The following is a 72,089-nucleotide window of genomic DNA, read 5'->3' as shown; positions in this document are numbered from 1 at the left end:
GAGGCCAGATTTGAACTCAGGTCCTCTTGACTCCAAGGCTGGAACTCTATCCACTGCACCACCTAGCTGCCCCTAATAAGGATCTTATATTCTTTTTTTTTCTTTTGGCTAGGCAATGGGGTTAAGTGACTTGCTCAGGGTCACAGAGCTAGTAAGTGTTATGTGTCTGAGGTCAGATTTGAACTCAGGTCCTGCTGACTCCAGGGCCAGTGCTCTATCCATTACACCACTTAGCTGCCCCCAGGTGAAAGGTTTTTTAAGAATGAGAGAGTCAAATATGGAAATTTTTCACATGATTGTGCTTGTATAACCTATATCAGATTGCTTGCTGTCTTGGGGATGGGAGAGGGGAGGAAGGGAGAATTTGAAACTAAAAACTTTTTAAAAAAATAACAATGAATGCTAAAAATTGTTTTTAATTGTAATTAGGGAAAAGTAAAATATTATTTTAAAATTTTCAAAAATTTTAAAAAAGAATGAGAGAGTCATGAGCACATTTGTAGGCTTCAGGGAAGGAGTCAATAAATAGGGAAAGATTAAAGATTAGAGAGACAATAGCAATGATAGAGGAGGCAATCTCCTGGAGAAGACAGGATGGGATAGGATGGGTTTGCCTGGGTGAAGAGAAGAGATAACTTTTCATGAGAGTTCAGAGGTTAAAGAGATAATGGGGGAAGATGCCTGAGAGATGGGAGATGAGGAGGAGAGAAGAAGAGAGTTCTAGTTGAATGTCCTTGATTTTTTTTTTAGTAAAGTATGAAGTGAGGTCCTCAGGTGAGAGGGTAGGGGAAAATGGGTGCCTGAAAAGTTTGCTGAGGGATGGGAAAGGTCTGGAATAGCCAATCTGATGAATGGGAGAGCAAACCAATAAGGAAGAGGTAAAAGGATTTCCTTGTTGCAAGAGAGTCTAGTTGAGATTCTGCACAATAAATGTGTAGTGGATCCAATCAGCACAGTTTATGACTTTCTTCAACTCTGTTCAGCAGCACCTGAGTAGAAGAAAAGACTTATGGGAGTCATGGGTTTTGACAAGTTATGACTGGTAATAGGATAAGGGGCAAGGGATTTGAGTATAACTGTTGTTGTAGAGTTGACCTGACTCACCAAGGTATTGAGACAAAGAAAGGAGAGTCCAGACAATGCAAGGTTGGCAGCTTAGGGGAAAAAAAAACAGAGGGGTAGAAGGACTGGAGGTCACAGTGAGGATGAGGAACAAGGTTAAGAAATGAAAAGCAGAAGGAAAAATGAGGGGGCAGGCAGGCAGTACAGTGTACAGAGCACTGGCCCTGGAGCCAGGAGGACTTGGGTTCAAATCTGACCTCAGACACTTACTAGCTAGCTGTGTGACCCTGGGCAAGTCACTTAACCCTGATTGCCTCTGGAAAAAAAAGGAGGAAAAATGAAATGATGAAAGGTTAGGAACAGATAAAAGAATTTCAAGTCAATGAACCATGGAAATAGAATACTTGTAGGTGATGAGAAGAAGGACATGACCATATTTGCGTGAAGCTGAGATAGAGTGAAGGAGCAGTTCCTAGTAATTGAATGGATTGAGGAACTGAGAAGTTAAGGTATTTGATATATAATTATAAAGATCATTATATATATATATATTGAAATCTAATGAGGAACGAAGAAGAATGTTCTAGGAGTCATTAGATAACAGCCAACAATTTGCTTAATGTCTCTGGACCTCAATTTCTTCATCTGCAAAATGGAAACAAGATGACCTCTAAGGGTCTTTCCAATTCTAAAAATATATGATTCTATGATTCCATTAAATTGAGTAGAACTGGCTTTCAGATGCCACTAGATGGCAGCAACCATGTGTGTGTAGGGCTAAGTATTCAACCATCTGGCAGGTGGGGGCAAGAGAGAAGGATTGCGCCACGTACTAGGGTAGGGTGTGGTGTGGAAAGACCAATGATTGCATCACTTCTTTCTTAGAGCTTTGTTCGAAGCCAGAAAACTCATGTATTATTCTTAACACCTCTGTTCCCCACCTGAGTAAGGCCCACGTACTACTGCCTGCCCAAGTAAGGGTCTTCTTGTCCAGTTAAATAACCATTCTTATCTCCACCCAGAGCAAGAAGCCAAGCATCTAGTGAGCAGCAAAGAATGCCAATGAAACTGATCGTCAGCTTCGTGGGATGAAAAGTGCAGGCTGATTTATTTTTCTGTTTAAGTGGTTTTTAATATCTCTAAAAAGTTTTTCTAATCTCTCTATAAAAGGGCATTGCAGTTTTACAATTGACAACAGATTTTTTTATTTGTTGATATTGAAACTCTAAAACACACTATGTAACTATTACACAATAGAAAATGCCTTTTTAAATTAAAAAAAAGATAGTACTCAATAGGGAAAATTTCCAACAGAAGGTCTTCTTTTCAAGATAATTGCATATCTATACCCAATAGCTACATTAAAATGCTAATTTCTAAATAGGCTCAGACTTTAAAAATCATGATGAAAGTTAGCCAGGTTTTATCTGGAAATGTATATTTCACGATACGTTTCAGAGAAGATATTTTTCACAGAAGATAGTAAGTCAACATGCCTTTCTTTAGCACCTACTATATGCCAGGCACCATGTTAAGTGCTGAAAAGCCATGTCAGTGTCCTCCAACTAGCTATGCTTACCCAGAAGAATCCAGTGACCTGTTCTATTTTACACAAGAACACACCCACTATCACCACTGATTGTTTTTGTCATTAATGACTAACAAAGGAGTGACACTGATGTCATTAACATGCAAAGCCAAGCAAGAAGCTTTCCACAAACCCATTGGGTACCACTATGTTCTGTTTGGTCAATTCTTTTGACTCTTCAAATTGTATTTTTAAAATCTGTCTTTTTGCTTTATTTACATCTTTTTCAGCTCTCTTCCAGTCAGCTTGTCTGTGACCACTGTGACTGAAGTCTGACAGAGAATAAGATCACAGACTGCTATAGATGCTACAAATTTCCAACTTTCTGGAATAGTGTTGATAGCTGGATATAATGGACGGATGTCATCCATTACAGGTTGAGTATCTACACTATATTTTTTTATAATAGGTCCAGAGCTGTGGACAAACATACAGTTCCAAGTACATACTCTGTTAAATTCAACACTTTGTAAGTATTATAATTTCCATCACCGGGACAGCTAGGTGGCGCAGTGGATAGAGCTCTGGCCTTGTAGTCAGGAGGACCTGAGTTCAAATCCAGTCTCAGACACATAACACTTACTAGCTGTGTGACCCTGGGCAGGTCACTTAACCCCAATTGCCTCGCCAAAAAGAAAAAAATAAAGAGTCTTTATCACTGTCACATGCTATAGGATAGGACCTCCTGTTGCCATGATCATGCTGTGGTCTATTCTCAAAAAAAAAAAAGGCAAGCAGGTTGATTTTTTTTTTAATTACAGTTGACTTGATCCAATTTAATTCAGTTAAACAAACAATAAATCTCTGTATGTGCTTACTACACCCTGATTATGTGGTTAAAAGTCAGAATCCCAATCCCTCATCCTGGTGTAGAGGCAAAGGTTGCCCCATACAGAGCTGGAAGTGCTGGAAGGTTCTACAAGGCAGGTATGGCTCTGAGTACAATCCAGGCAATAACTTTCATTTGTTTCCCAAGGGCCAGCCCGGCTGACTACGGAGAGGCTCATCGCCAGTAGGCCTACCACTGCCCATCATGAGACCAAGAAAAATACAAAATGGCCCTCCGTGTTCTACATCCCCCTTCTGCTTCTGAAGTGACAGAGCAGAGGCTGCTTAGGGTTACACAATTTTGGGACTATTCACATTAACTTAACTGTTGATACTCAGAAATGTGAGATTCTTGTCCAGTGCTGAATAAGTGGGCACGCAACTGGAGGAACTGAATCCCATCAATCTTGACATAGTTGTCATAAAGGAAACCAGAAGACAAAAGGAAGTTACATTCAGGTGAAAAGATAGCTCACACTCTCCCTTCTGCAGAAGCAAATAAATGAGTTGGCAGAATTTGGTTTATTCTGAGTCCAAAAGCCACAAGAAACACCATTTCATGGGACCCTTGGTCATTTCAAGTTAAAATGTTCATGGTGATTATAGGATCTTTAGGACCCAATCCAACCCTGTGATTTTATAGATGAAGAAATCTAGACATAGGGAAGTTACATGATTTGTCTATGGTTGGTTACCCAGCTAGTGAGTGGCTGAGGGAGAATTTCCATTCAAGGCTCTCTGACTCCAAATCTGGGGATTCCAATGATCTGCACCAGGATTCAACTGTCCACCGCACCAGGTTATCTCAAATATTTACAAAAAAGACCAGCAGGGAGATAATTCCAGCTCATGTGCCAACTGTTACAGAGGATAAAGAGGTAGAAAATTGGTATATGGAACCTAATAGGACCCTCTCAATTCAATTAACATATACTTCAGTTTTCCATGATTTCAGTGCAAAGGAGGGCATGGATGAAGATGGTGAAAACTATGCAGGAGTAAGAAGAGAGAGAGAGGCTGAAAGCTTGAAGATAGTACAAAAGCCTCATGCCTACAGGTCATGGACACTTTGTTCAAAAAGAGTAGGGAGGTGCTAGATACCTTAAAGGACAGCTTAGTGAATAAAGATTCCTGAGTTCCAATCCAGCTTCAGACACTTACTCACTGTGTGACCCTGGGCAACTCATTTAACCCTCTTTGCCTAATTTCCTCATATGTAAAATGAATAGGAGGAGGAAATGGCAAATCATTCCAGTATCTTTCCCAAGAAAACCTCAAATGGGGTCATGAAGAGTTGAATATAGTTGAGCAACAGACAAGTTGAATTTAGAAAAACTCACAGACTTTAACATTGAAAAAAGTGATCAACAAAATAATAATCATTAATCTACTACCTCCATCTCCAATGTTTATGCAAATAATCTTCACATGTATCCAGGACATCCCTGACTAAGTTATAAAAAGAGAAGAGGCAGGTTCTCATAAAAACAAGCAAAGGGGCACATTAGATCACTGGACCTAAAATCAGGAAAGAGGAATTTCCTAAAGATTCCAAGGTCCTCTGAATGCTTCTGTTTACAAATGGCATTGTTCTGACTGCATCAAGCCCCAGAACTTTGCAGAACCTCAGAAATGAGATGCATAATCATTCAAGAGTTATACTAACTACTGACAGAGGAAAAACCAAGTACATCTGGAATCACAGAATCACAGATCAGAGGACTGGGACAGGAAGGCTGTTATCCAAACTATGCTAGTCTGCATGGACAGCCCATATAGCTGGTCTCGGTGTGTGTGTGTGTGCATGTATATGTGTATACGCATGCACATATATGTATGTATATAGTCAATTGTGTGTGTATGTACGTATATAGATATATATGAATAACCCCATAGAGCTAGTCCCTCAGTATATGTGAATATGTATGTATTTATTCATTTATACACATGCTGAGGGATCAACTGTGTATATGTGTATATGTATATAGATGAACAACCTATAAAGCTAGTCCCTCAGTGTGTATATATATGTACATGCACATACATATATACATGTGTGTATACATGTGTATATATGTACATGTATGTATACATACAAGATATATAGATTTATTTATTCATTTACACATACTAAGGGATCAACTCTGTGTGTGTGTGTGTGTGTGTGTGTGTTTATGCCTTGGATAGGCATTGCCAATAAACAGGGCTCAGAACTGATCAGGAGGAGAGGGAGCTAGATTGCCTTTGGAAAATTACAGTGTTTTGAATGATACCAATATTCTCCCTGAGAGGAAAAAAACCCACATCTGTTTAATAGCACAGGATCATAGATGATTAGAGGCCATTTAGAGATAAAGTAGCTAAGGCCCAGACAGGTTAAGTCACTTGTCCAGGGTCACACAGCAAGTGTCAGGTCTTTTTGACTCCCCATCCATGCCCTATCCACTTATACCACATGCCAATATCCTTCCTGTGATGCTGTAGAGCTGTGAGTCATGGAATACCAGTCTCTGAAGACTGACAGTTGAGGATAATCCAACTGATGATATAGAGGTGCACGGTGGGTGTAAGTGGGTTGTAAGAATTTTATTGGAGAAGTGTCATCAAGGAGGTCATATGAGTGACATATGACTAGAAAAGGAGGTGGGCCAGGCTATGTAGTATGAAAGAGAAAGTGATCATTGATGGACACACCATACCTTCCAGTCATAACCATACAGTGTTGAGTGATCTAGAATAAGCCTCCAAATACATTGAGTGGACTCTCTGTGGTGGCTTTATAGAAAAACTAGGAGTGTCATGGGATGAGATGGCATGAAGGAGATGCAATTAGATTTAACTCAACATTTATTAAATGCAAGCCACTGGGAAGACAGAGATAGACACGAAAAAAATAGTCCCTTCCCTCAAGGAACTTATATTTTATGGAGGAATACAAATAAGTATACAGACATGTACAAAATAATTTGAGGAGGTGACAACTAGGAAGATGTATGTGTGTGTTCAGTGATTTCACAATCTTTGTGACCCCACGTGGGGTTTTCTTGGCAAAGATACTGGAGTGGTTTGCCATTTCCTTCTCCAGTTCATTTTTACAGATGAGGAAACTGAGGCAAACAGGGTTAAATGATTTGCCCAGGGTCACATAGCTAATAAGTGTCTGAGGCTGGATTTGAACACAGGAATATGAGTCTTCTGACTCCAGGTCCAACAGTCTACCCACGGCAATGCCACCTAACTGTCCCTCCGCTAAAGTTACAAAGACGTTTAAAAGGACAAAGTTTCCTGCCCTTGGGGAACTAATTGGAACTGAAAGGAATTCTACTAGAGGAGAAACAATAGGAGCATAGGTAGATAAGATATAAGGTAAGGAGGGATGGAAGCAAAGGAGAAATCAAAGTACTTTTAGAAAAATGTGAAGGCTAAAGTGCATTAAGCTGGGTGGTTAGGGAAAGACTTCACATATGGGAGGTGCCTGGGCTAAGCCCTAAAGAAAGAGAAGGATTTTGAAGGGAAATGAAGGAGAGTCTTACAGGGGACAGCCTATGGAAATGAATAGAGGCAGAAGAGGATAAATTATTTAGGTTTATAGCCAAATCTGATTTATCTGCGAGTGAATGACTTAATGTGTGGATCTGATGTTTCCAAACCCCTGAAACCCAAATATGGCTCTATTTGTCAACAATTAGATTTCACTAGGAGATGATCAAAGCCAGGGACAGTAGACATGAGTATCTGTGTGTCATTAGACTACATCCTAGAACTGAACAAGTAATTTGTGTCTTGTTTGCTAGTTTAGGTTATGAGCACCTCTATCCCATCCCAAAGGTGACAAGCAACTTTCAAAGTCTAGTCTTGAAGGACGACCCCTTTTGAATCCATTTGTATACTATAGTGATGTGCCCTGAAGTGTTTGCAGGAAAAAGAATGAAACAAGGAGAAAGGAAGGCTCTCCCAGAAACAAGGAGCAGGTGAAATTAGCAGGAAAATGGTTTGGAAAATGCCCCAAAATGAGCAGCAAATACTCCGGCGGGGGAGGGGTGGGAAGGAGGAGGTGGGGACACCAAGCGTCAGTGAGCAGAGTCATGGGACAAAATCGTGGGACTAAGGAGCTGGAAGGGACTTTAAAAGTCATTGAGGCAGGGCAGAGCAAAGATGGCAGAGAAAAGGCAGGGACTCACCTGAAGTGTCCCCAGAACTCCTCTAAAAAACTTTAAATAATGCTTCAAAATAAATTCTGAAGTGGCAGAACCCACAAAAGGGCAGGGTGAGACAATTTTCCAGCCCGAGACAACTTAGAAGATTGATAGGAAAGGTCTGTTACACCAGGGTGAAAGTGGAGCTCAATCTAACACAGGCCTTGTCAGTATAAACTGTGCCCCTGCAAACCAGGAGCAGGCCTAGAGATGACTGAATCAGCAGCAGCAGTAGCAGCAGCTGCTTCTAAAGCTCTTAGCCCACAGACAGGAAGAGGGTTGAACAACTGGTCAGAAGGAGATTGCAGGGGTATCTTTGCTGGCACTGGGGACAAGACTCTGTTGCTTTGCCCATCCTCAGATCTGAGTAGCAGTTCTGGGTGGCAGACCCAGGGCAAGGAGGAGTGCTAGGACACCTGAGCTTGTAGCCACAGTGGAGCAGGGACTTTTGTCACAGTTCCAGGACAGAAAGTGATTTGGTTGCTCACAGACCAGAGCACAGGCCAAGAGAGCAGTAAACACACCTTTCCTTAGATCATACCACCATGAAAGAACTGAAAACTTACAGGTCCCTAGAAGTATCTCTGAAAATAACTACACAAAAACACTGAAGGTTGACACAGTACACCCTCCACCCTAAAAGAAGAGCCTCACTTTAGCAAATAGTTAAAAATCAAAAAAATAGGTTGGAAAAATGAGCAAACAACAGAAAAAATTTCTGACTATAGAAAGTTACTATGGTGACAAGGAAGAGCAAAACACACTCAGAGGAAGACAACAACATCAAAACTCCTACATCCAAAGCCTCAAAGAAAAATATGAATTGGTCTCAGGCCATAGAAGAGCTCAAAAAGGATTTCTAAAATCAAGTAAGAGAGATAGAGCGAAAATTAGGAAGAGAAATGAGAGTGATGCAAGAAAATCATGAAAAAAGTTAATGGCTTGGTAAAGAAGACACACACAAAAAAAAATACTGAAGAAAATAACAGCTTAAAAAACAGAACAGGCCAAACAGTAAAAGAGGTACAAAAATTCATTGAAGAAAAAATTCCCTAAAAAGTAGGATTGGCCAAATGGAAAAAGTGGTACAAAAGCTCACTGAAGAAAATAATTCCTTAAAAATTAGAACTGGGCAAGTGGAAGCTAATGACTTTATGAGACACCAAAAAACAATAAAACAAAATCAGAAGAATGAAAAAATTAGAAGACAATGTGAAATATCTCATTGGAAAAACAACTGACCTGGAAAATAGATCCAGGAGTAATAATTTAAGAATTATTGGAATACCTGAAAGCCATGATCAAAAAAAAAAATCCTAGACATCATCTTTCAAGAAATTATCAAGGAAAATTGCCTTGATATTATAAAACCAGAGGGTAAAATAGAAATTGAAAGAATCCATGACTTACCTCCTGAAAGAGATCCTCAAATAAAAACTCCCAGGAATATTGTAGTCAAATTTCAGAGCTCCCAGGCCAAGGAGAAGAAAATATCACAAGCAGCCAAAAAGAAACAATTCAAGTGTTGTGGAGCCACAGTCAGGATAACACAAGAATTAGCCGCTTAGGAGGTATATCCATTAAAGGATTGGAGGGCTCAGAATACGATATTCCAGAGGGCAAAGGAACTAGGATTACAACCAAGAACCACCTACCCAGCAAAACTGAATATAACCCTAGGGGAGATGGGGGGAGGGGAAGTGAGGGAATTGATATTCAATGAAATAGATGACTTTCAAACTATCTTGATGAAAACACCAGAGCTGAATAGAAGATTTAACTTTCAAATACAAGACTCAAAAGAAGCCTAAAAAGGTAAACAGGAAAGAGAAATCATAGGGGATTCAATAAGGTTAAACTGTTTATATTCCTACATGGGAAGGTGATACTTGTAACTCATAAGAACTTTCTCATCACTACGGCAGTAAAAAGGAGTATATATAGACAGAGGGCACAGGTGTGAGTTGAATATGTTGGGATGACATCTAAAAAAAATTAAAGGGTAAGAAAGAGGAATGCACTGGGATAAAGGGAAAGTGAAAGGGAGAATGGGGAAATTATCTCATAAAAGAGGTGAGAAAGCTTTTACAATGGAAGGGAAGATGGCTGGAGGTGGTGGGGAACACTTAAACCTTACTGTCATCAGAATTGACTCAAAGAGGGAATAATATACACACTCAGTTGAGTATAGAAATTTATATTGCCCTATAGGAAAATAGGAGGGGAATGGGGATAAAAGAAGGAAGGTGGGGATAATGGAAAGGAGGGCAGATTGGGGGAGGTGGTAGTCAAAAGCAAACCATTTTTGAAGAGAGACAGGGTGAAAGGAGAAAGAGAATGGAATAAGCTGGGGGAAATACAGTGCAAAATCATAACTGTGAAAAAAATTTTGAAGCAAATTTCTCTAATAGAGGCCTCATTTCTCAAATACATAAAGAACTGAGTCAAATTTATAAAAATAAGAACCATTCCCCAATTGAAAAATGATTAAAAGATATGAACAGTTTTCAGATAAAGTAACCAAAGCTACCTATAGCCATATGAAAAAATGCTCTAAATTACTAGTGATTGGAGAAATGCAAATTAAAACAGTTCTGAGGTACTACCTTGCACCTATCAGGTTGGCTAACAGGACAGAAAACAAAAATGATAAATGTTGGAGGGGATGTGGGAAAATCGAGACACTAATGTACTGTTGGTAGAGTGTAAACTAAGCCAGCCATTCAGGAGAGTAATTTGGAACTATGGCCAAAGGGCTATAAAACCATGCATACTCTTTGACCCAACAATAACACCACCAGGCCTGTATCCCAAAAGAAATAAAAAACAAAAAGGAAAAGGACCCATATGTACAAAAATATTCACAACAGTTCTTTTCTGATGGCGAAGAAGTGAAAATTGAGGGGATGCCCATCAATTGGGGAATGGCTGAACAAGTTGTGGTATATGACTGCGATGGAATACTGTTGTGCAGTAAGAAATGATGAGCAGAATGTTCTCAGAAAAACCTTGAAAGACTTCCATGAACTGACGCAAAGTGAAATGAGTAGAATCAGGAGAACACTGTACACAGTAACAGCAATATTGTAAGATGATCAACTGTGAATGATTTAGCTGTTCTTAGTGATACAAGGATCCAAGACAACTCTGAAGGACTTATGATGAAAAATGCTATCCAGTCCCAGAGAAAACTGATAGAGTCTGAATACAGATCAAAGCATACTCTTTTTACTTTCTTTATTTTTCTTGGGGCTTTTTTTTTTGGTCTATGTTTTCTTTTACAACATGACTAATATGGAAATAAGTTTTGTATGACTACACATGACATAGACATATATATGACTACTATAACCTATATTAAATTGCTTGCCTTCTTAATGAGGGGACAGGGAGGGAGGGAGAGAATTTGGAACCCAAAATTTTAAAAATGAATGTTAAAAATTATTTTTACATGTAATTGGCGGGAAATAAAATACTAAATAAATAATTTTTAAATGGGAAAAAAAGTCATTGAGCCTGAACCTCTCCCCCTTGGTGGATCAACCTCACCGGGCAAAACTGTTTTACAGATAAGGAAACTGAGGCACAGAGTGGTTAAGTGACTTCCCTGGAGTCACACAGTAATAGGGTTTGAACCCAGGTCTTCCTGACTCAAAGTCCAGTGTCCTGTGTTCTATGCCAGGGCTTCTTTAACTTATTTCGTTTTTGACCCCTTTTCGTGTTTTGGCAACCTTTGTTGGCATTGCATGGCCTGAGGGTGTGAGCACTTGGGTCGTGCCCCACAATTTAAGAAGTCTATGCCATGCTGGACTTTCGGCCTGCAAGGAAATACAGAAACAACCTCTGCCTCACTGTGAAGTAGGTCAATCTGAGGCCACACTGACCCAAACAGGTAAAATAGACTTATTTTGGGTACACAAAGGTAATTTCTGTGATACTCTCCATGTTTGGGAAAGGAGTAGAAGAGAAGGCAGGACAGACTAAGGAGATTCTTTTGCCTAATTTTGTTTAATCAAAATTCTCTCCATGGCAGCTGGGTGGCCCAGCGATAGAGTTCTAGACTTGCAATCAGGAAGACCTGAATTCAAATCTGAACTCAGACACTTATTAGCTGTGTGATCCTGGGCAAGTCATTCAAACTGTATATGCCTCAGTTTCCTCAATTGATTTCACAAAATGAGGATAATAATAGCACCTGCCTGCCAGAATTGTCTGAGGACCAAACAAGATAATATGCGTAAAGCATTTAGCACAGTGCCTGACATATAGTTGGTGCTTAATAAATGCTTGTTTCTACCTTCCTTCCCTGTATTCACTCCAACAATTGGTGGGAAAACAATAGCAAATTTGTAATAGAATGCCTTCTATGTTGTGGGGGCATGGTTCAGCGGAAAAAGCCCTAGATTTGAAGGGAGAGTACCTGGATTTCAAATCCCAACTCTGCCATCTGTATGACTTTGGATAAGTCACTTGACCTGTCTGGGCCAGAGTTTCCTAATCCCCTAATGAGAGCGGGGAGGAGTGGATCATGAGACCTCTAAAGTCTCTCCCAATTCTAAATCTCTGCTGCTATGATTCTCAAGAATTAAACATGGCCCCTGCCCTCCAAGAACTTGCGATGGCCTTGGAGAGATAGAGAGGGCACACACACACCTTCTCTCTCGCTCTCTCTCTCTTTCTCTGTCTCTCTCTCATGCAGACACACATGCACGCACACTATGATAACAAGGCAAGGCAGTGTCTGACAAGAACAGTGAGCAGTACCACCAACAAGCACTTATTAGAGTCTAGAGGAGAAACAGAAGGATCATTGTGGTCTGGGTTAATCGTCGGATTTGAGCTGGGCCTTAGAAAGCTGGCTAAGAAGAAGCTAAGCAGAGACAGGAGGGTTTCCCTAACAGGCAGGGTCTCTGTGCCCTTTGTGAATGGCCAGATAAACATGTCTCTGGCCCAGCTGAAGGTCCCCTCCTTCCATTTCCAAGCCTGAAATGCACAGAGCTTCTCAGAAGATACCAGAGACACTGGTTCTTGTTCCTTTGCATCTGGTCCTTGATTCTCCAGAGAGTGGAAGTCAATGTACCAAGCCTCTTGAAGTTCATCAAGGGGGGCTCAGATTTCTCTGAACACACATAGACACACACACACACACACACACACACACACACACAACCTCATCTTCCTGAGCTTCAGCAGAACCCAAAATAATGCGGTAAATGAGAGAGATTTCCCGACAGTGATGCCCACAAGGTTCCGGCAGGTTCCTGGACTTACCAGGCAGAGGTTCTACCTCAGGGTCAAAGGTGACCAAGTACTGATATTTAAATCTACTGAGAAGAATTCATGTTTTGTTTTACATGTCCATTTTATAAAATACCAAAATGCACCAAAATGACCTTCAACACTACTTGGCTCAAACCCATTATTTTTGGGGTTTTTGGTTTTTTTGTTTTGTTTTGGTTTTTTTCCTAGGCAAGGGGGTTAAGTGACTTTCCCAGGGTCACACAGCTAGTAAGTATTATGTGTCTGATGCCAGATTTGAACTCAGGTCCTCCTGAGTTCAGGGCCAGTGCTGTATCCACTGTGCCATCTAGCTGCCCCCAAAACCCGTTATTTTCAATCTGTGTAGGGAGCTCCTAGTATGAAAATTCCTCCACTGAGGCTTATCTATAACTTCCAATAGTAGAGACTTGCCTGAGGCACTGAATGGTTAAATGACTTGCCCACAGTTCCATAGCTAATATTTGTCAGAGTTGGGCAATCAATCAACTGGCATTGATTAAGTACCTATTATGTGCCAGGCACTGTGCTAAGGGATAGAACCACAATCAGGACTTGAACCCAGGTCTATCCTGACTTCAAAGCTAGCCCTTTCTTCACTGTACCATGCTGCTTCTCTCATTCCTATTTAATTTCCATTCATGGACCCAGGTTCTGAGAGAGGCAAAGTGGGTTGACCCAACCAGACAAAACTGTTGATCAGTCTTTGCCTCCAAATGTCCCACACCTGGGCAAAGTGAAAAAACAGCAGTCAGCAAAAACTGGTTCAGAGAGTAGGAGGTTAAGATGCTGAGTGGGAGAAAGTGTGAAAGTCACACCAGGCTTCTTGCAGGGGCAACAGGCCTATGACCAGGGAAAACCTACCTTGTTGGCTTTTTCTCAGGAAAGAAAACAGAATGAAGAGATGGAGAATGATTGAGTCTGTGGGCACCTAAGCCCTTAGCACTGGGTGTGTGCCTAGCTGGTTCTAGGGAGGGCCTTCATGCAAGGGGAAAAAAACCTGAGTGTTGCGGCTTCTATTAAAACTTATGGCTGCTGAGAGCCATGAAAACTGGGGGAGACTGGCAAAGCCTGGAATCCAACTGCAGGACTGAGTTAAAACCCATGAAACAGAGAAGCTGGAGAGAAATTAGGGGGACTTGTGACCACTGGGCATTTGGAGAAGGCACACAAGGTTGCCTTCCCTAATTTGGCTTCCTCGGGGCCAAAAGTTATTTGATTCTTGGCCCAAAGTTCAACATTTTTATATTTTATCTAGTATATTACCTAATACATTAGGATAGAGGGGGGAAAGCATTTATTAAGTTCCTACCATGTGCCAGGCTTTGAAAATATTATCTTATTTGTTGCTCAACACAACACGAGAAGGTAGGTGCTATTATTATCCCCATTTTACAGTTAAGGGAACTGAGGCAGACAGAGGTTAAGTAACATGCCCAGTGTCAAAACTAGTGTCTGAGGCAAGATTTGAATTCAGTTCTAGCACTCCATCCATTGTACCTCAAGCACATAGGTGCTTACTAATTGATTGGTTGACTAGTCTAGAAAATTTTTTTTCTTTGGAAGCTCCTCGGGAGTAGGGAAAGTTTCATTCTTTGTATTTGTTTTTCCAACACTTGGCACAGTGCCTGGCACATAGTAGGTCCCTAATAAATGTTGATTGACTGACTGATAACCATAGTTCAATATAATTGGTTTCCTTAGTAATCCTACATATTTTATCTTATTCATTTAAAAATATTATTCTGAGAAGGCACCCATAGGCTTTCCCAGATTGTCCAAAAGGGTCCATGGCACAAGCCCCTAATCTGGAAGATTTATTCCTTTGGCCCCAGTGGCCGCTTGTCATCCCAGTCATTCACTCCTCCTTAAAATTGCTTCATATTATTACATTGTCTTTGGGCAGCTGGGCGGTGCAGTGGATAGAATGCTGGGCCTGGAACCAGGAAGATCTGAGTTCCAATCAGGCCTCAAACAATTACTAGCTGTGTGACTCTGGGCAAGTCAATTAACTCTGTCTGCCTCAATTTCCTAATCTGTCAAGTGGGCTGGAGAGGGAAATGGTAAATCACTCTACTATCTTTGCCAAGAAAACCCTAAATGGGGTCACGAAGAGTCAGACATGACTGAAAAACAAACCACCATGTGCTGGATATCGTGCTAATTACTAGAGATTTATTATTTTTCAGTCACGTCTAACTCTTCATGACCCCTTTCGGGGGTTTCTTGGCAAAGACACTGGAGTGGTTTACCATTTCCTCTCCAGCTCATTTTATAGATGAGGAAACTGAGGCAAACACGATTAAGTGACTTGCCAAGGGTCACACAGCTGGTAAGTGTCTGAAGCCAGATTTGAAATTAGGAAGATGAATCTGGCTTTCTATCCACTGTGCTACCCAGCTGTCCCCAAATACCAGGGATATAAAGACAAAAGGGAACAGTCCCTGTCTTCAAGGGGTTTACATTGTAACAAGGAAAAGAAATAGGCATTTTATATAATTTAATAATATTACATAATATGTATATATAAATATTATATAGTTATACTTGATGTAATATATGTTGTATTATTAAATCCTATATATGTATGTTGTATATAGCATGCCTATATTATATCACATATAATATGTGTTGTATATATTAAATCATGTATATATGTGTGTTGTATATGATTACATTATGTCTATATTATATCACATATAATATATGTGTTGTATATATTATATCATGTATAATTATATACAAAATAAATCCAGGGTAGTTTTGGGAAGGAGAAAGAAAGGAAGAAGTCATTAACAGACAAGGAGAGGTAAGATGAGGAAAAGCTTCATGTAGAAAGTGGTACTTGAACCAAGCCTCGAAGGAAACTCTGGCCTGCTCAGATTACATCCAGAGTATTTGTGTTCAGTTCTGTGTTCACGGTTTAGGAAAAGTATTTATAAACTAGAGGCTATCCAGAGGAGAAAACCAGGGTGATGAAGGGCCTCGAATCCATGTGAAGACTGATTTGAAGAACTAGGAATGTTCAGCCTGGAGAAGAGAACACTTGGGGGTGACATGACAACTACCATTGAGTACTTGGAGGGTTTTCATATGGAAGAGGAATTGGACTTGTTCATTTTCCCTCAAACAGCAAAACTAGGAGCCACGAGGGAAAGTTACAAAGAGGCAAATTTAGGCATCACCGTCAGGAAAACCTTCCCAATCATCACAGTCGTCCATAAGGGGAATGGGCCACTTTGGGAGGCAGCACGTTTGCCTTTCCCAGAGGTCCTCAAGCAGAGGCTAGATTTCCACTTGTCCATTAGAGTGTCCCAGGGATCCTTTTCGGTATATGGGCTAGACTAGATGACAGCTAAGGAACACTTCCAAATGAAAATGTCCAAGAATCACAGAATCTTGCAAGCTCCTTAAAAGCAGGAATTTGTTTTTGTTATTGTATCTCCAGTGCCTGGCACGTTGTAGACCGCAATGAATGTGTTTATGTTCAGTTGAATTGAATTGAGTTGCTCCCCTTTCTTCATAACCCAGATGTTGTAGCCTAGAGGAGCGAAAAGAAATTAGTCAGCCCAGTCTCTGGTATGGATGTCCAGAGAAGGCTCAACCTGGTATACGTCTCAAGTAGAAGGCTGATGTGGCATCGAATTGGATTTGGGGATTTAGGAAGTCTGCCTCTCAAACTGCTCCCTGCTTTGGGGTCTCAGCGTGAGACCCCCTTGGTGGGGAGCTGTCCAGCTGAGGATGGCACATGAAGTCCCCATGGAGATACCTATGGATATTTTGCTGGATTGCACACTATATATGAGTGAGTAGCGTGGTACGACAGCCAAAAAAGCCGCGTAGACAATATAGATTCGGAGAAGTAGAACTCAAAGGGACCTCAGAAGCTATCTAGTTCCACCCCCTTCATTTTTCAGATGAAGAAACTAAGGCACAGTGAGATTCATTGACTTTCCCAAAATTACACAGATAAAGAATACCAAGCCAACCACTGCTCCAACTTTGCCTCCCCTCCAAACCAGGAGCAACACGCCCTGGGACAGCCCCAGCATCTTCATTTGTCAAGCCAAGCAATTCTCAGAACTCAGTTGAGGTTTGTGGGCCTCCTTGGCCCCAGTTCCCAGCCCTTTTCAGAACCCCTCGGGGGACAGGCCCATTCAGAAGACTGAGACAATTTGCTCCTTTTGCTAGTTGTTTTTGCTCTCAGATCAGGGTTTTGCTTTTTCAGAGTGTATCTCTCTCTCTCTTTCTTTCTCAAGACCTGGTCGCATCTGCTTTTGTGACTTGTTCTGGCGTGTTTTTGAAGTGGCTTTTTGTTATTTTGTCACAGCTCAACCCCCTTGTCAGGGGCCGGGAAAACACTCTGCCTGTGCTCCTCTCCTGACTGTTCATAGAAATGAAGCTTTGGGTTCCATGTCAACACCCTCTCTTGAGGCTCTACCTCATACTTTTTTTCCATTCTAGGGGCTAGGCTGGGCAGGAAGACCCTGCTGACATGGTGACAACAGGGTAAATATTCTCTGGCACTCAAAACAAAACAAAAAAGATGTGTCCTGCAGAGAGCCTCATTCATTGTACTCAAGAAATCCAAGGGAGCTGAGAAAGCAGAAGAAACTTTCTAGGCACACAGTATTTGTGATACAGTCAGACCAGCTGTGCAGCCCATATACAGCAAGCCCCCTCCCCCAGTTCATGGGCCCCACGATAAATCCACTCAGCTGCCAAGATGATCTTGCTAACAGGACTCTGGAAGAGAGAGTGAGACTGAAGACTTTGTGCAACTCTGCCTCACTTAAATCCAATTCACATACAAGTCAAGATAGACCCCCACGATGTCATTGGTCCTCTTTGAAAATGAAGGATGAACAAAAATCCATACAAGCTAAAATATAAGTCTGACCAAGTCACATTCCACCCCCTATTCCTCTTACACTCAATAAACTCCAGTGGCTCCCTATTACCACCAGGATCAAATTTAAAATCTTCTTTTTTGATATTCAAAATCCTTCACAACCTGGCTCCCTTCTACATTTCAAGTCTGTCTCCATTGCTTCCATATACTCTAAAAATCCAGTGATACCAGCCTTCTTGCTGGTCTTCACACACAACACACCATCTCCTGACTGCATTTTCAGTGGCTGTCCCTCATGCTTGGAATTCTCTCCCTCCCTGTCTCAGTCTCCTGCTTTTCTGGCTTCCATCAGGTCTCAGCTCAAATTCCACCTTCTATAAGAAGTCTTTCCTGATCATTCTCCTCCACCCTCACCTTCTGAGATTGTTTCAAATTTATTGTGTATATATCTTGTTTATACATAGTTGATTGCATGTGGTATCCCCCATTAGAACGTGAGCTCCTTGATGGCAGGAAATGTGTTTTCACCTTTCTTGGTATCGTCAGAGCTTCACATAAGTGCTTGGCACACACTGTAGGCACTTTATAAATATTTGTATTGTTGGTTGTGATGATGATGATGATGATGATGATGATGATGATGATGATGATGATGATGCAAGGCAAAAGTCATTTGCATCTTATTGAGAAATTAACTAACAAGTGCATTTGGTCTCCACGGATCTTCCAATTGGAAAAGAGTGGAGGGAATGGATTAAGCATACTAGCGTACAATTGTAGGCAGAGTCATAACTACGGTGAGGTAACAAGAGCTTTTCCCAGGTACCCATATGAAAGAGGTGCTACTTCCCCTCAGTGGCCTTCTGGTCCACCACCTCTATGTCTTACAGAAGTCAATTTCACAAGGTACAACCACTTCCATCCTTTGCTCTATCTCAGGTCACCACCCCCAGCATCCTGGCACTATGGCTCCCCACTCCTAATGCTTGCCTTTCCCCATCATTGTCGTGCTTCCTCTATACCCTCATGCCCTCTTCCCCACATCTCTTCCCAGATGTGGGGTGAGTAAAGGAGCACAAACCAGACTCAGGAGTGGGGAACCTGTGGACTCAGTGCCACACAGTCAGCCTTTTGACTGAGTCCAAGTTTTACAGAACAAATCTTATTATTATTAAGGTAATTTGTTATGTGAAGTTTGTATTCAGTCAAAGGGCCACACTTGAGGACTTGAGGCCAAAGTTTCCCCACCCCAGGTCACTAGACTCTCTGGGAAATAGATCAACCTTTTCTAAGTATAACTGCATCTAGCTAGGACATACTGTGTTCTCTTCCCAAACCATCCATCCACACCTTCCCAATACTGCTACATCCGTCCCCTCCCCTGCCCCTCCCCTTCCCTCTTCCCCACTTCCCACCCTCCCCTGCCCACCCCCACCCCCCAGCAATACACATACAACTGAACTTGCCCAGGGCGTAAGAACTCCGTGTTATTGCTCTGCTTGTGAGAGTAGGCAGTATAAGATCATAGATACAGAGATGGAAGAAGACTCTGAGGCCATCTAGTCTACTGCTCTGATTTTACAAATGGAGGTGGGGAGGGAGTGGGGAAAGGAAAGGAATAAGCTATTTGCCAGGCACTTTGCCAAGCACTTTTGACAAATACTATTTTATTTGATCCTCACAAGTATGTGCTGTTATTATCTCCATTTTACAGTTCAGGAAACTGAGCTAAATAGAGGTTAAGTGACTTGCCTAGTATAAGCTAGCTAGTAAGGGTCTGAGGCTGGATTTGAATTCATCTTCCTGACCCCAGAGCTCTAGCTATCTATAACCACCAGTGGTTGATCTGGGGAAGTTGGAATACTCTGCTCTCCCACTGCTGCTTCCAGTCTCTCCTTTTACCTATATTATACAGAAACTTCTCCTCTTTATGGGTTCATTCAATCCACACTTATCACCCATTCAGGATTTTTGTGGCTGCTATCTAATGACCCCCAGGACACTCTTCTTCCTTCCTCAACAAGTTTAGTATCTGGTTCAGTGTCTTTTTTTCTCCTCTCTAACTCCTTCCTCCTTGCTGTTCCTCTCACGAGCCATGCTATCTCCCAGTCCTGTGCATTTCCAGTGGCTATGCCCCATTCCTGGAATGTTCCCCCTCCTCAACTCCCCCTCCTGGCTTCCATGGCTTCCTTCAAGTTTCAGCTAAAATCTCATCTTCTGCAAGGAGCCTTTCCCAACTCCCCTTAAGGTGCCTTCCTTGCATTGGTTAGCTCCAACTTACCTTGTTTTTATCTTGTCAGTACATAGTTCTTTGCATGTTGTCTCCCCTTTTAGACTGTAAACTCCTTGAGGGAAGGACTGTGGCCTTGCCTTTCTTTGTATCCCAGAGCTTAGCACAGTTCCCAGTACATAGTAAACCCATAGTAAATACAGGGTGGTTGATTGATTGCTTATTACCCTTACTATCAGGAAGACTTCTTTAGGTCTATCCTCAGCCCTTCCAATTGAAGCTTACTTCCATCTTCTGTAGTTCAGTCCTAAGTAAAGATAAAGAGTCAATTACTATGCTCCAGAAAGCAGCCCTCACCAAATCTAATCCCCTGTTAAATCACTTATCTGAGAGACCAGGCTTGATCTCCTTGTTTCTGCCCTTTTCTTTGTAACTGAGCTCACCTTTTTGTGTGACAGCAAGATCTGCATTTCTCACTGAATTTAGTATCCCATCAGTGCCCAGCTGAGAAAGCCAGAATAATCGAGTTCGTATTGGCAAAGCTCCTCCCACTTCCAAACTGACCAGCAAACTCATTCCCTCCTCAGACTCATGAAATCATCAGATCTCAGGGCAGGAAGGGACCTCAGAAGTCATCTCGTCCTACTTGTACTACACTGGAATCCCTTCTATAAAGCCCCACAAAAGAGTTCATCCAGCATTCCCACCCCCACCCCCACCCCACCCAGACCTCAATGAAGGGGAACTCACTACCTTCCAAGACAATTTAGTCTCATCTCCAGTCGTCCTGATCTACATCTTGCTATTGGGCCCAGATGACTCCAGAGGAGTCTGGAGGAGTGAGGTTGGTGACTTTGCACAGCCCTCCCTCACTTAAATCCAATTCACTTACAAGTCATGGCATCACCACCCTGATGTCATGGTCCTCTTTGAAAGACAAACATTCCACCTTGAGACAGCTCCAGTTGTTGTGAATATTTTCCTTGCATGTAGTCAAAAGTTGCTTCTGTCTTATTTCTACTCATTTCTCCTAGTTTTGCCCCGGGGAATGAGCACAATAAATCTGACCCCTTCTTCCACATGACAGTCACTCAAACAGTTAAAACAACAGATATCAAGTCCCCCACCTCCCAAGGCTTCTCTTCTGATTGCCTGGATTACTAGAACAGCCCCTTAATTGTTTTTCTTTCCCCCAGTCTCTTGCTTCTCCAAACCATCCTATTAATCTTCCTTAACAGTGTTTTTATTGGCTCAAGAATCTCTAATGACTTCCCATTGCCTATCAGATTAAATTCAACCTCCTCAATCCAGTATCCAGGGCCTGCATTGGGTAGCCTCACCCTACCTATTGAGGATGCTTCCATTATTCCCAAACATACAATAATATCTTTTCAGACCTTGTTGTTCAGTCATTTTTCAACAGTGATATTCATTCATTAACTCATTTGAGCCTCGTGGCAACCCTGTGAGACAGGCACTATGAGAGCTATACCACTACCCTCATTATGTTCAGTTATTTCAGTCATGTATGACTCTTCCTGACCCCATTTGGGGTTTTCTTGGCAAAGATACTGGAGTGGTTTGCCATTTCCTTCTCCAGCTCATTTTACAGATGACGAAGTGAGGCAAACAGGGTTAAGTGACTTGGCCAGGGTCACACAGCTACTAAGTGTCTGAGGCCAAATTTGAACTCAGGAAAATGAGTCTTCCTGACTCCAGGCCTGGCACTCTAGCCACTGTGTAACTTAGCTCCCCAATTCAGACCTTAAAAAATACCAAGTCTAATCCCTTCCCCTCCATTTCAGAGATGAGGAAATAGAAGTCCGAAGAGGTAAAGTGACCCTATCGAGGCCACACAGTGTGTTCTCAAACCTTTGTTTGCCTTGACACAGATAAAGAATGCATTGCTGGAGATCTTCAGGGGAGCTGATAAGTTACAGATGTTTTGGAAAGAGTCAAAAGACCCTTTTTTACTGGGAGTCAAAAGACCTGAGTTCTAATGCTAGGGACATACATTTAGCCCACAACATCAGAGTAGCTCCCTCTACCTCTCCGGCAAAGGGGAAAAAGGAGAGACTAAATTGATAGCTAAATTGCCAACCTCTTAGTTTCTCTTTTTCTGAGCCCAAATGATTCTCCACCTTCATCAAACAAATAATGGGGAACAGAACAATACCTAGGAAAAACCGTGCCTGGGGCAAAGTCAGTGGGAAAAGGGGTGGTGGTAGACGAGTCTGCTGGTAGGAAAAGTTGCAACTGGGCAGAGAAAGGGAATAAGCATTTATTAAGCACCAGCCACCCTGTTAAGTGCTTTGCATATATTATTTCCTCTGATCTTCACAACAACCTTGCCAGGTGAGTACTATTGTTATCCCCATTTGACAGTTGAGGAAACTGAGGAAAACATGTTAAGTGATCATCAGCCCGGGGTCATAAAGCTAGTTAAGTCACATTTGAACTCAGGTTTGACTCTAGGGCCAGCGCTCTATCCATTGTACCACCTAGCCACCTCTATCTAGGGGCTAGCCTATCCTCAAGAGAGTCCGTATAAGCCTCTGTGGGAATCAGAAGATAGATAAGGCAATTCCAGGAAAAGGACATCACAGTAAATGGACCTTGGGGCTCATAGTTTGGGTCTTGTCCCAGGGTGGCCAATGGAGGTGAGACCTGGATTGGTGCTCCCCTCCCCACCCAGGAGAAAGACCCCCACCACCACCACCGTAGGAGGAAACCCCACCATGTCAGTACTCTGGGGCAAAGTTCAAGCTGACTCACACTAGTTTCTCTGGTCAGACCTCTCTGCCCAGGTCTGGTTGGGCTGGCATTTTAGGCAAGTCCCAAGACTTTATAAAATTCCCCTACCTTGTGCTTGTTTAAGGATGAGGTTCAGGTAGGGGGAGGGGAAAGGGTTAAAACGAGAAGATATATGGCCCTCGATCAAAAACCTAGCTTCCCATCCAAAGATGAATTCAGTTGACCACCACATCATGAGCTAAGGAGACGTGACCACCATCCGACCCAAAGTTCTGACCTTTTCTTTGGTGGCCTCCCCTCCCAAGTGGCATCCCTCACAAGGTCGTGCAGCACAAGGCGGGCACACACCCCTCCCCCTTTCCTCCCGAGGGGATTGACAATGGCCGGAGAGTCCCTAGAGAGATGTCTTAGAACAAAAACAACAACAGCCAAGAAAATACCAAACCTTCCCCCTGCTACCACCCCCACCCCCTCGGTTACGTATTCCCACCACAGCTGGAGGTTCTCTCAAGGGCTAGGAATGAATTGTACTCTTTTCACTTCTGCTATTTAGACTCAGTGTGCCCGGGGAAGCCGGTTCGCCTTCAACAGCCAAATCCCCAAACACGTAGGCTGAGACTTCTTGGGTCTGGATTTTTAGCCTTCTAAACCAGTCTCTCTTTGTTAATATAGGCTCAGGTTAAAAAGAACAACCGCTCGATAATTAACATAGTTACTGATAGAATGCTCGTCGACCCGACCATGCCCTCCTACCTCTGTGTTCCTACCCTCCTCTCCAACCTTTTATGGGGGAAAAGTCTAGAGAAATGTTTTCCCGACATAATCCCACATGTCCTCTGAAATCTTCCCCTCCCCCATCTCTTCTCTTTTTCTCTGAAAAAAAAAAGTAGCACAATGCCTGACACGTTATTTATTATATATTATATAATGTCATATATTATGTGTCATATACTATATTGTCATATATGTCTTGCATTATATGTGTCATCTATTACATGTGTCGTATGCATCATGTATTACATGTGTGTCATATACTATAGGTCTTATTATATATTATACATTATATATTTAAGTACTAAATAAGAAAGAGTTCACCTTCATATAGCCTTTACAGCCTTCTTGCCTCATAACAACCATGTAATAATGTAGGGAACTCGAGTACAATAAGGGAAATGACTTACTGAGTGTTACACAGCTAACAAGCTGACTTGAACTCAGGTCTTCTGACTCCAGACCCAGTGATCTTCCAACAGGAGCCATGGTTGACCATGTTCCTGTGTGGATTCCTGTGTGGTTACCAGTGGAACTTGCTTCATGCCTGCCAAGGCAAGTAGAGGTTCCATTTTGGTGCGTGCCTACTTATCTTTCCAGATTTATTTCACATTGCTCGCCTTCGTCCGCTCTACATTCCAACCAAACTAGGCTACTTTCTCTCCCCCATAAAGCATATTCCATCAACAGCCTCTCTGCCTTTGCAAAGACTTTCTACCATGCTTCAACACTCTGCCCTCACCTCTCCCACTTAGAATCCCTATCTCCTATTCAAGCCCCAGCATAAATGCCACCTGCTGCATGAAACCTTTTTTCGTTCCACTCCCCAGCCTTTAGTGTTTCCCCCTCAATATCTCCAATTACTATGGATTTACACTGAAAATATTTTGCATTTTTTATCTACATCCCTACTGTTTCCTCCCATAGAATGTAAGTAAGCACTTTGAAGGCAGATGCTGTTTTTGTTTTCAGTCTTGGAATCAAGAGCACTTAGAAAAGGGTTGGGTACATAGTAGGTGCTTAGTAAATGTGGAATTGAATTTAACTAAATTGCTTGACACTGGACAGAGATTTTCCTTTCCACCCCCATCCAACCATCTTCCCCCGACCCTTTCTCCTTATCTCTGTCTCCCTCCCATCTCCTTCAGATTTGCATTATAAGGCCATCAGCACTGAACTTAGCTAGCAGAGGTAACTAACTACCCCCCATTGATGTCCATTCAGGGAATAAGTGCTGTTGTTTCAGCTTCCAGAACACCTCAATTCTGAGCTCTCTTCCCCCCATCCCATTCCCAAGGGAAGATAAAAGTGGAGGATGCAGCAGCTTCCTGGATCTTTTAGTCTTCAGCTGGGTTTACAAAACCCAAATCTGAAATTTGAAAGATCATTTAAAAAAAAAACTCTGTCTCTCTGTCCCTCTGTATCTTTTCATCTCTCTATCTCTGTCTCTCTCTTTTACTCTCTATCCCCCTTCCCTTCCTTTCTCCTTTCCTCTCCTCTCCTCTTTTCTTCTCTTTTTTCTTCTCCTCTCTTTTCTCCTCTTTCTTCTACCCTCTTTTCTTTTTTCTCTCCTCTCCCCTCTTCTCTCCTCTTTTCTTCTCTTTTTTCTCCCCTCCTCTCTTCTCCTTTCCTCTCTTTTCCTATTTTTCCTTTCTTCTCCTCTCTTTTCCTATTTTCCCTCTCCTCTCTTCTCTTCTGCTTTCCTCTTCTCTCCTTTCTTTTGTAATGCAGATCTGCATTACACTTTTTCTCTTCTCTCCTCTTCTCCTCTCCTCTGTTCTTTTCTCTTTTCTTCTTTTTCCCCATTTCCTCTCCTTTCTTCTCCTCTCCTCTCTTCTCTTCTCTTTTTTCCTCTCCTCTTTTTTTTCTCTTTTCTCTCCTCTCCTCTCTTCTTTCTCTCTGACTCTTTTTACTCTCCAACTACCCATGAAGTTGTAGGATCAAAGATTTAGAGTTAGAAGGAAACTGTGAGATCATCAGGTCCTACCTCTTCATTTTACAAGTGAAGAAACTGAAGCTCAAAGAGGCTGTGACCTACCCACAGCCTCACAGATAGCAAGTAGCAGAGGCAAGTTTGGACTTCAAACTCAGCATTCTTGCCATTGCTCTTTCCATTGTCATTTTCCTCCTTTAGAAATAGGGAAGTAAAGAGGAGTTGATTTTCTAGTTCAGCTGGGGAAATTTGTTCAGGGTCCCAGAACATATGACTGCCAGGTTTCCCTGACCTCAAGATGGTACAGGCACTCAAGGCTTAAGAATGGAAGCCACATCACTCCCCATCACACTAGGATCTCCCCAAGTACAAGGACTCTCTACCTCACCACACTGGGAGCTCCCTGAGTGTTAGAACTATGCCCTCCTCATCATATTGGCCAGTGAGAGACTGGTGACTGCCTCCTCCTTCCTCTGCATCTCTCTACCAACTACTTATAGAGAGCAACACATATAAGCCACCCAATCCACCAGGGCCACTCAGTAAAATGTGGTACTTAATTGACCTGAATGAAGCTATAAAGGTAAAGATCTGACAATAGGAACAGAAATAATGGTCCAGGAATTCAGGACCTAGAGGCAAGGGGAAGGGACACAATGAATAGGGTGCTAGTCTTGGAGGCAGGAAGGCCTGAGTTCAAATCCTGCCTCTGTGTAGTTCTGGACAATTCACTTAACCTCTCCGAAACCCAATTTATTCATCTGTAAAATGATATGTTACACATGTCTTATATGTACAGTTATTTGCATGTTGTCTCCCCCCATTCAAATAGGAGCCCTTGAGGGCAGGGACCATGTTTTTGTCCTTCTTTGTATCCTCACTACTTATCACAGTGCTTGACAGTGTTTAATAAATAATTGAGTGGGAAAAGGAGGAGAGGTTGGGCTCCATAGCTTCTAAAATTTCTTCCAGTTGGAGATCTATGATCCCAGGATCCTATCATATAGACATGTACAATTTCTCTGACAATGAGCAGGAACAAAGGTGAAAAATAATGTAGAGGTTATTGAACAGGTCCACCTAGGGTAACATCAGGTAAGATTTAGGTAGTACCTGAAATTAGAAAAGGAAGGAGAGAGAGAGAGAGAGAGAGAGAGACAGACAGACAGACAGACAGAGAGAGAGAGAGAGAAAGAGAGAAACAGATGGTCCCCAGGCCCAATAAGGTAAGTGGGTAGTTTCATGTTCTTCAGCCTCATTTTCCCTGGATGTCCACTAGTTTTTGGGCCCAGGGTCTATAGTTTCAAAGACATCTAATATTGCAAACGGTGGCTGGGGTCTCATGGGGATAGCCTAGGAAATCTAGGTTAAATCAAAGAAGTCTTAACTTTTCAGAGCTAGAAAGGACCCAAGAGATCTTCTGGCCCACCCCTCTCATTTTACAAAGGGATAAACCAGCCCAGAGAAGGGCTGTTAAATGGAAGGCTATTAAATGGAAGAATAAGGACCCTTATCTGAGTCTTGGGATTCTCTTGTTCCGTGCTCTTTCCATTACATCATCCTGACCCAAGTTAAATGAAGGTAAAGATATGCTCTTTCTCATAACTCTTTAAAAAAAGAGCAAGAAAAGGAAAAAAAATTTCTAGTTGCAAAGGGCACATGGCTGGCATTAGCTGTAGGCTGAGACCTCAATTTAGGGAGTTCTGCTTTTCAGATTCATATCACCATCACTCCTTCCTTCCTTCCTTCCTCCTCCTCCTCCTCCAAATCTCCTTACCTGACCAGGCTGAAATGCGCTCACACGCACACATATATACACATACGAAAACAAATTGGCAACTAATTTGGCTCCTGCCTCTCCCCACCGCTTCTGCCTTTCCACTGAAATAAAGGTCACTGAAGCAGATCTCTATTTTCACTGTGAACCATAGTCTAATCCTGGGAGCCAGTGGGGTGGTAGGCAAAGCTTGAAATATAGGGCAGACATTAGTCAAAAGGAAAGAGGACCTGGGTAGGAAGGAAGGTCATAGCATGAGTAGAGTCCAGAGAAAGCTGGGCGGCAAACCTTACCTACCTCTGTCCCCTTCTATTGCTCCCACACTCAAAACACCTTGTATTGACTGAAACCACACTGGCCAGAGTTTTCACAGAGAAATTCTGAAAGAAAAAGCTCACCTTCCCCCCCAACTTCCTTTATCTTTTCACTCTCTCTCTCTAGGTCCTTGAAGAACAAAACAATGTGAAACAAACAGACCTTCAAAGACGCTCCCAATGCCCAACAATTGAGCTCACACATAAAAAACAAGAAAGTTGTTCGTGGGGAGCCAAGCCCATTGTGTTCTCTCTGTCTGTCGTGTGTGTGTGTGTGTGTGTGTGTGTGTGTGTGTGTGTGTGTGTGTGTGTGAGTGGTAACTGCAGCTGCCACCACCACAGACAGATTTCTGGTCTCCAGCTACATCCCTCTGGCCTCCAGCCAGCCAGCTTCATCAACTCTCACCACCACCACCACCACCACCACCACATACACACACACACACACCCCCACTCTACTTTCTTCCTCCTGTAAGAAAATCCATTTTTTGCCTCTCCATAGCCCAAAGTTCCAAGCACTTCCCTACTGAGTTCAGAGTATTCCCCTTCTTCTCTGCCTCATAGAGAGACAGACCTTTCCAAGATGACATAAATAGGGAGGTGAGAGCTGGGAATCCAAGAGAAGGGAAAAACAAGTGGAAAATCTTGGACCATAGACCAAACCCTTAGCAGCACCTTCACTGAGCTGTCTGAGATTAGCCAAGATACAAAGGCTAACTCAGGCAAGCCAAAACCTTCATCAGGGACTGCTCTATAGAGAATGTTAGACTGGTCTTCTGCAGCCTGGGGCCCCCTTCATATGATTTCTCCAGGTCTGGGTCTCCCTGGGGGTACACTGGGGGATGGAGGTATAGTATCTCCATCCCTAAGGATCCTGCTGCTGTGTATCTTTTTGAATCTAGGGGCCCCTCTGCTGGGTCTCTCTAGTTCTAGGGTCTGTTCTAAAAGATCTCTCTGGATCTGAGGCCTTACTGTGAGGTCTCTTCAAGTCTAGAAAGTCTTCTGTTGTCCAGGATTGCCCCTCCCCACATCTCCAAGACTGTAGATTTCACTGTAAGATACCTCCGTAAGCTAAGACCAGCTGCCTTGTGGAGTTTCTTTAAGTCGAGAGTGTCATCTTTAGGTTGTCTGAGTCTGAAGCCTTCTCCGTAGGGTATCTTGGGTCTGGGGTTCTCCCTATAAGGTGTCTCTGAGTCTGGAGTTTCCTCCATGGGATCTCTCTAGATTTAGTAGTAACTCTCTAGGGTTTCCAGATCTGGAATTCCCTCCATAGGATCTTTCTCTGGGCTTTATGGTAACTCTGGGGTCTCTCTGGGTCTGGATCCTCCTCTGATAAAGAGATTGAGAAGAAAAGGACAGATCTGAGAGATATTTATTACAAAGAAAAAAAATTGACAGTCTAACACGTGAAATAGCAGGGAACAGCCTTTTATCATGTTGCAATCTCTTTGACTGTGTCTTTATTCATCTTTACTCCCCACTCCAACCCCCCATCATCTCATACACAGGCAATGCTCAAAAAATGTTTGTTAAGTTGATTTGGTGACAAATTGGACATTTGAGGAGGGAAGAAGACTCAAGACCATGCCACACATCAGTTGAAGGAAGAAACTGTAGATATTTGTCCTAGAGGAGAGGAGACGTAGGAGAGACATGGTGACTGTCCATCCTTCCAGGCTCACAACAAATGTTATCCTTGACTCTTCATTCTTACTCCCCCACAATGGGGTGGCAAAAGATGTGGGAGGGACAGCAAGAAGACCAGTGTCACTGGATCATGATGTAGAGTACCTCCCTTCCATTCACCTCAGTTTCCTCAAGTGTACAATGAAGGAGTTGGACTAGACAGCTCCCAAGGTCTCTTCCAGGTCTGCTATTCAATTGTCTGTGATCTGTCATCAATGTTCTAGACATCAGTATGGGGCAAAATTGTGAGTCACAGGTAGCTTCCTAAAGGAGGTGGAGCTCCAAGTACAGGTAGGATTCAGAATGAGAGCTCCCCAAAGGAGGAAGGCTGTGGCTTCTCTTCCTTTCTCACTCCTCAACAGATCCTGTAAAGAAATGTTCCTACAGTATACAATAAGAGATAGCAAACTGTTCATGTCCTTGGATCCAGGGATATCACTACTAGAACTGTACCCTAAGGGAAGGAAGGAAAGGAGCATTTAGTAAGCACTTTTTATGTGCTAGGCACTGTGCTACATACAATACAGATATTATCTCATCAATAACTCTGAGAGGTAAGGGTTATCATTATCCTCATTTTTATAACTGAGGAAGCTGAGTAAGACAGAGGTTGAATGATGTTTCCTGGGTCACACACTCGGTGAATGTCTGAGATCGGACTCGAACTCAGGTCCTCCTGCCTCCAGGGCCAACACTTTACCCACTGCATCACCCAGCTAGCTGCATCAGGACACTTAGGGGTGTCACTAAAAGATAAATGCAAAAATATTCACAACAACTTTGCTTGTAATAGTAAAAAACTGCAAACCATCCATATGCTGAACTATCAGGTAATTACTAGAAAAAACAGCAGTTCAGGAATTTCATAGGATGTTTGTTATTGAGTCATAAAAAAACAACAGCTATGACAAACAAAAAAACATGGAGAGATTTCAGTAAAGAGAAACTGAAAATAGAGAGGTCAGAAGTAAACAAGGAAGGGGGGAAATGGAATGATACAAGCAGAGAAAATAGAATACATCAAGATGTACATGGGTACAATTCTATGAAAAATGATCATGACAATAATTTTAAAATCTGGAAAACACATCATGTCAAAAATGAAAATGATAATAATAGTAGTAGTAGTAGTAACAAAATCTGAAGAAGAAATACCAGAGAAAAGAGATTAGAAGGAAGTAAGATTATTTTTGTCATTATTTTATTGAAGTGAATATACACATTTTTTAAAACAACGTAAGTTGTTTAAAATATGTGGCTTGGGGGCAATCCTCTTACTACTTGCTGCTATGCTTGTTTCCACTGATCGTTACCACTTAGAATAAAACTATTTAAAAAAACTAAATAAGAAATATTTCAGGCAATCGGCAAAATCGTCTTCTGAGTTTGTTCTGCAGCTTGGGGTTATGATTTCTTTACAATCCTAGCCAAGCTATAGCTGGTCACTTTTACACTTGCAGCCAGTGTTGTATAAAACATCTTCAAATCACCTTGGGACAAAGCCACCCTCGATGGATACACCTTAGGGTACCATAAGGCCACTAATGGGGAAAGGGAAGCAGTGGGGCCAGCCCAGAGAAAGACTCACCTGGAGGCTACTATAGGGGATGGGAGGAAAAGAAGTAAGGAATTAAACATTTATTGAGCATCTACTATGTGTCAGTCACATAGTACCTGTGCTAAGTGCTTTACAAATATTATCTCATTTGATCCTCACAAATGCTATTATTATTGCATTTATAGTTGAGAAAACTGAGGCAAACAGATGTTAAATGGCTTCCCTAGGGTCACATAGCTAGAGTTTGAGGCTGGATCTGAACTCAGGTCTGCCTGATTCTAGGCCTAGCACTCTATCCTCTATACAACCTAGCTACCTCTATATCAGCATTCATTAGTTTCCTACTAAAAATAATTATTCTTGCTAACTAGATACTGAGCTGGGTTATTTCTAAAGGACTATGAATGTTTCTAGGACCTATTAAATTTTAGCACGCTGGGGGCAAAGTCCCATTCAACCCACCCTAGTTAGGGCTCTTGTCTCCAAAACAGTGTTCTGCACAAAGTGGCTACTCAGTTAAATGTTTGTTGACTAACACATGTTTAAGGGGAAGCCCATGGCCAGGTCTGGGAAGATACTGAGGGAATTCCCATTTTCTTATCCAAAGACCAACTCCCAGAAACTAAGAATGAAACTGAAAATTCTTTAGCCAATGGACACTCTTCTCATGCAGATAGAGAGGGGAAAATGGAAGGTAGCTTGGTGACTGGGAGTTTCCAAGGCTCTTGTAAGCTTGGGGTTGGAGAAGTTGTAGAGTCATTGAACTTTGACAGTTGCCTTAGGACATGATTATTTCCACCACAGATCCACTCTCTGACGAATCTAATGGTGTAAAGAACCCTCTTTGAGCTCTCTCAGTCAACAGAGTGAGGTCCCCCATTCAGCAGGGCCAACAGTGCCCAGAGTGGATGTGAAAGAGGGGTACAAAATAATTTGATTTCTTGCCACCTCAGGAAAGTATCTGGTTCCTAGAGGGAGATGCCAGGAGGAAGCTCCTAAGATGAGTTCAAGGGGCCTATGTCTTCAGGTAAGGGCTCTGATCCTATGTCACACCCCTGATCTCACTGACTAAGCCACCCAAAGCCCTTCCTTCCACTGCCAACATATCTGCCCAAGTATGGCTTATAACAACCCTACCACTACCACTTATGGGCACATACATGCAGGTGCCCCTTCTGCATGACCCCAGATTCTGTAGATGACAGCAATTTCCTCTAAAACCATACAAATTGACTGATTTGGAAAGGTTAAAGGAGTCAGCTCTATTAGGCTCTCAGTGGCTTTCTGGAGAGAATTAGGAATATGGTTCCTTCAATAGTGCATTCATCCATTCAATAAACATTTACTAAGCACCTATTATGCTGAACATTGTGCTGGCTGCTGGGAGAAGTATAGAGTTTAAGACACTGTCTTTGTCATAACATATCTTTGGCAGATTTGAGCTCAGGCCTTCCTGACCCCAGGCCTATCACTCTATCTAATGCACTACCTAGCTACCTCTAAAGCATCATCCATTAGTATCCTATTTTAAATAATTATTCTTAAATTAAAGCTATCTATACTCATATGAAAATATGCTCTAAATCACTATTGATTAGAGAAATGTAAATCAAAACAACTCTGAGGTACCACATCATACCTATCAGATTGGCTAACATGACAAAACAGGAAGTTATAAATATTGGAGAAGATGTGGGAAAATTGAAATATTAATGCACTGTTGGCAGAGTTGTGAACTAATCCAACCATTTTGGAGAGCAATTTGGAACTATGCCCAAAGGGCTATAAAAATGTGCATACCCTTTGACCCAGCAACAGCACTTCTAGGGCTATATCCCAAAGAGATCATACAAACGGGGAAAGGACTCACACGTACAAAAATATTTATGGCAGCTCTTTCTGTGGTGGCAAGCAATTAGAAATTGAGGGGTTGCCATCAGCTGGGGAATGGCTGAACAAGTTGTGTATGAATGTAATGGAATACTATTGTGCTATAAGAACTAATGAGCAAGCAGACTTCAGAAAAATCTGGAAAGACTTGTATAGTCTGACGCTGAGTGAAGTGAGCAGAACCAGGAGAATGTTGTACACAGTAACAGCTACTAATATTATTTATGTAACACGATTAATATTGATAGACTTGACCCTTCTCAGCAATACAGGATCTAAGACATCTCCAAAGGCTCATGATGGAAAATGCTATCCACATCCAAAGAAAGAACTATAGAGTTTGAATGCAGATTGAAACATACTATTTGCTATTTTTTCTCTTCTGTTTTGTTTTGTTTCTTCTTTCTTGTGGTTCCTCCTATTGATTCTAATTGGTTCTAATTCTTCTTTACAACATGACTAATGTGCAAATACGTTTAAAAGGAATGTATATCAGATTGTATATTGTCCTCTTGTAGAGGGAGGGGGAGAAAATTTAGCACTCAAAAGCTTATGGAAGTGAATGTTGAAAACTAAAAATAAATTAATTAAGAGGGAAAAAAAAGGTTGTAAAGTCCTCAGATGGGAATAAATCTATCTTTCCTCTGAAAAAAAATAATTATTCTTACTAATTAGATACTAAGCTATGCTATTTCGGAAGAGTTGTGAATGTTACTAGGACCTACTAAATTTTAGCACCTTTGGGGCAAAGCCCCCTTTGCTCCACCAGAGTGCTTCAGGAAGCTGATTAAATCTACTTTTAAGGCTTAAAAAAAAAGTTGGTCCAATTGTCCAGAAAGGGTGATTATTGCTGTAAAAATATAATCAGTAACCTTGAAACACATACACACACACACACACACACACACACACACACACACACACACACACACACACACACACCCCTGTACTCCTACTAGGGGATCATCAGATACAACCAGCCTTCAGTGCTCCAGGATTTGGTTTTCACATTCATATGATCCCAAATCATAGACCTCTTTTTTTAACCATCTGCTCCCTAATTCTGAGCTGGTTCACCATTTATTTGTCTCCTCCACCAGAGAGAGGAAGTTAAACCAGCCTTTGGTTCTGGTAACAGATGCGGTAGAAGAGAAAGTCTAAATTTATTAGAAGGAGGTGATAAAGTCTTAAAACCACAGAATGTCCAAGCTGAAAGAAACCTTAGAATATAGTACATGGGTTGTTAGGACTGGAAGAAACCTTAGAATAGGGATTTTTAACCTGGGGTCCATAGATTCCCAAGGGCTGTGTGGATGAATTTCCGTGGGCCCATAAACTTGGATGGGGGCAAAAAAAAAAAAAAAATATATATATATATATATATATATGTATGTATATATATATATATGTATGTATATATATGTATGTATATATGTATATGTATATATGTATATATATACACACACATATACATGTAAATATGAAATTTATCATTTCATTCAATTATTTAAATTGTTATTCTGAGAAGTCCATAGACTTTATCAGACTGACAAAGGAGTCCATGTGTCAAAAAAAAAAAAAATTAAGAAGCCCCTGCCTTAAAAAAACGAACATAAAACACAGAATGTCAGAGTCAAGAGAAGCCATAGACCACCTGACCCAACCTCTTTGTGTCTCAGAGGAGGAAACTGATACCAAAACCCATTTCCCAAACTGCTGCTCTTCTCAGGACTCATAGATAGTCAAGAACTTGACTGGAAGGATCAATGAAGCAGTCAACCAGAATTACATCATCAGGGCCTCCCAGTTTCCCTCACTTGTAGCTGGATTCACAAGAGCTCGAGAAGGGGCTTTCTCAATGCAGAACTTTCAATAGTGACTCAGGGGTGCTTTGCAAAGGACGGACTGCCGTGTGACCTGAGTGTAATTAGGTGGGGGAAAAAGAGAAGGAACCACGCAGGAGGCTGAGCCAAGGCATCACGTGTGCCTTCACTCACTGAATAAAAAGAACCTACACACTGCTTCCTCCACAGCTTCAGAGCTAGAGGTGGTGGGGGTGGCAACTCTCTCCTGGTGATTACGGCAACAGCAAAGCAAGCATCATGGACGTAGGTAAGTAAGCTTTGGCGGGGGGAAATTTTTCTTGCTGATATTCACAAGAAGAGGCTTACAGAGGACCCTCAAGGAGATAATTCTTAGGGTCTGTCAATTGTTAAGGAGATAGAAAAAAGGAGACCACTTTTAGAGTCTCCCTGAGTCTCTACAACAGTTGGAGTTTACTGGGTGTGGAATGGGGAGGGAAGGCTTATCCCCAGTGGGGTCCTGGGCTGAGCTGCTCTCAAAATTCAATGTCTGCAATCAGGTGAGGTGGGGATCTCTGACCATGCATGGCATTCAGGGTCAAACTAGACAATATCTAGTTTGTTGGGAATTCACTGCTCCCTACAGAAACTGCCTCTCCTCTCCTTTGCTTCAAAGGTAGAACCAGAATCTAGAACTAACCACTCACCCATTCATATGGGTAGGGAAGGAAGAGCACTTGAGGGCTTTAAGGCTGAGTCCATCCTTTCCCACCCGAGATAGGAGGGACACCATAAAGAGAGTTATATTGGGTCAAGCTTGGAGACCAGAGGAATGAGAAGCAGTTTATCCTCTGAAAACAGGAAACAGGTAAAAGACGTAGTGGTATCTCTTGGCCACTGAGCATAAAAGTAAGGGTCTCTCCAGCTATAACTAGCCTGGGGCAAATGGGACTTTGTCCCAGAGTGCCAACATGGCAAGGAAGGAATCAGGGTGAGCATGACTTCCTATCCATGATAACCACCAACTTACCCATTATGTCCTAGTTTTCTGTCAACTGCCCTTGGATAACTACCACCAGAATCCCATTACCATGGCACTACTCTCCTGAGCCACCATCTTCCTAACCCTCGTGAGAGGGCCAAACTACTATCCTCTGTGCCATTGCCCCCAATCCCATTCCTCAACTGAATTTGCCCCAGGAACATTATGGTTCAACCCTAGATTCCGAGAGAGAATACTATTCCAAGGAAATTTTTTGCCAGATGCTTCTAAACCTCTTAAGTTTGAAAAAAATAGATATTTTAAACCATTTGAAATGTAGCTTTCAATGCTGCTTGGAAAGAAGGATAGACAGGAACTCCCAGACTTCCCCTAGCTCCATTTCTCATGCTATAAAGACTGCTATGGAAGACTCAGTCAACGTGCTTGACAATATCAATGGAGGCGTAGGTAGGACCGTCCTACCTTTAATATGTTGCTTGCAAATAGCGTTGTGTTTGGGAAGCAGTCAGTGTCAGACTATCCAGTCCAGCCCCTCTTTTTAGTCAGGCAACCCCTTCCTGTCCTAGGCAGATGAATTCCACCAGAGAAGGGAACCCCATTAATCTTTGGGGCCATATCCCAGGGTTCTGTCCTTTTGGGAGAAGAAAAAGAGCCAAAAAGATTCTGGGGGATTTTCATGGAGCCATCAGCTCCTTTTCATGGTAATGTGAAAGGAGAGTCAAAACAGGCAGCCAGGAGGACTGAGTTCCTGGATCACTATATCTGTATAACTAGATCACTAGCTAGCTGGCTACTGCCACAGTAGCCTCAAAATCACAAGAGGTCTGACTTGTAAAAGTGAAGATGCTTCAGCACACCCTGCTTTGCCTTCCTTTGCCACTGAACCATGTTCTTGACCTACCCCACCCCACACACACAGACCTGGAACCCTGGACTCAGCCTTCTGCAAAGCAGCTTTGAAAAAGCCAATAACCACCAGGATTTCCACCCAATGACCTATCATCCTGTGCTCTATGTCTGAATATATTCCAGCTGGTCTCCTCCAAACTCCCAAGAGACATCTCTCATTCCACCATGGAGCTCACTCTCTCCAAACCAGTAGCATCTTCTCCTTCACCTCTCTGAAGCTGCATCCCTCTCTCCCTCACCCCCTTGACTCCATCATTCAGAGGCTGCCAACCTGAAGCCCTTGCACCTGTCCTGCTCCTGGTCCTTCCCCATCTCTTCCTCCAACCCTTCCAGGGCTGCCAGCCACACCTGGGATTGCCTTGAGGCTCCCCACCAATCTCTGCTTTGGAGGATGCTGGCCTGATAGAATCACATGATGGAGGGAGATTTGTTCTTGGAGTTCAGCTCACCCAAGACAGAGAGAGCAGTTTAGAGATATGGTGGGTAGATAAGAAGAGGGAAACCACCAAGAGGTTTTATTATTATTATTATTATTATTAAGAATGGGCCCAAGGCAGTTGGCAGGGGCCGTTGCCCTCATTGGGGGAGTTAGGTTTCACTCATTTTATTTGGGGAGAGTTGGGCAGGAGGAGATAGGGGAGTGGCAGACAGGGCAAAATAACTGCCTAGTTTCTCTTACACAAAATGAAAATTGAAGCGGGGCTGTAATGTCTCTTTTCGGTACCAGAATGAGCAGGGAGAAACGACTGTTCTCAGCGGCTTTGATAAACAGAGGGAAGATGTCAGGGTCTGAATTCTCAAAAACAATAGGACATAGGAGTGCTGGGGGAGGGGAAGGAGGAACATGGGCCAGGGCCTCCTCTGGCCCTCAATTTCCTGGAAGGATCAATCAGGAAGATGGCCAAGAAATCAGGCGTGCAATGTCACTGACTGAGGCCAGCCACTTGGAGTGCCTTTTTTTAACAGCATAAGACAGCAAAAGAGACAGTCTGGCTTAATGGGTAGAAAATTGGCCACAGGGTCAGGAAGACCTGGGTTCAAGTCCTCTGGCTGAATGACTGCAGCAAGTCATTCAACTACTCAGTGCTTCAGACAACTCTCTAAAACTGGGGTCCTTAATCTGGTGTCTATGAACTTGGCTGTTGTTTTTCTCTCTATTTTGATCAATGTATTTCAACATAATTCGTTTCCTTTGTAATCCTGTGTATTTTATTTTATTCATTTAAAACCATCATTTTGAGAAAGGTTCTATGAGTTTCACCAGACCGACAAAGAGGTCCATCACACAAAAACTGTTAGAATTCCTGCAGGAAAATTTACAATACAGAGCAGATGGCAAGCTATATTGGTGGAAAGAGAGTCCTCACTGGAAGTTCCCTATGCCAATGAAATTACAGGTTAAGCCTAAAAGTGTTGGGGGATGAAAGGAAAAGGAATGGTGTGTGGCTATCCAGGTTATACAAACTTTTCATGCACATTGAGTGAAGGTAAGGGAGGCGGGCGGAAGGGACAAGTGTGGGGAGAGAGGGAGGAACTTCTGACAGTCAGTGGACTCACTAGCTTAACTGATATGACTATTTCCCCATTGTCCAGGGTTCAACTAGCCTGGATGCAGACTGTTCAGATTACAGGACTCCCTTCTTTCCCACCTATCCCCTAATATAGATTTGCTGATTTACTCAATCTTGTTTTCCCACAACAAAAAGAGAAAGTCAAACAGCCTGCTTGGCTCTCAGCAAAAAGCTCTGACTGGCAGCAGGTGTGGTAGAAGAGAAAGTTCAAACAATTCAAGTCTATTAAAAACTTGTATGTACACCACATTGGAGATGTAAAGGGAGAAAGTCCAGAGACTTTGTCCTCAGGGAACTTAACAATCTAATGGGGGAACATTCACATAAAATGAGGTTTAGGTTTAGGGACAGAATCAGAATGCCAGAGATGTAAGGGATTATAGAGATCATCAAATCTAACCTCTTTTATAGAGGAGAAAACCAAGGCAAAAATCTCATTGTCCAGGCTCCTCCTCTCCCAAAGCTCATGCATAATCAAGGGCCAGCTTTAAAGACCTCTAGAGCATTTCCTCAAAAGAGCCCTTCTCCTAGAGTCTAGAGCTCTGTCATTGTTGCTGTTGCTGCTGCTCTTATTGTTATCATTTTAATCATCTTTAGTACTGCTGGCCTGAGCATCCCACTGTTCCTGAACCCGGGCTTGTAGCTATCTGAAAGGCTGGTTGATTTCCAGACCCCCTAATCTTTAGTGCCAGGCAGAACCTCTGGAGTTCAAAATGTTCCAAGGAATAGGGGGGTTAGGGAGCATAATAGTTGTGGTGGCAATGAGAAAGAAAACAGAATTCAGAGGAGATAAGAGAGGGCAAATGAGCATGGCAATGGGGTGAAAGGCTAGAGAATACAGACATGTACACATAAAACGTGGTATCTGCCAATAAGCTCTCAGTGTGAGAGGGTTTTTGTCATTGACTCAAGCTTCCCTGCCTAACCCCTAACCCCAAAGGATGCCTCCTCCTTTTGAAGGAGATTGGCTCCCAACCAGCAGTACTTTCCCTTTCCTTTGCATGATGTGGTATCAAAGAAAGTCTACTAGCTTTGAGTCAAAGAACCCAGGTTCAAATCTCACCTTTGATATTTGTTACTTGTAGAATCTTGGGCAAATCACCTCCCCTCTCTGTAGCTCAGTTTTTCTCATGTAAACTGGGACAGCCTCTGAAGCACCTTCAAGCTCGGCGCCTATGAACCTTTGATCTTTCCTACCAACACAATTCCTAACATACATACACTGCACACAAACAGAGCCACGGCTTGGGCACCCAGAAAATTTGGCAGGCTGGAAGTCCTGAGCACGTGGCTTGGAGGAGAGTTGGGGAGCAGGGAGTGAAAGACTCACAGAGCCAACAACCTCCTGTATTTGAGGCTGAGGAAGTGGGGAGAGTTTCTTTTGTTGAAAACTCAGAGAGGAATTTTAGGGAATTTCTTCATAAGAGCTACAGGTAACAGTTGCAGAAAACACCCAATGTTCAAGTCAACCATGTCCCAAAATCTCATCCACCAGCCCTCAGGTTTACTGGTACTGTCCAACCTTCCTACTTAAAACTATCGGTCTATGACTGATTAAGGTTCTGACTCATAAACAGCTGACTGACCTCTCCATCCCTGGCAGGCACAGGGTTTCCCCTGCATCTTCCCACTATTGCCAGCGCTTCCTAGGAAAAAAACAAACAAACCTGTCCCCAACCTCCCAGACCCTTAACCTTTTCTCCCAGGCCCAGAAGAGGGCAAACTCCCTCTGGGAATGAAGGGACACATGTGAGGTGCTGGAGGGAGGGGGTATAGTTGGAGGGGGGTGGCAGTAGAATGGAAAAGAAACAAGGCTGTTGGTCTTAACTCTCACTCTCGGTTACTTTACTGATACCTTGGGGGTTTTTTTTTGGTTGTTTTTTTTTTTGGTTCCCACTGCTAGTCAGAACAGACTTTCTCAACTGTAACTAAATGATATTTGCATGTCCAACAAAACTTTAGAGCTTAACTGAGATGAGTCAGTGCACACGTCCCTGGCCCCTTATACAGGGTGTGGCAAGTATGGACTTGGCCCCAGACTGGATCCTCTGGGGAAACTGAGGTTTACTGGATTAAAGAGTGGTAGAAGAAAGAGATGAGTTGAGGGAAGGAGAGAGGACACACTTCTGTGAGACAGAGAAGCCTAGGAGAAGAGGGACTGAGCTGAGAGACTGGATGCAAGTTTTACAGGGGGTAGGTTCAAAATACTTCTGCCTACATGACCATGGGCAAGTCACTTAACTTCTGGGGCCCTCAGTTTCCTCAAATGTGTGAGCTGGTCTAGATAGACTCTATAGATCTAAATCTATAATCTGGTGATCCAGATTCTACTTCTGTGACTAATTAGCTAAGCAGCTTTGGGCTTTCTTTCCCTCTGTGAGTTCCCTCAGTTTCTTTGCCTTTAACAAAGTGTTATTGACGCACAAATGCTCTATAAACACTATATAAATCACAACAGCCCAATCACATGGGTAGTACAAGTTGAATTGCCCACATTTTTCAGACTGAGGAACACAAGGCTCAAACAGTTTGACTTGCCCAAGGTCACACAACTAACAAGTTTTAAGAATCAGGATTCTGGACAGAGCATCTGCCCTGGAGTCAGGAGGATGAGCTCAAATCCAGCCTCAGACACTCACTAGCTGTGGGACCTTGGACAAGTCACTTAACCCAGATTGCCTCCAATAATAATAATAATAATAATAATAATCACGATTCAAACCGAGGTTCTTTCCCCTACACAACACCTCCTCTTTATGAAGGTGGTAAAAATGATGGATTGTTGCTAGATGAAAGTTGCTAGGTGATTGTAAACTGTTTGCAGGCAAGAATTGTGTCTTCTTTTATCTCTGTAGACACAGGTATTTAATAAATGTCTATTGAAACAAACTTTTCAGGTCCTTCCAAATCTCTTCCACATTTTAACCCAGCTCTTAAATCCTCTGATGCAACAGGCAGGGAATGGATGGCTCTGGCAGATGAGTTCCCCATTGCTAGAGTTTCCAGACAGAACCGGGGTAGCCTCCTGATTTTTGGTCAGGTTGGATTGGATGATTAGGAAGCCTTAACCTGGGGTCTGCAAATTTGCTTTTAAAAAATATTTTGATAATTGTTTCATTAGAATTGGTTTCCTTTATAATCCCTGTATTTTTTCACATGGGACAGCTAGGTGATGCAGAGGATAGAGCGCTGGGCTTGGAATTAGGAAGACTGATAAGTTCAAATCTGACCTCAGACATGAACTAGTTGTGTGACCCTGGCCAAGTCACTTGAACCTATTTGCCTCAGTTTCCTCATCTGTAGCCAGAGAAGGAAATGGCAAACCACTCCTGTATCTCTGCCAAGAAAACCCCAAATAAGGTCATGAAGAGTCTGAAACAACTGAACAAGAAACTTTTTTCTCATTCAAAAACATTATCTTGAGAAGGGGTTCATAGACTCCTCCAGACTGCCCTTTAAAAGGGGTCCATGACAAAAAAAAAAGGTAAAGAATCCCTGGATTAGACAATCCTCTGTGAGTCTCCTCACTGATTAACTATATCTGACTCCCCTTACCTTGGCCCAGTTCCCCAACCAGTTGAAGTAGGTGATAGTTTTCCTCAAGGAAACTCAAAATAGCTTCTCCCTCATTTTCTTGATGTCCTTAATATTTGCCAGTGTTTGACTTTGGGTGGGGAAAGTTATAAGATCATAGATTTGAAACTGGAAGGAACCTTCGAGGCCATCTAATCCAACATCCTTCATTTTACAAAGGAGGAAACTGAGGCACAGAGTGGATGTGTGATTTACCTACCCAAAGTCACATAGGTAGCAAGTAGCAAGGTGGGGGATTTGAACCCAGGACCTGGAACCCATGATAGCCAGGGGACTTGGGTGAGACAGTATGGCCAATTTAGGGAGACAGAGAGTTCTACTCCTTTTTGTTGTTTGGATCCATTTCCTTCTTTCCCCAAGGACAGTCCAGGGAATCACAACCACCTTCCCCACTCCCCACCCCCTAGCCCAAAAAACCCCTTTCCCTTGCCCCCAGGGGCAGCGTCAATTTTAGTTGTCTTGTCAAATCATTTCCAGTAGGTGGCGGTGTAGACAAGGAAACAACTCCAGAGGGAAACTGCACCCAGGGTTGGCAGGTGGGGAGTGAATACCTGTGAACAGCCCTAATTCTTAAAGGCTTCTGAAGTGCAAGAGTGGGTCACATTTCTCCAGCTCAAAGTAGGGAGAGAAGCGCCCTGTCCGTGTTCAAGTCACCCTCCCCAAAAAGGAACATGGAACCGAAAGGGACCTTGAAGATCATGTTCTCCTACATCTTCATTTTATTTTATTTTTTAAAGAAAACTGAAGCCCAGAGGGGGAAGTGACTTGCCCAAGGTCAAACATGGAAAAGCAGCTAGGTTGCACAATGGTTAGAGCTCTGGACCTGGAGTCAGGAAGACCTGAGTTCAAACCCAGCACTTCCTAGCTGTGTGACTCTGGGCAAGTTACTTTAAAAACTTTCTGCCTCAGTTTCTTCATCTGTAAAGCAAGATAACAATAGCACCCACCCCCAAAGCTTGTGAGGATAAAATGAGATAATATTGGTAAAGCATTTTGCCAACTTTAAAGTGTTACATAAATGCTAGCTCTTAATGTGGGCAGCCCTTTAAATTCAAACTCATCTTCCCCAACCTCTGAGAAAAAGGTTTCTAGGACCCTTCCTGACTCCTAAGCCTTAAAGAAGAGCCCAGGAGGGATTGCTATGTCCATCTGAAGATCTTCTGACACTGCTCTGACCCTGTGGTCCTGGTCTCCTCGTCTGCCTGGTACCACAGGACCCTGGTTAAGCCCAGTCTGAAGTCTCCTGATATCCCCCAGCAGCGTCTGACCTTCTTTATGGTCAGCATGAACATGTCTCTTAACCCCCCACAAATCCATGTAGGGCACGTATGTTCGCATGTGCACATGCGCACACATGCACGCGCACACACACACACACACACACACACACACAAAGTATTAGCCCATTGAACAGCCTTTAAGAAAATTTAATTTGGGAGCACTGGTGGTCTCCTCCCTACCACTTCTCCTCATCAAAGAATACCCCAGCCCCCAGGCTTCTAGGGACTTGGAACCTTGAATCTAAAGCTAGAAGGGGTCTTAGAGATCATCTAATTCAACTTCCTTATTTTAAGAAATGGGGGAGGGACTTGCCCACAGTAGTACAAGGCACAAGGGTCAAATTCAAATCCAAAGTCATCTGACTCCCAGTCCAGCTGCGGTTTTCCCCAATCTACCACTACTTCTCTATCACCTTCTATGTGAGTCCTCTTCTCTCAGCTCCTGGGGTTGGGGGGGGGGCAATAACACACTTTGGTATATGAGAGGAGAAGACTCTGGCTAAAGGGGAAATTGTTTCTGACTGGGTATGGAACTGAGGGACCCCTTCCCCATCAAGTGGTTAATGAAATAAGTGAACCCAGTCACCCCACCCAACTTCATTCACAAATTTATTTCCCAAGCTGGCCAGCCCCACTCAGTAGAGACCCAGAGCACCTGACTGGTGGCATCAGATCTCTGCAGAAACACCTGGACCCAAGACAACTCTCCCTGGATGGCTATTTTGAGCAAAACTTCAGCCTGGCCCTGGCTCTCATAGCCCTGCCTCATGGCTGTGGGAGATGGAGAGGAGAGGAGCCAGAGTCAGTTCTAACTCAGCTGGAAGTGGGTCTACCCCAGATTAGAAACTTCTAAGGGGGAATCGAAAGAGCCTCCAGGAGGTAGGGAAGGGGCCCTGTACCTCCCCTTGAAGAGATGGATCTGGACTGGGACATAGAGGCAGCTGTTGGGGAGGGGAGGAGAAGGAGAGAGCAAGGGGAGTGGGCTGGGCAGCTGGCCAGGCATTTGGAGGCACAATCTGGTTCTGATGTTCTGTCTTAACAAACACAGTGCGTAGTAGCAGTGCCCATGATGAAAGTTCCCAGCATCTCTTCTCCTCTCTCCTCTTTTTAATAAGGAACAGGGGAGCTTAAAAATAAGAGCTGACATTTACATAGTACTTCAGGCTTTGCAAAAACCCTTTCCATGCATGATCTCACTTGATCCTCAAAACAACACTTAATACTTTGGGTGGGGAAGGGGGAGGGGAGGGAATGATACTAAGAAGCAAGTGTGGTATAGTAGGAGTTCTGAACTTGGAGCCAGGAAGCCCTGGGTTCAAATTCCAACTCAGATACTTCCTAATCATGGGACCATGGGCAGGTTCATTTAACCACTATGAACCTCGATTTCATTATATGAATAATGGGGATAGGGTAGCTAGGTAGCACAGTAGAGAGCCAGGCCTAGAGTCAGGAAGACCTGAGTTCAAACCCGGTCTCAGACACTTACTAGCTGTGTGACCCTGGACAAGTCACTTCACCCTGTTTGCCTCAGTTTCCTCATCTGTAAATTGAGCTGGAAAAGGAAATGGCACACCACTCCAGTCTTCTTGCTAAGAAAACCCCAAAAGGGGTCAGAAAGAGTTGGACATGACCAAAACAACTGCACATAATGGGGATAATGCCATTGCTCTTGTAGTACCTGTCTCACAGGGTTGCCGTGAAGCCCAAACGAGTTAATGTATGAACAGCATTGTAGATCGTTCACTCCATCTTATCCTCCTCTTTGTGACCCCATGAATCACGGCACTCCAAGCCTTTCTCTCCTCCACTGTCTCTGAAGTCTGTCCAAGCTCATGCTTGTTGCTTCTATGACACTCTCGATCCATCTCATCCTCTGCTGTCCTCTTCTCCATTCACCTTCAATCTTTCCAGCATCAGGATCTTTTCCCATGAGTCCTGTCTTCGTATTTTGTGACCAAAGTATTTAAGCTTCACTGTTCATCCTTCCAATAAGCAGTCTGAACAGCACAGCCCTTTGCAAACCCCAAAGCTTTTTATAAATGTCAGCTATTGTCCTTTTACAGATGAGAAGGTTGAGGCTCAGAGAGATTAAATAACTTGCCCAGGGACACAAAGTAAGATGTGTCAGGGAACAGGATTTGGAACCCATGCCTCCACTGTCTAATACTCCTCCTATGGACCTCCTCCTGCCCCCTCCCCTTTCCTCTCCCCCCATGGATAGATTTCAAGGGGTCCATGAACTAGATGTGAAAAAATAACTATTTTTTTCATATAGTTTCCTCTTTTGGCCTATGTATTTTATTTTATGCATTTAAAAACATCATTTTGGGAATGGGTCCACCCCTCCATAGGCTTCACCAAGCTGCTGAAGGGGTCCATGACATAAGAAAAGAAGTTAAAAACCTTTACACTATACCGTGATTTATTAACTACAAATTCACCAAAAAAACCCCAGTCCAACTGCTAATGTTATGTCTTTTATCTTCTGTAGGAAAAGGGATGCAGAATGTAATGGTGGTGACCCTGCTTGTTATTTGTCAGGTAAGAGTTCCTCACCAAGCCAGTAGTAGGGGGTCTGATGGAGAGAGCCTTAGATTAGAGGGTAATAATAGAGCCTGTTTTACAACAGCACCCCTATCTCTCATCCTCCCTGCTCCCCAAACTGGGGAAGTCATACAATCCTAGGTCATATTTCCTCAAGCTCCTTCATGAGGGAAGAGCAGAGTATTACCATCCTCTCTCCTCTGGAGAGACTGAAATTAAAGACACACCTTGTGTACTTTCAGAGAGGGGCAGCATAAAAATCAGTATAAAAAGACATAGATCATCAGAGCAGGGATTTAAAGGGTCCTTAGAGGTCATCTGGACCACCCATCTCATTTTGCAGATGAGGAAAGGGAGGTCCAAAGAGAAAGGGTAAGTGACTTGCCCATGGTGATGCATTCGAAGGCCAGCATTTGAACCCAAGCCTTCTGACTCTAAACCCAGCCCCCATTCCACTGCACCACCAAGGACAAAACTTTTGTTTTCACTCACAAACAAGCACACACACTTAAATAAGGCCTAAGAGTACAAAACTTCATGTGGGCAAGGGGAGAGGGGTAGGAGGAGGGAGCACATTTAGTCTGATAATCTAAGCATGTCTTAGTGACCTCAAGTTTTCCATACTTCATAATCATCCTCCCAACTTTCATCTGCAAAGTGCATCTCTCAGATCTCAGTTTCTCATTCGTGAAATAGATAGAATCAACCCAAACCCTAGGTGAGATGGGGGAGGGAGAAGAAGAAAAAAAATCACTGAAAGAACCACAAAACTAGTGTGCCGAACATAAGGCGGGAGATAGAATTATTATCATTTCATCACTGACATTTGACACTGACATTAGTAACAATTCTGTCGATTTAAGTGTTAGTTAGTTCCCATTTTATAGATTCAATTCAACCCAACATAAATGTCAGACACCTATTATGTGTCAGGCACAATGCTGGGTGCTGAGGACTCAAAGACAAAAAACCAAAACAGAGCCTGCCCTCAGGGGGCTTACATTCCAGAAGAAGAAACTGAGCTCAGCTCAGAAAATTGAGCACAAAAGGAACCTTAGGGGTCATCTAATCTACTTAGGGGGCCTTAACCTTTTTTTGTGTGTCTGGATTCCTTCGGCAATGTGGTGAAGCCTAGGGACTCATTCTTAGAAAAATGTTTTTAAATAATTGAAGGAAATCAAAAAAGGATGTCATTTTTTTTTCCCATCCAAGTTTATAGCCTCACCTGACCTTTAAAATCTATCCATGGACCCTAGGTCAAAAATCCCTGATTGAATCCAAGTCTAATGTGTAGGTGGACACTGGTAGTTCACAAGAAGGCCCTGAGGAAGTGAGTGAGTTAGACACAAAAGGCTGACCAACATCAGAACAAGACACAAAATTAGCACAAAAAATCCCCAAGTTTGACTCTCCACATATCCAGGTAGCCAGAGCTGCAGCTTTCCAGAAACAAAGTCCAGAATTAAATTTCAAATCATTGTCCATTCCTGAAAGCCTAGGCCAGAGGGCTGCTGGTACTTGGGCTCCACATCTTTGAGTGAGGCCTCCCTCTCTCTTGTCTGTGCCCTAGACTTAGGATGAACACGATAGCTGTCTTCAAGAACTTGTTGGGAAGTCAGATAGAAGCAGGATTAGTTTTGTCCAGATTGGCCCCAGTGGATGGAACTAGGTATAGTGGGCGGGATTGGCAGATTTCTGTTCAATGGAAAGGAAAAAAACAAAACAAAACTGAGCATTTTCCCAAAGGTGAATGGGCTGCCTTGGGAGGGAATGGGGTACCCCTCTCTAGAGATCTCCAAGTAGAGGCTGAGTGACCAGTTCTTGGAAGGTAAGGGTAGGCCTAGCTGGCTTCTTTCTGAAGCCTCTTCAAGTTCTGAGGTTCTGTGATTCTTCCTCTTACTAGAGGGCTATGCAGCAGCTATATTTCTGGCAGTGAGAGTTTAAAGGTTGGGGCTTGGGGGAGGGGGTGGAGGATTGAGGGAACAGGAGTTGTGGCTTGTATTTCCCTTTTACATGAGGGAGTCGGCTCAGGTGGAACAGGATGTGGTGGGCTGTGGGCTACAGCAGTGGTGTACAGGGAGAGCCTGAGAGGATAAGCAGAGGAGCTGGAGAAGGAGGAAGGGAGGGAGGAGGAGGGCCAGGGAGCCCTCTCTGCAGGGAGAGGACAGAAGGGAGGCCTAAGCTGAGAGGGTCATACAACATTCAGGGGTTGCTCGGAGCCTCAGGCTTTGGGGAGACCAGAGAGAATGTGCCTAGGCATCTGGGGAGGGGAGAGAGGAGGCTGGGGTCTGGGCTACTCGATGTTTCTGAAGATTCTGTCCCTGGAATATACCACTCTAACTGAATAATAGACCTACTTTGGGTCATACCTACTCTAAGAATGACCTAGGCTAGAGGAAAGGATGGATGCTGACTTCAATGGGAGGCAGAGTAGCAAATAGGTGGGCCAGAAGATCCATGTTCATATTCTACCTCCAACGCTACCCAGCTGTACAATCATAGGCAGGTCATCTCTTTAAGATATTTATCTATAAATGAGGGGATTGGACTAGATGAGCTAGCTCTAAGCTGTCTTCCAGCTCTCACATTTTCTGATACTGTTATTTAACCTTTATGAGACTGTTTCCTCATCTTGTACTCTCCACCTCTTAGGGCTATAGGGAGAAAGTACTCTGCAAAAAGTGAGCTATTATCATCAAAATACCAAACAGAAAAACTCAGACAAAGGGTCCATTATCTCATCCCTCCCCTTGCCTATGGCCAGGAATGCAACTAGTCCAAGCCAAGCTAAGCCAGCAGGCATTTATGAAGTGTCTACTGATTACAAGGCATTGTAAAAAGAAAAAATGAAAAAGAAAGTCAGCTTTCAGGAAGCCAAACATTTTTGAGCAAGGTACAAACAGCTTAAACTAGAACCTGAGCTTAGGCCTAGGTTCTTGGGATTCAAGTTAGATTGCTGTTTTTGCTAGTTCTCTGGGATTCCCTGGGGCCCCAACCTCAGAGTCCTCTCTAATACTCTGCTGAGTAGCACATACATGCCCTCCCCCTCATCAATAAAATCACTGCAGGCCACCTGAACTCTGCCCTGATAGGCAGATGAGCTTAAAAAAAGAAAGAAGAAAGAATGAATTGGGTCCTATAGATTGAAAAGGTCTGTAAGAGACACAGACAGAGAGATAATGTATAAGTGTGTATGTCTGTGTCTGTGTCTCTGTGTGTGTGTGTGTGTGTGTGTGTGTGTGTGTGTGTGTTGTGAGAGAGAGAGAGAGAGAGAGAGAGAGAGAGAGAGAGAGAGAGAGAGAGAGAGAGAGAGGCCTCTATTTCCTTTTGTGGGCACAGACAGCTGGTTTGGGGAAACAGAGATGGACCTTGACAGGCACAGTAGAAGCAGGTGCTGGGGCTAGGGGGAAGGAAGAAATAATAGCCACACCTCCCACCAAGTTGCTCCTGTCATTCATTCATTCATCAAATATTTAAATATATAGCATATGTTAAATACTATAAATAGCACAGTGCCTGGCACATAGTAAGTGCTTAATAAATACCTTGTCGATCTATATTATATATTTAAATCTTTGCCATGGCATAAAAATAGCTAACACGTACGTGGTACTTTGAGGTGGGTAACATGCTTTTTATTATCTTATTTGATCTCCAAAATAGGAACTTTGAGATAGGTAGATACTGAAGATATTATTATCTCCCTTTTACAGATGAAGAAACTAGTCTCAGAGAGGTAAAGTGACCATTAGTCTGCTAGTAACCTGGTGTCTGTCAGAACTGGGATTTGAACTCAGATCTCCTGACTCAAGTCTATTATATAGCATCCTGAAATCACCCCCTAATTATTCAGCAGGCTTACTGTTCAAGGCCACGTATTGCGTGCTTTAGGGGGAATATCAAACATGAAGGAGACAAGGTCCCTGTCCTCAGAGTGCTTCTGTCTAATCAGAAAAACAGAACAGAAACGTCCATACTTAGGAAATGACAATCAACCACTCATAAAACAACCTAGAGACGAGTGTAAATTGAGTTCCACTCTATGAGTAATCAAGGGAAGCTCAATCACTTGCTCCCATTCCCTACTCCTGGGTCTTTAGGTAGACTTCTTTCCTTTTCCACTATTTACAGCCCCCAGAATAAACCAGATGTTGTTTTCCCTTTATTCCCTGCTTTCTCCTTCCCATCCCACCCATAGGTCTGCCTTTGCTATGATGGAGTCACCGATGACTACAGTGATGAAAACACCACGGTGGACTACAGCCAGTTTGAATCCCTCTGCTACAAAAAAGATGTCCGGGATTTCAAAGCCTGGTTTCTGCCCACCATGTACTCAGTCATCTGCTTTGTGGGACTGCTGGGCAATGGGCTGGTCATGCTGACCTATATATATTTTAAGAGGCTCAAAACCATGACTGACATCTACCTGTTGAACTTGGCCCTCGCTGACATCCTTTTCCTCTTGACACTGCCCTTCTGGGCAGTCAGCGCTGCCAAGTCCTGGATCTTTGGCCCTATCCTCTGCAAAATTGTCTATTGTACATACAAAATGAGTTTCTTCAGTGGCATGCTCCTGTTGCTATGCATTAGCGTTGACCGCTATTTCGCCATCGTCCAGGCTGTCTCAGCCCACCGCCACAGGACCCGCATCATCCTCATCAGCCAGATCTCCTGCGGTGTGGTCTGGATGCTGGCCTTCCTCTTTTCCACCCCAGAGCTGATCTACAGCAATGTCCTGAAGAATGGGCGTTGTTCACTGGTGACCGAAGACCTGGTGACCTTCACGACCATCATCCAGGTGTCTCAGATGGTGATAGGTTTCTTAATCCCACTGCTGGTCATGTTCTCTTGCTACCTCATCATCATCCGTACGCTGCTGCAGGCCCGCAACTTTGAGCGCAACAAGGCTATCAAAGTCATCATTGCCGTGGTCATTGTCTTCATCGTCTTCCAGCTGCCCTATAATGGTGTGGTCCTGGCCAAGACTGTGGCGGCCCTCAACAAAACTTCTACTGACTGTGAACACAGCAAGCAACTGGACATAGCCAGCGACATCACCTACAGCCTCGCATGCTTGCGCTGCTGTCTCAACCCTTTCCTCTACGCCTTCATCGGTGTCAAGTTCCGCCAAGATCTCTTCAAGCTTCTCAAGACCCTCGGCTGCCTTAGCCAAGAGCGCCTTCTGCACTTGTCTTCGTGCCGACAGAATCGACGCTTCTCCATGAGTATGGAGGCAGAGACCACCACCACCTTCTCCCCTTAGAGAATCATCTCCCCGATTCAAACCTATCCCCAAGGACCCCATTGCCCTCTTGTCCCAAGTGGCTACAGCTGCTTAGACAGTTAAGACCAAGAATTTCAAAGCTGCTAGGGTTGGAAAAGGGTCTCTCTTTCTCTCTCTCTCTCTCTCTCTCTCTCTCTCTCTCTCTCTCTCTCTCTCTCTCTCTCTCTCTCTCTCTCTCTCTCTCTCTCTCTCTCTCTCTCATACTTCACTATAGAGGTTTTTCTTGGTGCTTCAACCAGAGAAAATACCCACCTGAGAAGCCAGCCTGAGCCAACCACATCAACCCTAACAAAAGGGAGAAAAGAGGTGTATTGACAGCTAACACCAGAGCTCAGGATGCTTGGGTTATCCTCAAGATCTAAAAGTGAGAGTTGGAAGTGGCCTGGGGCTAGGAAAGGGCCTAGTAGGGGTGGGGTTGTGGGGAGATGAGGTGAAAAGCTAAAATCTCAGAATGAAACTGCTCTTGGATGTTGGAGGAAAAACACTCTTCAGGGATCCCTGAGGGCTGAAGCAAATTTCCTCAGAGAACAAGACTATTTTACCTGGACAAGAGACAGTACAAAACCTGCTTTGTCTTAGGGGGGAAAGGAGTAAAACTTGACTGTGTCTGACTCCAACCACTGCCCCCATACTTTTTGCATTTGGTCCAATTCTGGACTATGATTCCTTCACTTCACCCCCAGCCAAGACTCAACTTTCAGTTACACTTGAACTAGTCTTGAGTAGGGCTGGTCTCCCTCTCCTAACCCTGACTCTGTGTTCATAAGGAGTGGGCAGAGGGTGGGTGGGATTACTTCTGCAGGTCAGAAGAGTTTCCAAAGCCAAACCCACTTTTTCCTGCCTTGGCCTGTGGAACCAGGCTGGAATGCACCGAACCCCAATCTCTGTTTGGCTCCAGGCAGGAGGAAAACAGGAAAACAATGCTTTCTACTCAAATTCCATAGATGTATTCCCCTGTTGTCTTTAAAGTGGGCAGAGGAAGATTTTTGTCATACTCGGCTGAGCATCAGCTTCCATTTCATTAGGAAAACATTTTCCACATGCACACAAATAAATGTTTTCTCTTAAGAAAACAATAGCTTTTTTCAATAAAAAAAGGAGATGTTTTGCAAACTGAGAATGAGAAGGATTCTAGTTTTGCAATCAGCCATTCCCCACCTGGGCATTCCCTCCCAGACCCACTCCCTCCTCACATTCCCTTGGAAACCCAGGTTTATGATCCCTACCAAGCTGACAGTCCCCACTGTCAGGAACCAGCTGCCATAACCAATGATCTGTATGGCCTTGGTGTGAAGGAGGAAGTAGGGCAGATAACATGCCCCTCTTCTGAAACCTAGGCATTGTCCTGTGGACTCTCCAGATATCCACCCACCAGAATGAATTGGGACTTGCTAAGGAATGCCCAGATTCCCACAGTAACCAGAATTTGTGGGAATTCTGCATCTAGGGAATTCTGTTCGTGAAAATAAGCATCCTCATTGGGCAGCTAGGTGGCTCAGTAGATAGAGCACAGGCCCTGGAGTCAGGAAGACCTGAGTTCAAATCCCACCTCAGACCAAACACTTGACACTTACTATCTGTGTGACCCTGGGCAAGTCACTTAACCCCAATTGCCCACCCAAAAAATAATAAGCATCCTCCAACCTCCACAATGGTCCAATATTCTGGACAGACCAGGAAGAATATTAGCTCTATTCCTGAGACTTTAGTACATGGGGGAGAGGGAGAATTCCAAACTGTCATTAGAGAGACTCCTTGGTTTATTGATTCTATTTCTACCCTCAGTTTCATGACTCGAGCTTCTTCTTGGAATTATGGAATGGGTCCCCCCTATACACCCTAGAGTTAGGAGTACCCTGGGGAAAGCTACTCAGTATTTGACCCAAGTCTGACCAGTCCATAGACAATGCTAGGAATGGGCCTTATGCCAACAGCACCCACCGTGGATCCCCAGCTTCTCTGTGGAGCAGGACCCCATTGTAGGTGGGGGAAGGGGAGTGGAAGAGGGAGCTGTTGACTCTGCTTCTGCAAACCTACTTGGAAATGGGGGGGGGGGGGACAGGAATGTCTCATTGCTGGTCTTAAAATTGTCTTAGACCTCATCTCTGCAGGAAGAACCTGTGATTTCAGTGGTTGGGGGGGAGTGAGGGGGAGTGAAGGACCTTTGTAGACCCAGTGATGTATGAAAAGTGGGCTGGAGACACTGGGGAAGGGAAAGGGGAAGGGGAGGGAGAGTGGTTAACAACTACAGCCAGGTGACAAATGGAGAAGGAAGATTGGGAGGCTTATGGAAACAGTCCTGTTCATCTATTTTTCTAAAGGGAAAGCGAGACTGTTTAAAATGAAGCCTGTCTGGTAATGAGGCTCATTCTCTAATCTCATAACCACATTACATTACCCTCCTCTGGGGATGGATTGAGCCAGGGAGCACAATTTGTCAGCGGCTCTCCAGGCCTGCAAGGCAACTCCAGGAAAGGAATGATCCCAGCACACAAAGCCCCTCTCTGCTAGGGAACTGACTTTGCTGTAACAACGTTAAATATTAAAACTGTCTGCAGCGTGTGCATCTGTGTGCATGTGCTGATGTGTGTACATGTGTTGACGTATGCTGGGGCAAAGTGGGGTGGGGGTGGCACCATGCATACCTCTGTGTATGTGGGCACACATGCCTCTTTCTGTGAGACTGTCAATGCATGCGCACATGCGTTTGCCCGGATGCTTGTGTTTGCACTTGTATGCACACACACTAATCGAATTACAGATCGAGTTACAGATGGCACAAAAGATGGCATCACTAAATGGGAAGACTGGCCTGGAGCAGGCATGAAGAAGGCAGTCACCCAAACCACACAAACACCACGCTTCATCTTCAAAGAATGAGCCTGGGCCTCCAAACATTTGCAAAGAAAACAAACGTCCCAGCCCTGTTCATTCCTTCCCACACACACACATCCGCACCCCCCACGGCCTTATGAGCTCAAGGTCCTGACTTTGCCTTGGGGCTGCCTAAAGACCAAAACACCCACCAAGTTACTGTGGGATTGGGGTGACCCAGTGACAAGTGAAAGTCCCCACGGAAGAGTCCAGCCTCCACCCCCTCTTCCTTTCTCACTCACTTAGCATCTCCCATTCTGATTCACTCACCTTCCTTCCCCATGCTTTGCATCAAGACAGCCCTCCTGTTTTCCCTTCTACCTAAGCTCAAAAGCTAGAACATTATAGTTCCTGTTCCCCACCTGGAAAATAAAACACACACATTTCTACCCCCTTTTAAGGATTACAAAGCACTTGCTCACAGCAGCCCTGGGAACAGAGGATATGGTAGGATCAAGCCCTGATGCTGGGGTCAAGAAACCTCTGTCTGAATCCCACCCAGCTTTAATACATAATCTCTCTAGGCGTCAGTTTCCTCATCTGCAAAATGAAATGGTTGTATCTTCTCCCTCTCACTACTCTAAAGCCTATGAAGTAGAACATGCAAACGTTATTATTGCCATTTTTACAGATGAAAAAGCTAAGGTCAAAAGAATGACTTACCCACAGCAACCCTTTAAGGCAGGGCTTCTCAACTTGTTTTGTGTATTATGGACTCCTATGGCAGTCTGGCGCTGTCAATGGACACCTTCTCAGAATAAGGTTTTTAAATGCATGAAATACATAAGATTGCAAAGGGAACCAATTATATTGAAATACAGCAATGAAATATTTTTAAAGCAAGTTCATAGACTCCAGGCTAAGAACCCCTGACATAAAGGTTTATAAATATATATGTATGTATATATGTATGTACATATGTATGTATGTATGTATGTATCACCCCTGGGAAGGTAGGTGCTGTTATTAAACATTTCACGGATGAGTAAGCTGAGGCAGAGGTAAAATAGCTTGCCCAGGAGAGGCAAGTAAGTATCTAAGGCAAGATTCAAACTCAGATCTTTCTCTCCCCAAGTTCAACATTCTATCCATTATACCACCTAGCTGACCCTTATTAAGTGATAGATGTTAACAAGTGGTAAAGTAGGCACATCCCATGTCTCCCCACTCCCCACCCCACCCCCAAAAGTTAGAGTCCAAGTTCCCAAACCAGAACTGTAAATCTGTCCAGCTTTTGAAGAAGCTAGCCAAGATTCCCTGAGGCCATGATAGAGTAAAACAAAAAAGAAACCAAATGAAAACATCTCCCAGATCATGATCCCTTTATTCGCCCTACACACACACACCTCTTATTCAATTATTTCAGTCATGTCTGACTCTTCATGACCTCATTTGGGGTTTTCTTGGCAGAGATACTGGAATGGTTTGCCATTTCTTTCTCCAGCTCATTTGACAGAAGAGGAAACTAAGGCAAACAGGGTTAATTGACTTGCCCAGGATCACACAGCTAGTATGTGTCTGGGGCTGGATTTGAATTCAGGTCTTCCTGATTTCAGGCCTAGCTTTCTATCCAAGGCTCTGCCTAGCTGCCTATTGTATTCTATACCTAATTCAATCAGTGCTGAGGGGCTCTTCCATATGACAGCAGTGCTCACCCTGACTTCTCTCACCCTACCTGGGCTTAGGGGACATCTATCCTTCCTTGTGACTTGATCTTTAAGGAAGCCATCAGCTAACCCCAAACCTGGCCATGGACTCGGTCACTTCATCCAGCTCTGTGCGTTCTCCTGTGGCCCAGGTTCAAAGAGAATCTAAGCAGTGGAGACTAAAGGAAATCAAACAATAGAACTCCTTCAAAGTCCATGTCTTTGTGCAAGTAAGGGCCTACCTTGAACTCATACTCTAAGTGCTCTTCTCCAAGAGCATAGTTTCAGAAAACTCCTCCAGCTGCCAGGAAGTTCCAGCTGAGGAGCTCAGGAACTCACAAATTCCCAAGGTAAACACTGCCCCAAAAGCCTACTTTTCATGATCACTATCCAGTCACCTATCCTCAAAGAAAGAAATGTAAAGTAGAAGAGGCAGATGAAGGCCATATGTGAGAAGCTACAATAGCTGTTGGGTAAAGGGAAGGGGAAGGAACTCTTCCCCCATCACAAGATATCAAAAAGAACTAGAGTTGGGGCAGCTAGGTGGTGCAGTGGATAGAGCACTGGCCTTGGAGTCAGGAGGACCTGAGTTCAAATCGGGCCTCAGATGCATAACACTAGCTGTGTGACTCTGGGCAAGTCACTTAACACCAATGAAAGGAAGGAAGGAAGGAAGGAAGGAAGGAAGGAAGGAAGGAAGGAAGGAAGGAAGGAAGGAAGGAAGGAAGGAAGGAAGAAAGAAAGGAAGAAAGAAAGAAAGAAAGAAAGAAAGAAAGAAAGAAAGAAAGAAAGAAAAAGAAAGAAAAGAAAGAAGAGAAAGAAAGAAAGAAAGAAAGAAAGAAAGAAAGAAAGAAAGAAAGAAAGAAAGAAAGAAAGAAAGAAAGAAAGAAAGAACTGGAGTCCCCTATAGAGTCCCCAAACACGCAGCAGATAGGAAAATAAAGAAGGCCAAAGGGTAGTCATGTCACCTGAAATAGCTCTAGTCATGAGTGGTGGGACAGTTCTCCCTGTGCATGCTTCATGGCATGTCCTATAATTCAGCTTCCACTGCAAAAGAAGCAGATAGCTATCTATAAGAAGTGAGAGAAATGCAAAGGACAAATCTTCTCAGCAGCAGCCTGGAGGCCCCTTTCCCAACTCCTTCATCACCAATCCCTAGGAGGGACTGAAGATAGTTTCAGAGAGGAGGCTGGATTGAATCAGAAAAAAATGGAACTGAGAAAAAAAAATGGGCCCAATTGCTGTCAGTCTCCCTGAAGCAGTAAACCCAATTATTCATCTTCACACCTTGAGAGGAGCAGACCTTGTCCACCTCTGAAGATCTGAGAGAATAGAGAATAGACAGGAAATGCTGGGAGAAGGGCATGCCAATGCTAGACATGAAGATGGGAAAGAATTGATAATCCAATCATAGTTTCAGCAAGGACACCATAAAAATAAGCAAAGTCACTAGCAGAGACCCTAAAAAAAAGGTATCAAAAGAATAGAAATTAATCTTTCTCTTAAAGAGTATCTCAAATCAATCCCAAAGCAGTGCAGAGAGGTGAGACAAAGATATTTCAGTGAATTCCATTATGGGTTTGACCCCTTCTAGGAACTAATTTTACAAGACAAAGGTGAATATCTCCATACCAGTATGTAAAGTCAGAGAAATTGTGTGGTAACTTGCATCAAGTTTGAAATGACTATATTCCTTCCATAGCTTGATTGACTGTTACCTATGGTCCAGGTATAGACTTCCTGAAAGGGAAGGTGAGGAAGGGTTCAAAGAATGCCTCTCCGGACGTTAGATTGTAAGGGACAATGAAGTGTTCCTAAGGATGTAGCACATATTCTGAAACTCTTCTCCCAACTCCTACTCATACCAGCAACCTAGACACCCCAAAGTTTGTCCCTTAAGGGTTCTAAGGGACCCTGAGGGTCTTGTGGGGCATATTTATAATGTTATAGCTCATGAGCCCCCATCAGTGTGCTTTCTGCCCATAATTATTCATTTATATCAATTAGTCAACCAGGATTAATTAGCTTTTAAAAAGCGGTTTTTATTAAGGTGCTATAGTAAGATCAAGAGGTAGAAGACATCCACCTAAAAGTCTGAGACACACTCTACTCCAAGTATATAGAGTCCAAGGAAAAGTAGGCTCAGGCTCAGACTCAGACTACGCAAGATGGCAAAAGCAAGTAATTCACATTGCCTGGGTGCTAGAAGTCCTTTTCTCTCCTTTATGGGGCACTCATTACATTCCCCTTGGGCATGGTATGCTCCTTGAGAAATTCTTACAGCTCATTTTCCTCAGTGTTTCTAGATGGGCCTTGTCTCTCCATGCAAACAATACTTTCAACTGTTTCAGGAAGCTCCTAGCATGTTGATGGGAAATCCAATATCTTTTGGACTTTTTAAAGTTCACAGGGTCCTCCTCTAGTCAAGGGAAGAAACGGGAGACCAAGGATCATTCCTCCTCAACAAGTGATTCCCTTTGTGGGACTTGGCTGGAATGGTTTTTGGTTTTCTCCTCTCCGCTGACAGACATAGGACAAATGGGAATTATCTCACTGAGTCTTTTCAAACACTCCAAATCATACCTTCTGTCACATATGGTTGAAATGCTTTGTATTGATTGATTGATGATTGATCAAATAGAAGGATTCTCTCCCATTAAGTTAATTACTTTCTGTGGGGATGGGGTAATTGATTGATTCAATTGACTTCCACCCTTACAATGAAAACAATAATAAACCTTCAATGGGGGAGGAGGGAGAGATCTAAAGAAAAGACTTATCCCTCGTCAGGATGTTGAGAAGTAGAGGAGTGTTATGCAAAGGAGAAAGGGAAAGATAAGTTGTAAGCTTAGAGCTTAAAAATAGATTTGATATTCTTCCTGAATAGAAGAGATCTGGTTGCTCTGAGAAGGCAGCTGCTTGACTCCCAAAGAATCATATCATATATCCATAGAAGCTATCAGAAAGGAGGTCATCTAGTAAGGTCAGAAGAAGACTGGAAAAGTGGTAGTAATTGATGACTCCCTGCTTAGGGAAGCAGAGGAAGCTATTTGTCAATCTGATAAAAAGAGAAATCTATTGTCTTTCTTGAGCAAGTATCTAAGGTATAACAGAGAATCTTCTGTTGTTGTTCAGTCTCATGGACCATAACACACTAATATTGTCATGGGATTTTCTTGGTAAAGAGGCTGGAGTGGTTGCCATTTCCTTCTCCAGAAAACCTTCTAAAACTTATCAAAACAAATGACAATTACCCTCTTGTGGTGATTCACATCAGCTCAAATGACACTGCATGAAGGAACCTAAAAATCATTGTCAATGATTATGAGATCTTGGTCAAGAAAATGGAGATCATATGGGACACAGACTTTATTTTCTTGACTGTTACTCATTGAAGACAAGGGATATAGAAGAAATTGATTTGGGAATGAAAACTCCCCAAGAAGATGTTATGTGAGAATAGGGTTTGGACTTCTGGACTAAACCTTCAAATATAGGAATGATAGATTCCTGGCCAGACATTAAGTACACAGGCTAAAGGCTGGTAAGAATATTTTTGTCCAGTGTCTTGAAAATACAATCAAGAAGGCATTAAGCTAAAAAGGATGGGGAAGGGAGAAGAATGCCAGCATATATCCCTCAAGCTAGACAGCACAAAGAGTAACTACAATTAAGGAAGAAGAATAACAGCTGAGACATTCAGAAGTACATAGGAGATAAAACCCAAGAAAGGAGCCAGCAATAAAACCATTAACGGCAAATGACTATATACAGATGCTCTAAGTTTAGGCGCAAACAAGAGACACTAATGGTCTTAATGCAAGGAAGAAAGCTTGTCCTCATAAACATCTGGGGGAGATGTTAGGATAAAAGCTATAACTGGAATGTGGCTCTGTATATTTTAGTAAGATGTATTCATGTGGGGAAGTCCAGAACCATAAGAGGAAAAGATGATGGAGAACATTGAGGTGAAAGTCAATGAAAAAAGAAACAGAAAAGATTTTGTCATTAAAATATACTACAGACCACTCAAACAGAAGGAGAAGACAGAAGAAGCATTTGGGAAGACATCACACACCTGGTACAGAGGCATGATTTAATAGTGATGGGAAACTTCAACTATCCAGACATCTACTGGAGCTTTTCTTTTCCAAAAGCAGAGCAGCTAATAACATCTTGACTCACTTTAACGGTAATGTTATCCTTTAAAAGGTAGAGGAATCAAAAAGGGGGAATTCTATTTTGAATTTTATTCTCACCAACAGAGAAGAATGAGTTTGGGGGATTAGCATAATGGGGCCTCCCTACTAGAATTTATGATAGAGAATGAGAGGAAGTTTGGGCATATGGTATGACCTACATCTCAGATTTTGGGAAAGCAGATTCCAAAGGTTCATAGAAAGGATAGGCATGATTCTATTGATTAAAATTGTAAATGGGAAATCAGACCAAAAGAGCTAGGAGATGCTCAAGAATAAAATTCTGAAGACCCAAAGGGAAACAATTTCAATGAGGAGGAAAAAATGAGATCTATCTGATATGGATGAATATGGAGCTAAACCCACCAACCTAGATTATTAAAAGAAATGTAGAGAAGATGTAGGCAGCTAGGTGGCACAGTGGGTAAAGCACTGGGCTCAGAATCACGAAGACTGATTATGAATTCAAATCCAGACTCAGATACTTACTAGCCCTGTAACCCTGAGCAAGTCACAACTCACTTAACCCCATTTACTTTAATTCCTCATCTATAAAGCGAGTTGGAGAAGGAAATGGTAAACCACTCCAGTAATTTTGCCAAGAAAACTCTCAAAATGGGGTCACAGAAAGTTGGACATGACTGAAATGACTGAACAACTAGAAAAGGTAGAAACAAAGTAAAGTACAAGAAGGTAAATAGGCTTTACATAATTAGAAAAAGAGCTTAATGTGGTCCTTTAAAAAATAGTATCAAGTGCTAGAGCTGAGCACTAAATGAGGCTAACAAATGTAAGAAAGGATAACAACAGGGCTTTGTTAACTATATTGGGAGGGAAAAAAGAGAATCAAAGAAAATACAGGAACTCTTATGGAAGAATGATAACCAATAACAGAGAGAAGGCAGAGAGGTTCAATTTTTATTTCACTTCTGTTCATTCTAGGAAAATGGCCTTGGCCTTGAGAGCAAGAATGTCTAAGGAGGAGTTGACACCCAAGATAAGTAAGGAAATAGAAAGAGAACACCCAGTTTCCCTTCATAAATTCACCACGGCAATAAGATTCACAACAGAGTAGCAAAAATAATTTTATTAAAGTGATAGGAAAGATAACTGAGCAGAAGCTTGTGCATCTAATGGAATGAGTAAGGGTAAGGTTGAGGAGTAGAAGGAGAAGTCCCCATAATGCCCTTGCAGAGTGGGCCCTCATTGTAAGGACCTCCCAGCATCATGGGATGCTCAATCTTAAGTCTCATTGAGCTAAGCCGAAAGGTACTTTTTGTATGAATTTTTTCAGAGTTCTTTGTCTGAGAGCCAGGTCATCAATTGGGTCTTGCCCAACAGGTTTAATCCAACAATTTAATGATTGGGTGTTATACAACACAAATGGATAAATAAGGGGATTCTAGTGGCAGAGCTCTCCACCACTCTGAAACTGAGAAATACTGTTTGTTCAAGCTATATTTACATAAATAAATTCTTTAACAGAATTCCCTGTTGGCTACAAATCCTAAATATGAATAATTAAATTCCCCAGTGAAAAGAAAGATAAGGAAGATTTTTTAAAATTCAATGATGTACTACACACAAAAAAATATTTTAACCTATAAAGACATGGAGAAAATGAAAGAAATGAAAAAAATCCATTATGATTCACATGACTCTAAAAAACCAAGAACTGCAGTCATGAACGTAAGGCTTGATATGTCAAGTAAGAAACAGGGAAACTATATTGTACACAAAAAAATGAAGCAGCTACGTGGTCTGGCCTCAGACACTTACTAGCTCTGTGAGCTTGGACAAATCATTTAAACTTTGTCTGCCTCAGTTTCTTCAACTATAAAATGAGGATAATAACAGCATCTACCTCCCAGTGTTATTGTGAGAATGAACTGAGATAACAATTGCAAAGCAAGTAACAGCTATGTAAATGCTAACTGTTATTCTTATGACTCAAAGACAGCATAGACAAGGAAAAAAGGGCATAGGTACCAAATGTAATAGCCACTAGGTTCGTAAAAGAAAAGCGAGGCAAAAACATTGATTGGAACACAATAATAATAGCAGACTTTAATATTTCTCAGAACTGGATAAATTCAATAAAAAAATCAAGAAGGAAATATAGAGCTAAAGGAATTATTGGAAAAATTAAATTTGACTAACCTATGGTAACTTCTGAATAGGAATCTTAAAGTATATACAAATTTCTTAATATGGATTTCCATATACTACTCACAAAAAAAACCAGAAAAAACAATAGAAATACAAGAAAATACAATAGAAAATACAAGAAAATTATATCAATATAATTACACAATGCATAAAATACCTATAAATTAACCTACCAAGATACACAGAAATACAAAATATTTTAAAGAAATAAGAAGAGACAAATGAAGGATATTCACAACTCATGGTTGAGACATGACAACAAAATACAAATGACTATGCTTTCTAAATTAATCTAGAGATTAGTACTATACCAAATTACCAAAGAGATATATACAAAACTGGACTAAAACAAAAACTCATTCAAGTTTTTAAAAAATCAAGGCCTAGAAGCTAAAGGAAATAATGAGAAAAAAGTACAAATGAAAGAGGTATAGTATTACCAGACTTCAAACCATATTATAAAGCAATAGTTATGAAAAATTATTTGGTACTTAAAAAAAACCAGAAAAAGTAGATCAGTGGAACAAATTAGGTGAGCAAGAAGCAGAAACAATCAGGAACAGTGGCCCAGTGTTTGGTAAACCTATAAACATAAATTACTCAGGAAAAGATTCCCTTTTTGACAAGAACTACTGGGGAAAACTAGAAAGCACTTTGTCAAAAATTGAGTTTAGCCCAACAACTTGCAGCATCTACCACAATAAGCTCAAATGGGTACATGTGCTGAATATAAAAGGTCACAATAAAAAAATAAATAAATGAAAGAGAATAAAATCAGATACCTTTCTTGACCATGGTTAGGGAGAGAAAACTAAACAAGGGATAGGGGAGATCATAAAAGTAAATAGAATATTTGCCTAGATAAAATTTAAAGCTTTTGCACAAGCAAAATTAATGAAGACATAATTAGAAGAGAATTGTAGAGTGGGAAAATGTTTGCATAAAATATTGTCATTAAAAATCTGATATATAAGGAAGTGACAGAGATATTTAACACAGAGGCCTATTTCCCAATAAGCAAGCAATCAAAGAACAGTTTTCAAAAGAATTGCAAACTACAAATGGCCACATGAAATTATGTTCCAAATCAATCCATCAACAAACATTTATTAAGCAGCTACTACAGGCCAAGCACTGTCCTAAGCATTGAAGATACAAAGACAAAAAATGAAAGTCCCTGCCCTCAAGGAGCTTAAATTCTATAGGAAAAGACAACATGTACATGTAAGTGTAACTTCACTCCATCAGCAGGGGCTGTGTAAGTATATGCTAAATATATCAAAATAATTTTAGGGGGAGACACTAGTATGTGGGGGCAGGGGAAAAAGAAAGACTTTGTGTAGGAAGTGGTATTTAAGCTCATCTTTGAGAGAAATAAGGAATTCTAAGAGGAAGAGGCAAGGAGAGAGTGCATTCCAGGCGTGGGATAGAACCTGTGCAAAGACATGGAAATAGGAGAGTCTTGTGATTAACATCAAAGACAGTTTGATGTGACCACAGAGTTTGTGCATGGAAATAATGTACAACAAGCCCCCAAAAATAGATTAAAGTTGAGTTGTAAGTCATTAAATGCCGAAGAGAGGAATTTGTATTTGATCCTAGAAGCAATAGGAAGCCTCTTTAAATTACTTAGCATCAGTGTGACATGGTCAGACCTGTGCCTAAGGAATATCTCTTTGGTGCCTGTGTGGAACTTGGATTACAGAGAGGAGAGAATTGAAGCAGGAAGCTCAATCAGGAGTCAGGTGAGAGGCAATGAGAGCCTGAACTAGGATGTAGGCATGTGAGTGGACAAAAGGCGATAGATTTGAAACATAGCTCAACAGTAGAATTAACAAGGCTTGGAATCTGACTGCATATGTGGGGTAAGGAAGAGTGAGAAGTCAAGGTTGACTCTGAGACTCAGAAATAAAAATTAAAATTACTTTAAGATTTTACTTCACACCACATAAGTTGGAAAAGATGACAAAAATGGAATTAGAAGTGGTACAACTTTTGCTTGAATTCTCTAGTGAAGGGGAACCCACTACCTCTCAAAGTGGTTATATGTGTATGTGTATAATTCTATTTTTAAAATTTGTTTTGTTTATTTAAAGAAAATTTATTCTTTTTTTATATTTTTTCTCTCCCTCCCTCATTGAAAAACTAGAGGGGGGGGAGGAGAAACCCTTGTAACAAATATTCATAGTCAAGCACAGCAAATTCCCACATTGTCCGTGTCCCAAAAATATCTCATTCTGCACCCTGAGTCCATCTCTTCTCTGGGGGTAGTGTGCTTCACCATCAGTCCTCTGGAATCACAACTGGCCAATGGATTCATCAGAGTTCCCACTATGCCTCTCTCAAGGCAGCCTAAGATTTTTTTAGGGTTTTTTTTTTTGGCTGGTACAAAATATTCCAACCTTGGACCCATTGACTCTGTAATCTACTTAAACTTTCAGATATTTTTTTCAGATGAGCTGCTGTTTGGCCGTGTTTCCTCCACCTTTTACTCACGAAGTTGATTTTTAGAACCTAAGTATAAGCTTTTATATTAATCTCTGTTAAATTCCACCTCACTAAATTCCACCCAATGTTCTTTATGGACCCTATCTCTGTCACCTAGTGTTTGCTAAATATGTTCTCTATTCCTTTATCCAAGACATTGATTAAAATACTAAACAGTACAAAGCCAAGCACAGACCCCTGGGTCCTCCATTAGAGACTTTCTTCCAACCTGATGTGAAATGATTAATGAGTCTTCACTGGGTTCAGATCCACATACATGTAATTGTAAATCATCTAGCCCACACCTCTCCATCTTTTCTATAAAAACAGCATAAGAAATTCTGTCAAATTCTTTGATGAAATCTAGGTAAATTATATCCACAACATTCCCCTGATCTACTACACTGATCTAATAACCCTGTCCCCAGAAAAGAGAAATGAGGGTGGCCTGGCATGTTCTTGGAAAAACTCTGGATTGAGAAGCAAACAGCCCAGGCTTGGGATCATATACTCACAGAATGTCAGAACCATAGAGATCTAACATCACCATTTTTCAATAGAAGGAAACTGAGTCCCAGAGAACTAACTAGTCCAAGGTTAAACAGATAATGCAGCAAGGAAGAGCTTGGCTCAACATGAGGGGGGAAAATGTATCAGTCAGCATTGTCCATAAATGAAACAGACTGCCTTTGAGAAGAAGTAAGTTCCTCATCCAATGGAGGCCATTAAATAAAGGCAGGATGACTGCCTGTCAGAAATGCTGTAGAGAAGACTGCTGTCCAAGTATGGTTGGGCTCGATGACCTCTGAGACTCCAACTAACTCTAAGTTTCTGTTGATTCTGCTTCTGAATCTAGTGGGAACGTCAAACAAGTAACTGCCAGGAATGAAGACTGGTGTTAAAACAATGGGAGAGGGATTTAGACTCTAAGCACATCTGCTACACACAAGCAATAGAGGTCTCTAGCTCCCTACAAGGTACAACTCAAGTTGCCTCCTACAGGAAGCCCTCTCTGGTCCCTCAAGTTGCCAGTATTCTCTCCCTCCTCAGATTTTCATGTAGGTACCTGTTTTTGCATGCCGTGTTCCCCCAGTGTTAGAGGTAGCATGGAAGAGTATATATAAAGAGTGGGCCTTGCTTTGTATGGCAGAAGCAGCTGGAGGAGTTTTTGTGGGTTTGAGGGTTATGGCACTGGCCTCGTCTGGCCAACCTGCATTCCTGGACAAAAAGGGAAATGGGAATAAAGGCAAGGGCTTGGAAGTGAAAAGCACAAGATGCCTGAATTGAGCCTAAAACAAAACCTTCTCCCAGTCTCTGACCCAGAGACCAAGTCCATATCAAAATTCACCATTGGAAGTCCTCTGTAGCTCTTTGGTGAGAAAGCACCCTATGGAGTTTTACTGACAAGTCACATTGTAATAATAGACAAAAAAAGGCTGTTGGATACATGCAAGCCAAGTCCATGTCTCTTTTTTTATTAGATGCATTGTCATATGGAATTGGGCCACTGTAATCCACTGGAGAATTGAAGATAACTCGAAGGTAGATCATATGAAGTTCTTCCCTTCAGATTTGGGATGATGTTGGTTATTTTACTTTCTTAACTATTAATGCTATTGGCAGCCTGATCCTGTGGCTGAACACTAGACTAATTTAATCTCATCTATGCCCACAATTAAGCAAGAGATAATGAACATACACCCCATTGTCATAACAGTGCTTGTAAGATCTGACCTAATAGATCTTTCGATAGCATCTATTCACCACACCTATACAATGGGCCATTACTGCAACAAACTTAGTGGATTGTTAAGTCTGTCACAAAGTGGGTAACATAGTGGAATAGGTGGATAAGAACAATTTGTTCCAATGGCCATGAAGGCATCTGAAGCAAGTGCTGGAGAGCACCCACTACATCCTGGGCCATGGTCAGCCATCTTAACTTTTGTCTTGCCCCTAGACTTCAATGACTCTGGAAGAGAGAATGAGGCTAGCGACTTTGTGCAACTCTGCCTCACTTAAATCTAATTCGCACACAAGTCAAGATAGAGCCTCATGATGTCATTGGTCCTCTTTGAAAATGAAGGATGAAAAAAAAAAGAAAACGAAGGATGAACAACAACATGGAAAGTGAAGTTCCCCTGATCCATATGCCACTACCACTATTGCACTAGATCAGTGAATTCATATATGGAGTATATTATTCTTCCTCCTATCTTAAATACCTATATTTGTGAAAATACATGGGCTAGGGGGCAGCTAGGTGGCAAAGTGGATACAGCACCAGCCTTGGAGTCAGGAGGTCCTGAGTTCAAATCCAGCCTCAGACACATAACACTCACTAGTTGTGTGACTCTAGGCAAGTCACTTAACCCCAATTGCCTCATCAAAAAAAAAAAAAAGAAAGAAAAGAAATATATGGGCTGGCCCCTCTCCTCTGAATATGGGAAAGGACTGAAATACAAAGTATATGTAAGCCATTTCTTTTTTACTGATCAAGTTGCAGAACATCTACAATATTAAACACAAAACCAAGGTCAGTATCCATTGTGTAACCAAAACGACAGTGGAACAGTATACATGTATGATGTCCCAAAGGAGAGCTGTACGCAGACCATGAGGTTTGACACTGGTGATGGTCCATGGGAAGTGGACCTTGGATAGAATAGCAGAGGAAACCTAAAATGTGGGAAGATCTCCCCAGTGACATTCTAGAGAAAAGAGATACTCCAACTCCATCATCCTCCCCCTCAATTATACCTCTGCCAGCTGAAAGAGTGAAACAAAGAACTATCATAATGACACTTTAGATGTATCAGCTGAAGGGGTAGAGATTATCCACATAAACTTTAATATGGCAAGTTGCCATAGTGAAGTATCTTTTGTCAACTTCACACTTACAAATCAGATGTTTGTGACTATACTCTGCGGCTATAATGACATCCCCTGGCGCCATTTGACCCATTTATAGAAAAATTTTTGAAAATTGATACCATTGGTACTTTGAAACTGGTACTCTGATGATACAAGGGAAAGGACAGTGATCACCAAATTCCACTGGGGCCTGCTATCCTGATAATAGACTTACTCTGTCCCTCACACACACACTTGGGCTTTATTTCATTCATGGTGGTTATGCTTGTAAGACTTTACTTCCAGGTTGGGGAGGATTGGGCACCATAACCTAATTGGTCCCTGAGCTGCGGACACACAAGACCTTGACTTCCCATCTGTCACCAACCTTGGGAGCTTTTTCAGGTTCATAAAGGCAACACTAATCCTTTGGCTAAGAAACCCTCCGGATTCCATGCTTTCACCTGAGACTTGTTTCCATGGCTCGGGATTTTAGAAATTGAGAAGGCAATAGTGAATATGTCTGCAGTTATAGAAGGTTTCAACGCCACCCTCCATGCTGTTTCCATCTTGTGGCTAGAGGTAGACCTCCTGTCTCAGGTAGTAGTTCAGAGTCAGATGGCGTTAGATCTGAAACAAGTTCAACAAGGATGAGTTTGCTCATTTATCAACACCATGTGTTGTTTCTATGCTGATAAAAATAAGCTCAGACAAAATGTTACCAAGCTGAAAAACTTAATGAATGCAGACTTTGAATAGTCCAGACTTGGTAAGACTCTAAAGGAGTCTCAAAGAACTTTGGGGGAAATTGTGAAGGAAAAAAAGGCCATAGGTCGAGGGAGAGCCCTATGGTGTAACTTAACATGGATATCCTTATTATAAACTCCAATTAGTTTCTGTTTATTGATGTATGCTGCCTATAGGCTGTGTAATCTGTGGTATGATGCTAAGTTTTAATGTACAAGGTCTACTAGTTTTCTTCATTTATAAGATAAAGGATCATAAGATTTAGAACTGAGAGGGGCATTAAAAATAATCTAGTCCCAATATTGTTTTATTGAACCGGTCTCTGGGAAGCAGGAGAGGGAGGGATACAGGGGAAAATTTTACCTCATCAGTAGAATGTAAGCTCGCTGAAGGCAGAGACTGTTTTGTTTTTCTTTCTCTGTATCTGTAACACTCAACATAGTACTAAGTACAAAGCAGTTGCTTAATAAATATTTTTAAATTGAATTGAGAGATTCTGTGCCCAGGTACCGAGGGGCTGGGCTGAGCTGGAAGTGAAGGGGCATGTTGGTACCTGGAAAGGGAGCAAGAAAGAGAGGGGGAGGTGGGGAAACTGCTTCACACCCAGGCTGTGGTTTCTGGTGGGGCCCCAGTGGCAACAGGTGAAGGGAAGTGTTTGTCACCCTCTTGACAAAGACAGTCAAACAAAAGCCCAGGTTAGGCTGGCTGGCAACAAGGGTGGCAAATAAACAAACAAATTAAATGCAGGCATGGGCACCAGGGTCATGGTAGCCATGACAACTGATGGGCACCCCGGAAACACTGTAAGGTGAGAGCAGGATTCAGGTTTCATTCATTCATGACCAACACATGTGCAACATACACCCAGCACGTTCACACCAGCCTCATAGACATACACACACACACACACACACACACACACACACACACACACACTTACATATACAAATGGCCAGTGTATACATATTCATACAGTCCGGGCTGATTGAAATCTTTTGTGGAGGCCAGCTGCAGAACAAATGTCTGGGGGAGGCAGGTAGTAGGAAAATGAATTTCTTTTCTCTGCCTCCAAATGTCTCCACAACAGGATTTCATCTACGAACATCAACAGTAGCCAGCAGCTTTCATTTGCCTATGTGACTCTCACCCCATCACACCAGATGTACATCAGGCTGGAGGGCTTAGGAACACAGATGAATGAATAGGTAGTAGACAAAGGCATGCATTCGAACTCAGACCCTAGTCCCTAGCTGACCTGGTAATATCGCAGGGAAAGAAGAAATTCCTGACACCTCAAGAAATGAGTTACCTTGGGAGGTAACCTCAAGAGCTCCAAGAAAAGACTAATGGACCACTTCAGTAGGATTTCAAAAGAGGACTACTGTTCACATATAGGTTAGATGAGCTAGATGGCATCTATCCTGGAGGCAGCTAGGTAATGCAGTGAACCTAGCACTGGGCCTCAGCTATAAAATGATCTGGAGAAGGAAGCAGCAAACCACTCGAGCGTCTATGCCAAGAAAACCCCAAATGGGTTGGACACAACTGAACAACTCTATCCACTATACCACATTGTCTCTCATCTTTCTCACATTACATTTTATTTTGATGTGATAATAATCATAGTTAGCATTTATCTCATTTGATGCTCACAACAACTTTGGAAGGTTGGGAGCTATTATTATTTGCCCTAATTATTAATTACCTTTTTTTTTTACAGTTGAGAAAATTGAGGCAAATAGTGTTTAAGTAATTTGCGTAGGGTCACCTAGCTATCTAGTCTGAGGTCACATTTGAACTCACATCTTCCTGACTCCAGGCTCAGAGCTCTATCTACTGCATTACCTAGCTGCCTTAGTGGATACAGAGGGGCCTCAAAGCTAGGATTAACTGGATTCAAGTACTGCCTACTGGCTGTGTGACCCTGGGCAAGTCACAACCTTTCAGTGCCCCAGTAGAGAAAGTTCCTAAACCAGAGTTCCTTTATACTGAAAAAACCATCGATTTGGTCAAAAACAAGTGATAATTTTTTTAAACACAAAGTGGCCTGGTATGTTGGAAAGTTCATTGGACCAAGAATGCAATGTTTGGGGGTTTCGTGCTGCCTCTGCCACTAACTTGTTGTGTATCCTTGGGAAAATCCCTTCCCACCTCTGTCCCTTAGTTAAATGAAGAAATAAGCCTGAATTGTCTCTGAAGTCCTGTTTAGCTCTGACAGCACAGCATTCTACCTGGAACGGGCAATGGTGCGATGAAATTCTTGGTAGGGGTTTGATGTCCAGTCTGAGATGTCTAGGAGCCCCTGGAGGCTTGTTGGGGAGGTGCAATGTGGCTTGGCCTGGGCCAAAAACCAGTTGTGGGAGGAACAGCTGCCTCCGGGGTTAGAAGAGTCAGTTGGGTCTTGGGGAGGGAGGGAGGCTATGGAGATGCTTAACAGTTAGCAGAGAAAAAAATTAATTCAAGAGAGGCAAGCCAGAGTTCCACAAATACCAGAGAAGCTGGAATGTGGGGAGAGAGCCATGCAAAGGAGCCTGAGGATGAGTCAGGAGAGCCATACTCACAGAAGCCAGCTGAGTTTTAGGGGTCAAAGTAAGTATGGAGGTAAAAGGTGATCATGATCAAACAATGCAGTCAGGGTGGGCAGACTGAGAAGATAATTATCAGGAGAAAGGTCAAATGAGTTGGGGCCTTGGAGATCCTGACAATTCTACTGCCTGCATGACCTTGGGCATCACTTTTCCTCCCTAGTTCTCTGTTTTCCTCATCTGTAAAATGCTAGAATTGGCATAGGTAATCTCTAAATCTTTATCTCTGAATCTTATAATGAAGAGCTATAGGTGACTGTTCCACTTTATTCACTCTCTATCACTCCAGCCCTAACCCAGTGGGGCCCAGTTGTGCTGTCATGGGGGAGTACCTACTGATCCTTACACTCCTGGGCCATCCCCCCTTGGAAAAGCAGAAAGAGGAGCCCTTCTCATCCAGGGTCTGTACATAGGATGTACTTCTTGATAATTTGTACTTCAGTACAGAGATTGCTTCATTCTTGATTTTGTATTCCCAGTATCTACCATAGTGCCTAATACAAGGAAGGAAGGAAGGAAGGAAGGAAGGAAGGAAGGAGAGAAGGTAGGAAGGGGGAGGGAGAGAAGGAAAGGAAGAAGGGAGGGAAGGAAGGAGGGAAATTAAGGGAGGAAAGGAAATGGGGAAGGAAGGAAAGAAGGGAGAGAGGGAAGGAAGGGAGGGAGGGAGGAAAAGCAGAAGGAAGGAAAGGAGAGAGGGAAGGAAAGAATGAAGGAAAGGAGGGAAAGTGGGAGGAACATTCAAGAGCAAAGCACTATGCTAAACACTGGGGTACATATAGAAAAAATAAGACAACCTGATCTCAAGGAGCTCACATTCTGGTGGGAGAGACAGTACATAAGGAAGGCTTTATAGCTGCAAGTCAGATAGAAAGATCTCTGATCTTTAAGGTGTAGTAGCAAAGCAGGTAGTAACGCCTCCTCTCTAATATCATTTCCACTGATAAAATCACGTTTCTGATGTTGAACCATTTGACAGTGCCGAGGGCTTTGATGTCAAGAACTTTCTTTCCTGGATTAGGTAAGTAATAAGTGCTTGTTGATTCCGGGAAGTGTTGGCCAACTGCTTAAATAAGTAAAGCTGAGGTCTCTCTACATACATACACACTATCCTCTACCCTACCTCCAACCCTTAGAGGGAAACACTGCTAAAGAAATTCCTATATTGCAGAAGGTCCCATCTCTAATAACAGCTGACATCTGTATAGGCATTAAAACCTGCAGAGCACTTTACACAGTTGAGCCTGATACTTAACACCTTGCGAGGTATGAACTACAAGCATTATCCCTGCTTTACAGGTGAAGAAACTGAGGCTCAAAGACAAACAAGTGTCATAAGCAGAATCTGAACCCAGGTCTTTCTGACTCTAAGGCCAGCTCTCCAGCCACTGTACCTTATCACCTCTCTAATAGGAGCGTTACTAATTAGTCATTAACAAAAGGTTATTTGTTATAATGGATGGCTCTCTGGGAGGGGAGGAATATAGAAGTGATATAAACATAGAAATATCAATAAAATACATTGGAGTGCTATAAGCACAAAAAAATCAATAAAAATCTATTTTAAAAAAACCAAAGTATCAGGGAGTCCTTTCAATAGTATAGGTTTTGGAGAAACCTCAGAATTTTAAAATAAGCATTCATTTAACCAGCATTTATTAAGCACATACTATGTTCCAAGTCAAGAGAAGTGGGAAAGGTAACAAGCATTTATTAAGTGCCAGGCACTGTGTTAAGCACTTTCCAAATATTATCTTATTTGATCCTCACAGCAACCCTGGAAAATAGGTGCTCTTATTATTATTTCCATTTTACAGTTGAGAAAA

At 42.6% G+C, this 72,089-nt stretch overlaps 1 protein-coding gene and 1 pseudogene across 1 annotated transcript; both read left to right on the top strand.

The window, feature by feature from the left end:
* The first annotated feature begins 34,720 nt into the window (after positions 1-34,720).
* CCR7 (C-C motif chemokine receptor 7) lies at positions 34,721-53,268 on the top strand. The gene is made up of 3 exons (XM_020997580.2): positions 34,721-34,828; positions 45,370-45,419; positions 49,621-53,268. The coding sequence occupies exons 1-3, from the start codon at positions 34,819-34,821 to the stop codon at positions 50,683-50,685; spliced, it is 1,125 nt and encodes a 374-aa protein (XP_020853239.1). The 5' UTR covers positions 34,721-34,818; the 3' UTR covers positions 50,686-53,268.
* A 12,071-nt stretch (positions 53,269-65,339) lies between these two features.
* LOC110215665 (endogenous retroviral envelope protein HEMO-like) lies at positions 65,340-68,216 on the top strand (annotated as a pseudogene).
* The last annotated feature ends 3,873 nt before the right edge of the window (positions 68,217-72,089 follow it).

The sequence above is a fragment of the Phascolarctos cinereus genome, unplaced genomic scaffold (genome assembly GCF_003287225.1).
Source record: "Phascolarctos cinereus isolate Bilbo 61053 unplaced genomic scaffold, phaCin_HiC Scaffold_5;HRSCAF=322, whole genome shotgun sequence".
In the NCBI taxonomy this organism is placed as follows: domain Eukaryota; kingdom Metazoa; phylum Chordata; class Mammalia; order Diprotodontia; family Phascolarctidae; genus Phascolarctos; species Phascolarctos cinereus.
Note: the sequence above shows the minus strand (reverse complement) of the source record. Positions and strands in the feature narration are given on the sequence as shown.

What these genes read in the sequence shown, in the direction of transcription:
- CCR7 (XM_020997580.2), top strand. An exon ending in CCCTGCTTGTTATTTGTCAG is followed by an intron (nt 45,420 to 49,620) that starts GTAAGAGTTCCT and finishes TCCCACCCATAG; the next exon opens with GTCTGCCTTTGCTATGATGG.